The sequence below is a fragment of the Coregonus lavaretus genome, assembly GCF_964263955.1.
Source record: "Coregonus lavaretus genome assembly, chromosome: 14".
Classification (NCBI taxonomy): Eukaryota; Metazoa; Chordata; class Actinopteri; order Salmoniformes; family Salmonidae; genus Coregonus; species Coregonus lavaretus.
The window spans coordinates 28,182,913-28,255,001 of NC_140001.1; the positions used below are offsets into that span (position 1 = coordinate 28,182,913).

The window sequence follows — 72,089 nt, forward strand, 5'->3', positions numbered from 1 at the left end:
TCTCTCCCTCTCTCCACACCCTGGGTATTCCTCTCATTTGGCTGCTCACTGCTTTCTCTCTCTCTCAACCTCCTTCCTTCTGTCTCCCTCACTTTATTTCTATCTGTTCACTTTTCATATATCTGGACTTTCTCTCTATATTTCCGTCTCTTTTCCTCCCTCTTCTCTTTCTCTCCCCCTCCCTCGCCCCCCTCTCTCCCCCTGCTCCCCCTCCGGGGTGCGGGTGCAGGAAGCTGGCTGACTGTCCCGAGCTGTTGGACGTAGAGGACATGGTGCGGATGCGTGAGCCAGATTGGAAGTGTGTGTACACGTACCTGCAGGAGTTCTACAGGGGCCTGGTGACCAAGGGCCTGGTTAAAACCAAAAACTCCTCCTAGAGTCGCACCCCTAGGACCCCAAATGCACTCATGGTGAGAGAGGCAACAGGCCCACGGAGGAACCACATGCTGGTGCTGGAGGTTTATGGGGTGGGATTGGTGTGAGTGGGAGATTCTCAATTGAGCAAAGGTTCATACTCTACTTGATTCCTCTGTCCTCTTCTCCGCCGTGACCCAGAAACTGATAAGTGGTCGCCATATGTAGGAGAATTTGTTAATTGGTTAACCGAGGAGTTTCCTCATCTCCTAGATTGCCTCCTCCAGCGGAGGATACCAGAGTTTTTCCTCAACCCCTTGAATCAGCTGTTGTTTACTCGGAGGAGAAAAACATGCACACATTTAAAAACCATACGCTACTTATACATTTATCCATCAAATGTCTAGCACAACTAGCTAATGTATTTTGACCCCTTTACACATTACATTTTGGGATTCCTCTACTGTACACGTCAGCTGCCTGATGACAAGCTTGTTGCGAAGGAGTCTTATTTCATACATGAGCATTTGTTTCCACGTTTCCTCTCCTCGATGACTCCTATCCTCGATTACCTTTGAGCTTTTTCAAAAGGAGGTGAGGAGAGGACAGAGAAGAGGACGTGAGGAATTGAGCAAATCCAATTGAGATTCTCTCAGTGTGTGAATGTGGGTGTAGGAGTGCATGTTGTGGGGGGGGATGAATGGCAGGATCAACAACAGTGCCACCAGTTCCATCATATTATGATGGTGAAGTCAGACAGGAGAAGAGTGAGCTATCCATTAATACAAACATGATCATTATCCTGCAGGAAGTCATATGAAGTGGTAGGAAGTGCACTCTTAGTGTTGCACTGTCTAGGTACAGGTCGGAGCGCTGTTTTCTCCGCCCTGTGAGCCAGTGCTGGGGTCCAAAGGCCCAAACATGGATTGTGAGGTTGTGACTAGAGTCAGAGCCAGGCTGCAGCCAGGCGGAGGGCCAGCCATCAGCACACCCCGTCTGCAGCTCCACACTTTAAAAGGAGCTGCCGCAACACAACAGTGGAGTGGAAACAGAGATTGGAAACAAAGTGGAGGAAAAATAAATGTCAGACCTGTGGTGTGTGAAGCATGTGTATCATCTCCCCTCATTTAGTGACTTCAGAATTACTGATGTTTTTGTACTTTAAGTGTATAAAGTCTGGTCAGTTTATAACAACCATTGCTGAATGACATAAATAGACTTATCTCCTTAGTATCTAAAACAACAAAGGAAAACTTTTAATACAGAGTTTTACGGTGTTGACATTTGTGTTTGTCTTTGAGGGGCTAGGTTACTATCTGCTGGTATAGTAGCTGTGCTCTCTGTGTCCCTGCCACCTTGCAGCTGTTTCCCAGAGCTCTCCCTCTCCTCCTTCTCTGTGCTCCTGGCTGGGCAGCTCACACTGCCATACTGTTGTCATTGTCAGTCAGCTACAGTACCTTTAGGGCTTAGTAGTCAAGTGTGCCACCATGTGGTTATATGCATGCATTGCACATATATTATTTTGTTGACCAAATGGCAGAATATGTTTGGAATGCCTATAATGCTTTTTTGAAACAAATACTTTGTAGAGTGTCTCCCTCTTGCCTGGTTAGTTTGGGTGGATGAAAAAGCTGTTATGAGAGCAGCGTTTGTGGAGAGAATGTCATATTTTATCCTTACCATCACTCCGTTCATCTCTCTCTTTCGCCATCTCCCCACCTCTCCCTTTCTCCATCTCACCATCTCGCCGTCTCCGTCCCTTAGGGAATGTGCCAACTGCATGCCCCTGCTGGAGGTGGAGGACATGATGATCATGGGGAGGAAGCCTGACTCCAAGTGTGTGTTCACCTACGTGCAGTCACTGGTCAACCACCTGCGCAGGCACGAGATGAAACTTGCCAAGGCCTTGGCCAAACTCCAGGGCACCGACTTCTGATCTGCCCCTGTGCTCACAGTGTGGCCTTCCCCATCGCACCACTACACAGTACCCCTCCTGTCCTCCTGAGCCCTGTCCCTCAACACCACCCCTGTCCCAACAGGCTGACAGCAGCCCAGACTCTGAGTGAGAGGTGTTACTGATTTGCACATCTCTGATGGCCAACGGTGGAAGAGTGTTTGTGTAGGTGTGTGTATCTGTCTAATGATTATCTTTGTTGACGGTGGTGGCATGCCAGACAGATAAATTCCCCCCCGCTGGACACACATTTGTTCAGGCTGTGCGACCCTTCCCGAAGGAGAACTCCAAAGTTTTCATAATAGAGAATCTTTTTAAGCTTTAATTGATATGTTATACTGAAATGTAGTTGTAGTCTATCAGTAGGCAATTATATTCATGCTTTGGAAGTCCCTGAGGATATGGCACCAACAAAACCCTACATTAAATGTACATGAGGAAAATATGAATTTTATTGTACTCCTTCACCCACCTTAATGCCTACATTGTAAGATGTTACTCAAGCTGTTGGTGAAGAAAAATAATCTGATATATGATGCATCTGTTTATATTCCTTCAGTCCACACTGGTACTGTTTAAGGTGTTAACGACTGTGCATGCTTTTTAAAACACATCTACTTGAATTGTTTTAAATAGTCCTTATTATTCCTATTGTGTTGTTAATAATAATCATTATTACTATTTAAGTTTATTCATAAGCACTGGTATGGAGGGATGTTATTCAGTCATTGTGTTATATAGTAGTCGGCATTATGACATTGGTGGATCTGTTTGTACAGCCCTATGCTGAGTAAGAACCATATCTGAATCTACAAACCCAGATGAGGTTAAAGCCAGACTAGGTTGTAATAGTCATTTTCTAATACTGACATGTTATGATAGTAGTTGTGTAACTATAATTAATTGTGAATTTGCACCACTCATATTTACATCATTTTGGTCTGAGTGGAGAAACCAGTGTTGAAAAGTAGGTTCCAAGAACTTCTCAAACAGGTAAAATCACACATTGGTGTTGTTTCTAGATTATCACATATTTTCTCAGCTTTTTTCCCCTGTCCTTGCCTCAGTTTGTTACATTGGGGCATAAAAAGACTCAGCATAGGGTTGTCACATTCATGTTTGAGACGCCAGCAAGAATAAGGCTGTGACCTCGACGATTTCCCTTCCAAATAAAAGTCCAATGAAGATGGTAGAAAAATAATACAAATGGTTGAAACTCTTAACATTCTATTTGGACATTTTGTTTCCTAATAAAATGTTAGAATTTGGTTTAACAATATCAAAAAAGGAAAATTGTTTCCCAACGCCCACACGATCAGACTGACCATTAGAATGGCCACACAGAGTGATTTATTAGACAGAGTGATGATTTAAAAATACAGTTAAAAAGACTGCATGGGGGCTATAAGGGACACAACATTAGCAGCGATGATTGATTGGGGTGTAAATTCTGTGGATTTGGAAACTACAAGTGCTCCTGAGTAGAATGGACACCACTTTTACTGGACACAATGTACAGAACATTTTGTACAGTCCAATAAATGATAGGAGTACACACACAAAAAACATTGTTGACCATTTAGGCCTGAAAAAAGACATATCATAGAAATACTTTAAATAATTATTTATATGATAACTAGTATAAAATATATTGATAATTGTGCACAATTTCCATCATTTTCGCCCTAATTATTAATTTACAAAGTATACAGGATAGGACTCAAAATCCATGACCTGGACGTGCTTAGTTATTTTTGCCAGCTTCACAATGGTGTCACATTCACACTGCCAGCACATCCCACAGCCCACCCAACCCCACCCCAGCAAACACACACAGGGCTCTTTGTTGTGGGCTCTTTATTTATGCTTGGGACCATTAAAAAAATTTTATATATATAACCATATGCTTTGAAGTTTTGTTTCATGAGTCAGTCTATGAATCAAACCTATAGCCAGAACAAAGTTTATGGTAATGTAATTATTTGATAGAATATGAAAGGTTTGTTGGCGAGGCCAACTTCTCTTCTCTACATCCTTTGGCCCAATGAAGGCTGGCTTTCAGCTCAGTTGATTCTATGACTGATGAACAGGAGAGTATTACTGATAAAGGCTAAATGTACTTTATTTCCAATGTATATTTTCTGAACTTAAGTGAAGAAAAAAAAGAAATTTATTCCATTATATATTATGGTTTCTTTATCAAGAATTTTAAGACTTTTCAGTTGGATTTAGAACTGGTTCTGATGAAATTATCTGCTTCATTATCTGTACATCTGTAATTGAGACTTGAGAAAGTTACTATTTTTCAATATTCCGCTCCTGCCAATTTGGCAACTAGAGAGCTTCCACAAACTAGTGAATCCTGTACTGTACATACATGCTTGGACACGTCATAATTCCTTGTTTCTGTAGAATAGGACTGGCCACCCCTCAGAGCCTGGTTCCTCTCTAGGTTTCTTCCTAGGTTCCTGGCTTTCTAGGGAGTTTTTCCTAGCCACGGTGCTTCTACATCTGCATTGCTTGCTGTTTGGAGTTTTAGGCTGGGTTTCTGTATAAGCACTTTGTGACATCTGCTGATGTAAAAAGGGCTTTATAAATACATTTGATTTGATCTGTACTCCACAATTAAATGTAAATTAACAATTAAAACCAATTTAAGACAAAGTATTTGTTGTTGATTTGTCTTTAAATGGTATTTTACAAAAAAATAAAAAAATAATTGTTTATGTGTTAGCAATGGGAATTAGTTTTTCGGGTGGATAGTCTACAAATGGCACATGGATAGTCTACAAAATTTCAAAATTATTGAAAGTGTTACATGTTTTTGTTTTACAACCATTTGTCAGCCCCTTCACTTGAATCCCCTTGTGCCTAAGCCCCACCCACCAGGACACGTTACATCAGCCCCAAGCCAATCAGGAGATTTTACAGCCAGAGGCGTCATTCAGTTCCACAGCGGACAGGAAGTCATTAGACACACGAGAGAGATCAGCAAAGGAGAGACCCCTCACTTGACACTAAGTGGTAAATCATACGCATCACCGGAAATAAATGGTCAAACAGCAGAAATTGTTTTATGTGCAATTTTTGTGTGACCTTTGAAACCTTTGCTGATGCTACAGAGACTGTTCCCCCAAGTGCTGATCCAGGACCTGCTTGTCATTCTGACCAGACCTGGGGGAGAGTAGCCCTGTCTGTCCAGGTCCACACAGATCGCAGACTCCTCTTTATTGCTGTGAGGGTTATAGGTCAGAGTGTTTGGCCTCTGCGTCGGACTCAAAGGAAGCGTTGTCTGTGGGGGCTGAGGAGGGGGAGGACTGGGACTTGGGGGTGCCTTTGAAGGATCTGTCCTTGGCGGGGGAGAATCGGAACTCCTCTGGGACCTCATCCTCAGGCTGAGCCTTCTTGTAGAAGCCCAACTTCTCCAGCAGCTCGTTGATCTCAGAGCGGGCCATGTCGGACAGGGCGATGCGCTGAACAGGACAGGCATACAGGCTCTATACCCTATTCTTTCACAAGATGTAGCATTGCACAAATAGGTTTGTCATACAATTTCTGTGCAATAGTAGGCCCACCCTTTACATGCATGCATCTCTATGACAAATATTTTCTTAACCATTATAGCTCACTAGTCAGAACCTACAAACAGCACAGAAAATTAACACCAGAGATGTGATAAAGATACAGTAAAACTTCAGAGTGTGTTTCAGCAGCTCACTTACGTCCAGCTCTTCGTAGTAGTGGTTGAGGAGGACAAGCTCAGGTTCGGCCCCAGGGATGTGCTACATTACCAGGTTATGGCTGGGGTGGCATGGGTCAAGGGTCGCAAACAGGGAAATGCAATGCTCGTGGAAAGGCGTCTGACACCCCAGTCCAGGACCTGCTGTCTTGTCATACCAGCTATACTGAACAAAAATATTAACGCAACATGTAAAGTGTTGGTCCCATGTTTCATGAGCTGAAATAGAAGATGTACAAAAGCTGAAGAACATACGCACATCCAGGTATTTTCCGCAGGTGCTGGAGTTGTAGGCAAACTCATGGAAAACAGAAAGGAAAACGCTGTACACTGCTGCTCATGCGGTCTAAGGCACTGCATCGCAGTCACTACAGACCCGGGATCGATCCCGAGCTGTATCACAACCTACCGTGATCGGGAGTCCCATAGGGCGGCGCACAATTGGCCCAGCGTCGTCCGGGTTAGGGGAGGGTTTGGCCGGGGGGCTTTACTTGGCTCATCGCGCTCTAGCAACTCATCGCGCCGGGCGCCTGCAGGCTGACCTTGGTGTTTCCTCCGACACATTGGTGCGGTTGGCTTCCGGGTTAAGCGGGTGGGTGTTAAGTTTGGCGGGTCATGTTTTGGAGGACATATGACTCGACCTTCACCTCCCGAGAGTTGCAGCGATGAGACAAGATCGAAATTGGGGAGAAAAAAATTATAAACAGCATGTTCATTACACAGGTGCACCTTGTGTTGGGGACAATAAAAGACCACTCTAAAATGTGCAGTTGTCACAGATGTCTCAAGTTTTGAGGTAGCGTGCAATTGGCATGCTGAATGCAGGAATGTCCATCAGAGCTGTTGCCAGATAATTGAATGTTCATTTCTCTACCATAACCTGCCTCCAACGTCATTATAGAGAATTTGGCAGTACGTCCAACCGGCCTCACAACCGCAGACCACATGTAACCACGCCAGCCCAGGAACTCCACATCTGGCTTCTTCACCTGCGGGATCATCTGAGACCACCCACCAGGACAGCTGATGAAACTGTGGGTTTGCACAACCGAAGAATTTCTGCACAAACTGTCAGAAACCGTCTCAGGGAAGCTCATCTGCATGCTTGTCATCTTCACCAGTGTCTTGACCTGACTGCAGTTCGGCGTCATAACTTTCTTCGGTTGGCAAATGCTCCCCTTCGATGGCCACTGGCACGCTGGAGAAGTGTGTTTTTCACGGATGAAGCCCGGTTTCAACTGTACCGGGCAGATGGCAGTATGGCGTCGTGTGGGCGAGCGGTTTGCTGATGTCAATGTTGTGAACAGAGTGCCCCATAGTGGCAGTGGGGTTATGTATGAAAATGTATGCACTCACTAACTGTAAGTCGCTCTGGATAAGAGCGTCTGCTAAATGACTAAAATGTAAAAAATGTTATGGTATGGGCAGGCATAAGCTATGGACAATGAACACAATTGCATTTTATCGATGGCAATTTGAATGCACAGAGATACTGTGACAAGATCCTGAGGCCCATTGTTGTACCATTCACCCGCCGCCATCACCTCATGTTTCAGCATGATAATGCACGGCCCCATCTCGCACACAATTCGTGGAAGCTGAAAATGTCCCAGTTCTTCCATGGCCTGCATACTGACCAGACATGTCACCCATTGAGCATGGTTGGAATGCTCTAGATCGACGAGTACGACAGCGCGTTCCAGTTCCCACCAATATCCAGCAACTTCACACAGCCATTGAAGAGGAATGGGACAACATTCCACAGGCCACAATCAACAGCCTGATCAACTCTATGCGAAGGAGATGCGTCATGCTGCATGGGGCAAATGATGGTCACACCAGATACTGATTGGTTTTCTGATCCACGCTCCTACCTTTTTTTTTAAGGTATCTGTGACCAACAGATGCATTTCTGTATTCCCAGTCATGTGAAATCCATAGATTAGGGCCTAATGAATTTATTTTATTGGCTGATTTCCTTATATGAACTGTAACTCAGTAAAATCGTTGAAAATGGTTCCGTTTATATTTTTCTTCAGGTAGTAGGAAATTGTTTCATGTGAGGTTTGGACTTTGTGCTCCATACAGGACAGGGATCCTAAAGCACTTCAGTTATGAGATGACTTCAGGACAGGCTTGCATGCTGGAGGTGTGACTGCTTCAGGACAGAAAGCTATCTGCAGGGTAAGTTTACGGCTTGCTTTAGGGTTATCAGAATGTATATAAGCTTCTGTATGCAGAAATAGCTTTCATTTACTTTGTCAGATGGTGAATGCAAATGTGTAGTAAATGTATCTGCTGTGTAACTATTCTCGTTACTCCATACGGCAGCACTTTACATTAAACGTACATACACTATATATACAGAAGTATGTGGACACCCCTTCAAATTAGTGGATTCGGCTATTTCATCCACACCTGTTGCTGACAGGTGTATAAAATTAATCACACAGCCATGCAATCTCCATAGACAAACTCCACTGGCTTCCAGTTGAAGCTCGCATCTACTACAAAACCGTGGTGCTTGCCTACGGAGCTGTGAGGGGAACGGCACCTCCTTACCTTCAGGCTCTGATCAGACCCTACACCCAAACGAGGGCACTACGTTCATCCACCTCTGGCCTGCTAGCTCCCCTACTTCTACGGAAGCACAGTTCCTGCTCAGCCCAGTCAAAGCTATTCGCTGCTCTGGCACCCCAATGGTGGAACAAGCTCCCCCACGACGCCAGGACAGCGGAGTCACTGACCACCTTCCGGAGACACTTGAAACCCTACCTCTTTAAGGAATACCTGGAATAGTATAACAGTAATCCTTCACCATGTGCAATGACAAGTGTTGGCTGGAGTGGTGTAAAGCTCGCTGCCATTGGACTCTGGACCAGTGGAAACGCGTTCTCTGGAGTGATGAATCACGCTTCACCATCTGGCAGTCGGACGGACGAATCTGGGTTTGGCGGATGCCAGGTAAATGCTACCTACCCAAATGCATAATGCCAACTGTAAAGTTTGGTGGAGGAGGAATAATGGTATGGGGCTGTTTTTCATGGTTCGGCTAGGCCCCTTAGTTCCATTGAAGGGAAATCTTAATGCTACAGCATACAATGACATTCTAGACGATTCTGTGCATCCAACTTTGTGGCAACAGTTTGGGAAGGCCCTTTCCTGTTTCAGCATGACAATGCCCCCATGCACAAAGCGAGGTCCATACAGAAATTGTTTATCGAGATCGGTGTGGAAGAACTTGAACGGCCTGCACAGAGCCCTGACCTCAACCCCACCGAACACCTTTGGGATTAATTGAAACGCAGACTGCGAGCCAGGCCTAATCGCCCAACATCAGTGCCCGACCTCATTAATGCTCTTGTGGCTGAATGGAAGCAAGTCCCCACAGCAATGTTCCAACATCTAGTGGAAAGCCTTCCCAGAAGAGTGGAGGCTGTTATAGCAGCAAAAGGGGGACCAACTCCATATCAATGCCCATGATTTTGGAATGAGATGTTCGACGATCAGGTGTCCACATACTTTTGGTCATGTAGTGTAGTTTATAAATCAGTGAGAAGGCCGTTCATTATTTATTCTAAGGTGGTTAAATCAGATAGAAACATGGTCAACAAGTGAATCCAGACCTTATTCAGTGCATGGCTTACATATCACGGGAGAGCACCTACCTACCACACATTGGCTATCACATCTCTGCACGTCTGCCATCACAAGCACCAAAATGAAAAAGATACTAAAGAGGAATGTCCTCGATCACAAAGGCTTTGACCTGAGGAAAGAAGAGTTGATGATTAGTGTAACTCAGCTTTTTTGGGCAAACCGCGATACATTTTACAAATACTTCAACACTTGCAATATATCAATCTACAATATCCTACATATACAGATAAGACTGTTGATTAGGATAGGTCTACTTAAGAGCTTACCTCTCTCAGCCTGTTCAGCTGTCATTCTCTGCATGACTGAGAAACAGACATAAAACAGGCTAGTGGTTATAGATCCACCCCAGGACAGGAGCAGGGCAGTAGGCGACTGACTGACTGTGTAGATTGATGAGGGGAAAAAAGTATTTAATACATTTTAGAATAAGGCTGCAACGTAACAAAATGTGAAAAAAGTAAAGGGGTCTGAATACTTTCCGAATGAACTTTATCTGCGAGCTGTTGGCTAGAGCGCACATGCCAATACCACAGTGGGCACACGCTATATAACACTTTATTTTGTGAAAAAAACATCAGTAGAGAAAATGCGATGGAAACCCATTTAATGTCTATTTTTATTCGGTACATGGATTTAACCGCAAATTTCAGTTTTATATGCACTACGTCATCACACACAGACTTTTATCCCCAACAAGTAAATTATGGAAACATCTCTGGTGGGAAAATGCGCATATTGTTTTTATGCAGATTTTTGAATATTTGCATGAAAATCTGTCGACAATTGGATGGAAACCCAGCTAGTGGTGTGTTCCATAGGAGGCTGCTGAGGGGAGGAAAGCTCATACTAATGGCTGGAATGGAGTGTATGGAATTCCATTTATACCGTTCCAGCCATTACAATGAGTCATCCTCTCCAATGAAGGTGCCACCAGCCGCCTGTGGTTTCCAACAAACAGACTTGTTGCGGATAAAAGTCAGTTCATGATGACGTAGTGCACACAAAATGTACTTTTTCGCTTACGTTTTCATGTACCGAATAAAAATCTAAAGTTCAATGTGTTTCCATCGCATTTTCAACTCTACAGATAGTTTTGTCACAAATGTGCCTACTCTGGTCTTGGCACCTGCGCGCTAGCCAACAGCTAGAAGATACAGTGAAGGTAGGCTAGCCCTACACAGCTGATTCAAATAATCGAAGCTTGATGATGAGTTGGTTATTTGAATCAGCTGTGTAGTGCTAGGGCAAAAACCAAATCATGCACCCAGGAGGGGCCCCAGGACCAAGTTTTGGAAACCCTGACCTAATAAACTGTATGGTTTCCCGAGTCGTAGTGGGAGGACCACACACCATATCATCGCGTGACTCCAAGTTTACTTCTATATGATGGTTATCAACTATATTAATATTTGCGCATAAAGGTGTTTCCAACACCATTTCTCGCATAATTAATTTTCCAGACACAAAAAGATCCCACCATGTCGAACGAACAAATTATCGGTTGGCATTTCGAAAATTGTACCGGCATTTCATGTTTCCATCAGCCCGGTAGTGACTTTTTTCATTGGTCAGGTCAGGTAATTCATCTGCATGAAATGGTTGGATGGAAAAGTGGTTAGTGTTCACAATTCCTGACATTTAATCCTAGTAAAAATTCCCTGTCTTAGGTCAGTTAGGATTACCACTTTATTTTAAGAATGTGAAATGTCAGAATAATAGTAGAGAGAACGATTTATTTCAGCTTTTATTTCTTTCATCACATTCCCAGTGGATCAGCTTTTATTTCTTTCATCACATTCCCAGTGGATCAGAAGTTTACATACACTCAATTAGTATTTGGTAGCATTGCCTTTAAATTGTTTAACTTGGGTCAAACGTTTTGGGTAACCTTCCACAAGCTTCCCACAATAAGTTGGGTGAATTTTGGCCCATTCCTCCTGACAGAGCTGGTGTAACTGAGTCAGGTTTGTAGGCCTCCTTGTTCGCACACATTTTCTATAGAATTGAGGTCAGGGCTTTGTCATGGCCACTCCAATACCTTGACTTTGTTGTCCTTAAGTCATTTTGCCACAACTTCGGAATTATGCTTGGGGTCATTGTCCATTTGGAAGACCCATTTGCAACCAAGCTTTAACTTCCTGACTGATGTCTTGAGATGTTGCTTCAATATATCTACATAATTTTCCTTCCTCATGATGCCATCAATTTTGTGAAGTGCACCAGTCCCTCCTGCAGCAAAGCACCCCCACAGCATGATGCTGCCACCCCCGTGCTTCACGGTTGGGATGGTGTTCTGCGGCTTGCAAGCGACCCCCTTTTTTCTCCAAACATAACAAATGGTCATTATGGCAAAACAGTTCTATTTTTGTTTCTTCAGACCAGAGGACATTTCTCCAAAAAGTACAATCTTTGTCCCCATGTGCAGTTGCAAACCGTAGTCTGGCTTTTTTATGGCGGTTTTGGAGCAGTGGCTTCTTCCTTGCTGAGCGGCCTTTCAGGTTATGTCGATATAGGACTCGTTTTACTGTGGATATAGATACTTTTGTACCTGTTTCCTCCAGCATCTTCACAAGGTCCTTTGCTGTTGTTCTTGGATTGACTTGCACTTTTCGCACCAAAGTACGTTCATCTCTAGGAGACAGAACGCGTCTCCTTCCTGAGCGGTATGACGGCTGCGTGGTCCCATGGTGTTTATACTTGCATACTATTGTTTGTACAAATGAACGTGGTACCTTCAGGCATTTGGAAATTGCTCCCAAGGATGAACCAGACTTGTGGAGGTCTACAAAAAATTGTCTGAGGTCTTGGCTGATTTCTTTTGATTTTCCCATGATGTCAAGCAAAGAGGCACTGAGTTTGAAGGTAGGCCTTGAAATACATCCACAGGTACACCTCCAATTGACTAAAATGATGTAAATTAGCCTATCAGAAGCTTCTAAAGCCATGACATCATTTTCTGGAATTTTCCAAGCTGTTTAAAGGCACAGTCAACTTAGTGTATGTAAACTTCTGACCCACTGGAATTGTGATACAGTGAATTATAAGTGAAATAATCTGTCTGTAAACAATTGTTGGAAAAATTACTTGTGTCATGCACAAAGTAGATGTCCTAACCGACTTGCCAAAACTATAGTTTGTTAACAAGACATTTGTGGAGTGGTTGAAAAACAAGTTTTAATGATTCCAACCTAAGTGGGCGAAAAACAAGTTTTAATGACTCCAACCTAAGTGTATGCAAACTTCCGACTTCAACTGTATGTATCACACAGGTAAATGCCAACTCAAGCGACAACACATTTTTCGCCCAATGATCCAGGCAGGTGTGATGCACCCTGGAGGATAATAGTATGTTCTCTCTCACAAAGAGGAGAAATATATTTGAAAAAGACATTGTTAGCACACTGTAAATTAAACCGTAGATCTCATCTTTCTGCCACATTGAAATAATTAATTTGTCATTATATTGAACACAATGATTACAGGAAGTAGGTAATCCGTTTGGGCTACACCCTTGAGAGTCTGTCTTTACCCATAGGTCATATCACTGTATTGCACTTATTTCCTAAAATGTTTGGTCAAATGCTAATATCATAGAGAAGCACCCATAGGCGCAGAAACGAGGATGGTTTCACTTACAGCATCCATTCATTAATTTTCCTCCTCACAAACACGTACGCATGCGCACATATGACAACAGGCTACACTATAATGAAATGATCTATTCGTTTATCCAGTGACCAAACATGATCCATAATTATATCCACCAATATAAAGCCTAGCTCTTATTGATTCTCGTCTTAGGCTACTTTGTAGTAGCCTACATTTGTTTACAATAACCATATAATAGAATAGAATATATGAACGCAATTGCATACTATTTGTTACCTCCACCTACGCTTCTACGAGACCATCCAGTTTCTTCAGATCTACATCATAAGCCGACACACAGTGAAGTAATCTGGCAAAAATTAACAACCACATATTTTCCTTTGATTCCTGCGTGGCAAGTAGATTCGTGCAGAGCAGACGGTCTTGCTCATTCGGGTCGTCCAACTAGTCTGCAAACCTCTTCGTACTTGCAGCAGGTATTCTTGAAAAACAAGATGTGCTGCTCTAAGGTGATGTTCAACTACTGTCAAGTCCGGACCCTTTGCCACGTCAATTGCATTCCTGGGCCACATTCAGTTTTCAAAACGTTCCCGAACGTTGCAGATAGAAATCCCATGAATGGAGCCGACGTGATTCCTTATTCTACATGTTGGAGTGGCATGTTAGTTCTACATAGCATATTTAAAGTGCATTCGGAAAGTATTCAGACACCTTAACTTTTTCCACATTTTGTTATGTTACAGCCTTATTTTAAAATTGATTAAATAGTTTTTTTCCCCTCATCAATCTACACACAATACCCCATAATGACAAAGCAAAAACAGGTTTTTATAAATATTTGCTATTTTATAACAAATAAAAAAGTGAAATATTAGATTTACATAAGTATTCAGACCCTTTACTCAGTACTTTGTTGAAGCACCTTTGGCAGTGATTACAGCCTCAAGTCTTCTTGGGTATGACGCTACAAGCTTGGCACACCTGTATTTGGGGGAGTTTCTCCCATTCTTCTCTGCAGATCATCTCAAACTCTGTCAGGTTGGATGGGGAGCGTCGCTGCACAGCTATTTTCAGGTCTCTCCAGAGATGTTCGATCGGGTTCAAGTCCGGGCTCTGGCTGGGCCACTCAAAGGCATTCAGAGACTTGTCCCGAAGCCACGCCTGCGTTGTCTTGGTTGTGTGCTTAGGGTCGTTTTCCTGTTAGAAGGTGAACCTTCGCCCCAGTCTGAGGTCCTGAGTGCTCTGGAGCAGGTTTTTATCAAGGATCTCTCTGTACTTTGCTCCATTTTTCCCTCGATCCTGACTAGTCTCCCATTCCCTGCCGCTGAAAAACATCCCCACAGCATGATGCTGCCACCACCATGCTTCACCGTAGGATGGTGCCAGGTTTGAGTGACACTTGGCATTCAGGCCAAAGACTTCAATCTTGGTTTCATCAGAACAGAGAATCTGGTTTTTCATGGTCTGAGAGTCCTTTAGGTGCCTTTTGGCAAACTCCAAGCGGGCTGTCATGTGCCTTTTACTGAAGAGTGGCTTCCGTCTGGCCACTCTACCATAAAGGCCTGATTGGTGGAGTGCTGCAGAGATGGTTGTCCTTCTGGAAGGTTCTCCAATGTCCACAGAGGAACTCTGGAGCTCTGTCAGGGCAGCCAGCTCTAGGAAGAGTATTGGTAATTCGAAACTTCTTCCATTTAAGAATGATGGAGGCCACTGTGTTCTTGGGGACCTTCAATGCTGCAGAAATGTTTTGGTACCCTTCCCCAGATCTGTGCCTGACACAATCTTGTCTCGGAGCTCGAAGGCCAATTCCTTCATCCTCATGGCTTGGTTTTTGCTCTGACCTTATATACACAGGTGTGTGCCTTTCCAAATCATGTCCAATCAATTGAATTTACCACAGGTGGACTCCAATCAAGTTGTAGAAACATCTCAAGAATGATCAAATGAAACAGGATGCACCTGAGCTCAATTACGAGTCTCAGAGCAAAGGGTCTGAATACCTATGTAAATAAAGTATTTCTGTTTTTTATTTTTATTACATTTGCAAACATTTCTAAAAACCTGTTTTTGCTTTGTCATTATGGGGTATTGTGTTTAGATCGATGAGGGGAAAAAATTATTTAATCAATTTTAGAATAAGGCTGTAACATAACAAAATGTGGAAAAAGTCAAGGGGTCTGAATACTTTCCGAATGCACTGTATACCGGAGAACACACAAATCATTAGCAGCAGGGAGCAGGGTGGGATAAATAAAGTATTATGCACACTCTTTAAGATAAACACACTTATGATTAAACACTCTTTATAAGATAGCACACTGATTGTAAACTCTATGTAAGATAGCACATTGATGCAATACTTTTGTGGATAACATACTTGTGGTAATTAGCGTGCATGCACAAACTTAAATACATCACACTGGTTGAATCAACGTTGTTTCCACATAATTTCAATGAAATTACGTTGAACCAATGTGGAATAGATGTTTAATTGATTGTCTGTGCCCACTGGGATAGTGGTGACAGTTTAAGACAAAAACAAAAACAAACATATAACAAATCAAAATAAACTAGTGCACCTGATAAGGCAACCCCAAATCTTTTGCAGTGGTACCAGCTCTTTTGCCAGGGCAAATGCGTCTCTAAAGCTCTGAAAAATACAAACATAATTACACCCTGGCTCATTTAGAAATAGCAATATCAAACTTTTATACTTTATTAAATACACAACATTATCAAATAGACTCAATTCACATTACAATGTTACAAGCAGTGCTGGTAGGCCATACACAACCAACAAAATGGTGTCAATACCACATCTCACAGACAGCGTTTATCACATCACTGAAACACAAATCATTGTTTTACATGGCTGTCGTATTACTTTAGCAAGCGGTAAAACATTCACAGAACCAGAAACCAAAGTTAGCTTACCCAAAGTTCGACAAAGTTTCATAAACACAGCCAAAAGGTGTGAACAGGGAATGTGCTTCCCTGTCCTCTGGGGAAGAATCAACACTCCCCCAAAGAATTACGCTTTAGGTATATATGCAAATTGCTCAACTCATCTCATAGCGGCCACTAGGTGCCACTGGCTACACTGATTTTACCAAACAAAAGTGGCAGGGTCAGACTGTTGAAATGACAGATTGTACCGTTGAAATTACAGATTGTACCTTTAAACAGTACCTAATTGGTGGATAAACAAGTGAGACCAATAAAGCATACAGGTGCTATGCCCCATGGCCATATTGGGGATGGAACTGAGCCAGACCCATCCACAACAATAAATGGGGGAATTTCACTCACAGTTTGAAGGTCATGAATTTTACAGAGGTTTTACACTGTCATTCAGGAAGTCATACGCCTTATGTGGTGGACAGGAACCCTGGGATGTTGCCTTGGTAACTTAATGTTGCTGTCAATCATAGCTTCAGAACAAAGTTATGTGTGGGTTATAGCTCATTAAAAGTGATAATTTCATTAGTGGTGATGCTGATGTTAGGATTCTGTTTTTTTAAAGGTTTATCTTAACCTGGAGTCTATTTAGTGTTGTTTCAGCACAGAGATTCATAGCTATTTGTCATAGGAAATACACAGTGCTTATGCATACAGACAGTGGGTAAACCTATTCATGAATATGAATAATTAATAATCTTCAATTATGAATGCCTGTCTCATTGTTGCATTGCAAATTATCTCTGTATTGTGACCATTATGGCCTAGGCCTACTCCACTATAATTGTATGTTATTGTAATTTTAATAGATGGGGGACATATGTTTAATGATAATACATTCTGCAATATTATAATGCTCTCGTTTTAAATTATACATTTTATTCCCTCATTATCAAGAGCTTGATGGTGGAGCTCGGGCCCGAGGTAATTCTTTATTGTGTAGTTCGTGGGAACTTAAGTGTAGCCTACTGCCTCTGGTAACTGAGAAATACTTAGAAACACAAGTAGTCCACACTCGGGCCACTTTTACATAATAGGCCACACGAGACTTAACAAAACCTGCTATAGTAACAACATGACATTTAAATATGGATACGTCGCGCGCGCGCCTGGAGTCGTTGAATGGCTGCAAGTGTAGGATAGTGGGCGGCCTGTAGCCTAGGTATACAGACCCCAGAGCGGGGTATAGACTAGCCCTAGGACATGGATAGGACTGATTGTAATAAATGGTAAATAAGAGGTATCAAGGCACATTTTTATATTGTTAATTTTAATGAAAGATTGTAAAGATGCGCAAAGACGCCCGTTCCACCTCGTCAAATTGCACGGCATTGAGCAACCTTCACGGTTCCATTTCTGTAAAGAGACAGTTCACAAATATAACCGCTGTGCGGCGGTAATGCTCCACAATCTCTACTGTAGGCTGTCTGAGTAACTACTCATCATCAACAGAGCAACGCGTAGTGGACGTTCGCGTACGGAACCGGCCGAAAGAGTGTTCACATTCACAATTTAAAGGGCATAGGCTACCAAACAGTCCAAGCCCTAACGGTTTAATCGACGCAGTATTTGCATTCGGCGTGTAACGGTTGTTCTATCGTTCAGACTATAAACTGATAAGCGCAACGGGTGAATATGGACGTACGCCTGGTTTGTTTATGAAATGTAGCCTATGTTTCTCTCGTGAGCGTGGATTTGGAACCTTGCAAAAGTTCACTTGGTAGCTCACCTGCTCTCTATCGCCAGTGTGGAACGGGCTGTGATGCGGATGGTTTCATTTGAAGAAAGTCAGGCAGGTCTGATATTATAACAGTATTGTAACGGGGAAGGCTATTTAAACCTCATCCTCTGACAAGGCGTAAATACAGTAATAGCTCAGACCTATTCATCCTCAGGAGAGGTTGCGCCGAATAAGCATCAAGCTATACTCTAACTAACCAAGCATTCATTCGGAGGGGTTATCTCGTCGCCTGTCATTCTTTCATCTGTAATATTGACTGAACAGGTAATTTAGTTCTGTAACTGTGTTATAGTAAAGACACGTCATTGCATGCTTCTGCCAATGTAGGCGACCTGCTGAGCACAACACTGAATACAATCCTAAACATTTACATTTTAGTAATTTAACAGACGCTGTTATCCAGAGTGACTTACAGTAGTGAGTGCGTACTTTTTCATATTTGTTCGTATTATATTATTTCTGATGATTTCATGTATTTAATCTGGTGTCCTCTGACTCACTGTAACATCCAGAGTTGTTACATAACATAAACATGATCACTACAAGCTGTACAGTAAAAAAAGAAATCTCACACACTTGATGGTAACATGGAAATAATGTAAACAAACATTGACAGTGTTCTTCTTCACATTATCAGTTTCAGATGTCTTACTCAGAAAAGTGGTACAAATCATATTATGCTAATATGAATTTTATGTCCCATCAATTTCTCCTATGTATAATCCGTTTGCAATAGGCATACCACTATAGGCTATCATTGTATAACCCATATGCCACTGTATGAAATCATGGTATCTATCCCTACTCTGCTTCTGTTTCATGTTACTTTTTGCCTCTGATTGAGTTACACAGCTTCAGGAAGTGGAAAGAGAGGTTGGGGTTCAGATACAGGAATCTGACCACCGAGCCCATATGGGATAGTGATTGTATAATAAAAACCTCCTAGGGCATTGTTATGTCTAGTGGAAAAATCCTTTGTGCAACTACACTGATGTTCCTTCATGCATCAGTGTTTGTACACATTTACACTAATTAACATGGTCTAACTCTTGATTGAAATAGCCACTACACCCAAATACTGGTAATGATTTATAATCATGTTGTTAAACACACAGATGCCCTCTCTCTGTTGTTATCTACCGGACACATACACAAACATGCTCTGAGAGAAGATCTGAGACTGAAACACCAAATTAAACCAACCTTCAATTTTTCTCTCACAATACCCTTGAAATAGGAGCAGAATTAGGCCACACAAGCGACTGGCCTCATTCAGTCACTGGTTGATTGGATTCCTGAAGAAATCATTTTATACATTTACATCTCTTCAGTCAGTCACTTAATTTAGAACATTAGGACCAATGGTTGTTGCACACAATTCAACTTCCAAGAGATCTGTGATAGGCTAAAGCACATGAGACTGAAGTCAAGATATAACCTCAGAATGGCTTATTTAATTCAGTTTGCTTTCATTTTCTACTTTTCCTCATGGTCATTTCAACCATATAACTTGCTTTTATTTTTTTGTCATACCCATGGTATACAGTCTGATATACCACAACTTTCAGCCAATCAGCATTCAGGGTATAAAATCACCCAGTTTATAATTAAGCTATAAAGCCCAAGGGGGTGTGGTATATGGCCAATATATTCCAATATACCACGACTAAGGGCTGTATCCAGGCACTCCGCGTTGCGTCGTGCCCAAGAACAGCCCTTAGCCGTGGTATATTGGCCATATATACAACGGGTGGGTCTAATCCTGAATGCTGATTGGTTAAAACCGCATTCCAGCCGGTGTCTATTCCACAAGTTACCACCTGCTAAATCTATGACGTTAAAATGCCTATTTACTCTGTTCCATCTGACTGCGCAATCCACTGTCTCATCAGCCCAGCCAAGCAATTTATAAACTTGATCTCCACTATCAAAAGCATCTAGACATTATCTCACATTTCTTTTAGACGAACATTTAGTTTTCAACAGCGGAGATTTGTATAAACCTTGCTGTCTGTCTCTCCGAAATTTGCAACATTGTTTCAACGTGTTGGGAGTTGGGACGAGACAGACAGGCAGCGTTTCTCAGCCAGTCGAAATCATAAATCAGCTGGCATCATTTTTATGGATATATACAAAGAAATGTCAATTGAAAAAAAGTTCAAACGAAACGAAGTGCAGCTAGTTTGCAGTCTTTCCAGCTTCAGTTTGAAGTGATTGTGTTAGCTGTGTTGTTGGCTAGCTCCTCTGAACAACAGTGTCCTGACAAGTGGGCACATTTTTTATGCCAAGCGAAATCGCGCCTCATTAGCTGATTGTTATGGATGTATCCAAATAAATGTCACTAGAAAACAGCTTAAACACATGCAAAGGCAGCTACTTTGTTGTTATTCTGGCTGCACTTTTTGATGTGACTGTAAATTAGCCGTAGTTAGCTAGTTAACAAGCAAAGGAAAATAACGTTGCCAGCCAGTATGGCAATGGAACATTTAGAACGAACGACTGGGTCACGTCCATAGATACAGAACAAAAAGACTGGAAAACTGGGTCGCGTCTGGCAACCGAACCGATAGGACGAACGACCAGCTGGCTTGGGTAGCAACCCTAGATTTGTGTCGGGACTATATCTTGTGGAAGGATGAAATAGTATGAATAAATTCATAACAATAACGTTTTTAATAAAAATATGTCAATCATTATTTGAATATGTTGGTAACCCGGTTGTATAATGCCCTCGAAGCCGGTGTTTGGAGGATATATTGGCAAGGTGCTAATATATCCTCCAAACACCGGCTTCGAGGGCATTATCACTTAAATACCACAACCACTGAGGTGCCTTATTGCTATTATAAACTGGTTACCAACGTAATTAGAACAGTAAAAATAAATGTTTTGTCATAACCGTGGTATACGGTCTGATATACCATGGCTGTCAGCCAATCAGAATTCAGGGCTCGAACCACACAGTTTATAATTCAGTTTATACTTTTTTGTGCTGTATTCTTGTGTGTTGTTTGCTGTAAGCACTCCCTCTCTTCTGCTCTCACTGTCACTCTTGCTCCTGCTCTCTCAATGTAGATGCATGCAAACATCATGACAGATTTTCTATTATCAAATCATTCCGCTCTCTCTCCCTGTAGAACGTGTGTGGAATGAAAAGTAGTTGCTGTCAGTCAGAGCCTGTCTATTCAGGCCCATGTGTAGTCCTCAGGAGGAAAGACATCTAGCTAGATAGCTAACATATAACTGCTCATAATATAGTGTATATTCTCTTAAAGCTACAGCAACACTCTAATATGTACATTCCTATGTATTTATTTGGACAGTGAAGCTAAAACATTTAAAGCTCTATACGCCAGCATTTGGTCCCATATTCCTAGCACGCAATGACTACATTGATTTGTGACTCTACACTTCTACATTACTGTGGATGCTACCATAATTATGGATAATCATGAATGAATCGTGAATAATGATGAGTGAGAAAGTTACAGAGGCATAAATATCATACCCCCCCAAAAATGCTAATCTCTCCTGTTATTGGTAATGATGAGATGTTAGCATGTTTTGGGGGTATGATCTTTGTGCATCTGTAACTTTTTCACTCATTATTATTCACAATTCATTCAGGATTATCCGTAATCATGGTAGCATCCAATCCACATTATGTAGAAGTGTTTAGAAACATATTCTATTCTTATTTACAATATAAGTGACTCCAAAATGACACAATACATTATTTACCATTCATTTCTATTGAGCACAACATAATCTGAAACACAACCAAAACAAACTGCAAATGCATCCAACAAGTTTGTAGAGTCACATGCTTGATGTAATCATTGCCTGCTAGAAATATGGGACCAAATACTAAATTTAGTACACTATAAGGGCCCGATTCAGACTTAGGAAATCGACACCTTTCCTACGCACGCCTTTCCTACGGACTTCTCACTGGTTGGTAATCATACTTACCTTATGCAGGTGCATAACGGCCTTTGCAGGTGTGGTTCCCTTGTGCGCCCTTAATATATTTAATTAAACCGCTGAAAACCCTCCCACTTGCTAGCCAACAGATTTTAACGTGGAGTTTTCATTCAATAGGGTTTTCAGTAAATTTATCTTAAGCCATCCCTTTAAATACGGTGCACCTTTAATTAAAATTCTGGCGACAGACTCACTAGAATCGAGATAACGGGTTCAGAGAACAGGTTCAGAATATAGGGATCAATGAAAGCCATCTAAATATATGCATATTAATCTCAGTTTCAGCACCAACTGGTGGATTTAAAAATCCTCTGATCTTGTAGATTATTTAGGCACATTTTAGGGTTAGGAAGGTATGTATGAATCATTAAAAAAAACATGTTTGGAGAGCCTTTACACACAAAATATATTGATGAATAAAAAATACAGTGGTTTGATTAATCCTGAAAGTTGTCATATTCAGAGTTATGGACTCTAGTCACATGACTTGGACTCAAGTCCGACACATTTGATGACTTGACTTGGAGCCTCAAGACTCGGGACTCGACTTTGACTTGAGACTGATGACTTGAAATTATATGGCCATGTTTTGTAACGTTTTTTCCCTCATATTGTGGCAGAGTCTCAGTGGATTACTCTCCACGCAGCCAGAGACAGTAACCACAGCATCTCACGTGAATAGATTGGCTAGTGAAACGCACACTTGACCTATGATTGGACCAGAAAACTGTCAATCAACACAGGTCGGGTGAGCTAGTGAACAGATTGCTGATTTGCTGTACAGCTATAGGATCGGGTGCAGCGCAAACGTCAAATTGTAGGGAGAGAGGATTGCCATAATAAATAAATATGCAGCTTCAAAAATTGGTGATCAAGAATATTAACTGTTTATCCTAGTTTGCAAGCTCACCAGAAATGGGGCATCAAGCAACAATTACTAGCATATGCCTACCGGTCTTTTAGTATGTCAAAATTGCTTGAAATTGCTAATTTACTTATGAAGCTTGCATTTGGAATTTGTTGTTAAAATGTATTATTACTGTGGCGAAGAAGCACCATAGGCGGGTGCGCTCTCCAAACTCCCTCCAGTGGAGAGCACTTTGTTCTCTTGTTGAAATGTTTGATGTTGCTTTCACACGTTTAAATGCATATGTGGTAAATCGATATTCCATCTAATCCTACATGAATTGCTAGCGTTTCATCATTCCATCCCCATACCGTTTATTGCAACACTTCGACATTTCTGTTTCATGTTTGATAGATACATTTTTATTTACCATTTCTTACTCTCTGAGTGGGTGCGATGTTTATTGTGCAAATGAACGTTCGCAAGACTCATGTAGAAGTTCTGTTTATTTAATTAAATGTATGGTTTCCTTCATAATTCTCTATGTCTCTGTCATTCTGGTTGTGCGTTATAGGACACCGCGTGCCTCAGTGCATATATAAATAGGCTACGTGACCTGTGCGCTACAATTTGGAGTCAGTATGTTGAATAGAGAAAAGTATTGTTCCATTTATGAATGGTGAGGAAATATCTATTTGGTTTCCCAACTGGAGGCTTTGCAGTCTTGCCCTCTACCTATGTCCGTTCAGATAGAACAGGTTACGCCTGATATAGAGGCTATTTCTTTTGGGCTTTTTCCCCATGTATATGTAGTAAATATATTTGTACATTTTGTATGATATGGCACTTTCACCATTAAATCACCAGGACCTGTAAATAAATCTACACTCTGAGCACGTCAACCTGTCTTGCCTTCTGCTGATTTCATGCCCTTACGACTGCTACAAAGTCCCTTTTTTACAATGACATAATCAAAATGTGTTGTAGACCAAATAATGAAAAGGGCTGTATGGTAGCCTCAATAAATAGACAAAGATTTGTAGTTGAACAAGTCATTGCATGTATAGATTTGGTTTTTACTTGACTTGACTCGACTTTCTTGCTCTTAGAATGCACAACTTGGACTTAACTCGAGACTCGACCCATTCTACTTGGGACACGACTTGAGACTTGGACCTTGTGACTTAAGACTTGCTTGTGACTCGAATAATAGTGACTTGGTCCCACCACTGGTCATATTCAAGTTCAAGTGTACAATAGTGGTTTAACAATAGTCCTATTAATCTACCCTAATTCTCACTAATCATGGAACTGTATGACAACGGTCCAGTCGTCGTGAACCGTGCGTCCAGGCTCCAGGTTTAACCTGCTACTTGTGATCTGAGTTCCATAATGATTCAAATAGGCTACATGTCACAAATTATTGCACAACGTTAGCCTAATAGGATCCACTAATGCTAGCGACCCTCAGGAACAACTACACGGACGTGACAGAGGAAAGAAAGATAAACAGAATGGAATGGAATGATGCAAAATGTAGGCTACAAATAGAAGGAAACTAAGACTAAAGTGACAGTAATAAATGTATGTGGGTATTACTGACGGTGGCTCCCGATAGTGGCTAATATTGAACATGATACAAATTGTAAAATAAAAAGGAGAAAAGCCTGGCCATATAATTAAAACATTCTAAAGCGCATACATCAACTCGGCAGGTTTGGCCCTACAGAAGCCTATAGACATTTACATTACATTTTAGTCATTTAGCAGACGCTCTTATCCAGAGCGACTTACAGTTAGTGAATACATATATATATTTTTTATACTGGCCCCCCGTGGGAATCGAACCCACAACCCTGGCGTTGCAAACGCCATGCTCTATCAACTGAGCTACATCCCTGCCGGCCATTCCCTCCCCTACCCTGGACGACGCTGGGCCAATTGTGCGCCGCCCATGAGTCTCCCGGTCGCGGCCGGCGGCGACAGAGCCTGGATTCGAACCAGGATCTATAGCGTTTCATCCACATAAATTATGAGGGCATACAATTAAAATTCTGAATAACAGCACAGCTATTTATAGCCTACTTCACTGTGGAAAAGGGGCTGCAATACATGTCATGTTGATATGATTTTCAGTTTGCTTCCACATGACTGGTTTATCATTTGTCTCCATGGATCATAAGGAAAAATCATCTAAAACAATTGCTATGTGTATTTGTGATCCCCTTCTCCAAACGGATTACTCATTTACCTAGCGCTTTTCAATAGCTCTTATCAATTTATAAATTACAGTGCATGGAGAATGCTGTTATTTATATGTGACTCATTTCAGGAAACTAGGCATATATCGCGCATCACTACTTCACAGGAGCGCCATTTGAACTGAAACTTTTTTTTAAAAATCAAAATGCGTTTTTTGGCAGAAATGCCTTCTGGAACATGTGAACTTTAATGTGCCTTAATAACAAACTTGCCATCTGTAAATACGAATAAAATGGTAAAATGACAAGCCTAGTTGGTTTAGCCATGGAAAAGGAAAAAGACAGCAACCTTCCCACTAGCCATAATAATAATAATAAAATAATAATAATAATAATAATATGCCATTTAGCAGACGCTTTTATCCAAAGCGACTTACAGTCATGCGTGCATACATTTTTTGTGTATGGGTGGTCCCGGGGATCGAACCCACTACCTTGGCGTTACAAGCGCCGTGCTCTACCAGTTGAGCTACAGAGGACCACGATGATTGGCTGAGGTAATGAGTGGGCTGGACATGCCGAGAGATGAGTTCGGATTGGTCTGCCATGTAGCGCGCTTCTGTCTATAATATGAGTTGGTCAGTATTTGTAGGTAATCCTTTTTAATGCAGCTTTTTTGAAAGATATCACATAGTAGAACTGCATAAGTGTTGCTCTCCACATTCTGGAGGACCGAGTTCTGAAATCAGTGGAATTAGAGTATGATAGCTAAGGAGATGGAGAAAATTATGCCGTTTGATTGCAAATATTTGACCGACCGGCTCGATTCGGTCTTATGTAGCAAAATTTGAAATGATGTTTTTTACATTGGATAAAAGTAGAGACTCAGAGCTAGAAAATTATATATCATACACTACAGTTGAGGAACAATGGGAAAGTAATTCTGCTTTGAATGTTGATAAACTTGTAACCTCACATTTGAGAAATTGATCCTTGAATGTTTTGGTACCTACTGGAGAGCTCTTCTTTGTCTACACCCAGTCAGCAAAGCGTTGTGCTGCTGGCAACAATTTAATTACACTTTTATTTGCCAACGTTTACTGACACCGGCCATATTCAACGGGTGTTGAGTGTTCGTAAATTTGTCAGTTATTCTGCGCTCTGGCACACTCAGACGAGAGTGCTCTGAAATCGGAGTAGATAGCCAGACCGAAATTACCAGCTACGTCTATCGACAGTTGTCGCAGTGACATCATAAACATTCTATTGAAATAGTTACTTTCATAGTGGAGTCTTTTGTTTAGACATGTAGCTAGCTAAACAATGAACCATAATCACAACTCATTACATTTTACTCATTTAGCAGACGCTCTTATCCAGAGCGACTTACAGTTAGAGAGTGCATACATTATTTTTTTTATACTGGCCCCACGTGGGAATCGAACCCACAACCCTGGCGTTGCAAACGCCATGCTCTACCAACTGAGCTACATCCTTGCCGGCCATTCCCTCCCCTACCCTGGACGACGCTCGGCCAATTGTGCGCCGCCCCATGGGTCTCCCGGTCGCGGCTGGCTACGACAGAGCCTGGATTTGAACCAGGATCTCTAATGGCACAGCTAGCACTGCGATGCAGTGCCTTAGACCACTGCGCCACTCGGGCGCATTACTACCCAGCATGAATTTGCAGGTAGCTAACCAACCAGGTTCAATATTAGCTATCTAACATTAGGCTATAACTAGCAATGAAAATGGCTCTGAAATATGAATAATATTATTACACAGATCATACACGTAACGTTAGCTACCTAGCCAGCCAGCTAACTTTAGCTAGCTAGCCAGCCAGCTAACATTAGCTAGGTAGCTAACAGTACACTTTAACTTGAAATGAAAATGACTTTCTGACAAAATTAGATACGTGTAATATCTGAAAATGTACAGTGGGGAAAAAAGTATTTAGTCAGCCACCAATTGTGCAAGTTCTCCCACTTAAAAAGATGAGAGAGGCCTGTAATTTTCATCATAGGTACACGTCAACTATGACAGACAAATTGAGAATTTTTTTCTCCAGAAAATCACATTGTAGGATTTTTTATGAATTTATTTGCAAATTATGGTGGAAAATAAGTATTTGGTCACCTACAAACAAGCAAGATTTCTGGCTCTCACAGACCTGTAACTTCTTCTTTAAGAGGCTCATCTGTCCTCCACTCGTTACCTGTATTAATGGCACCTGTTTGAACTTGTTATCAGTATAAAAGACACCTGTCCACAACCTCAAACAGTCACACTCCAAACTCCACTATGGCCAAGACCAAAGAGCTGTCAAAGGACACCAGAAACAAAATTGTAGACCTGCACCAGGCTGGGAAGACTGAATCTGCAATAGGTAAGCAGCTTGGTTTGAAGAAATCAACTGTGGGAGCAATTATTAGGAAATGGAAGACATACAAGACCACTGATAATCTCCCTCGATCTGGGGCTCCCCGCAAGATCTCACCCCGTGGGGTCAAATGATCACAAGAACGGTGAGCAAAAATCCCAGAACCACACGGGGGGACCTAGTGAATGACCTGCAGAGAGCTGGGACCAAAGTAACAAAGCCTACCATCAGTAACACACTACGCCACCAGGGACTCAAATCCTGCAGTGCCAGACGTGTCCCCCTGCTTAAGCCAGTACATGTCCAGGCCCGTCTGAAGTTTGCTAGAGTGCATTTGGATGATCCAGAAGAGGATTGGGAGAATGTCATATGGTCAGATGAAACCAAAATAGAACTTTTTGGTAAAAACTCAACTCGTCGTGTTTGGAGGACAAAGAATGCTGAGTTGCATCCAAAGAACACCATACCTACTGTGAAGCATGGGGGTGGTAACATCATGCTTTGGGGCTGTTTTTCTGCAAAGGGACCAGGACGACTGATCCGTGTAAAGGAAAGAATGAATGGGGCCATGTATCGTGAGATTTTGAGTGAAAACCTCCTTCCATCAGCAAGGGCATTGAAGATGAAACGTGGCTGGGTCTTCCAGCATGACAATGATCCCAAACACACCGCCCGGTCAATGAAGGAGTGGCTTCGTAAGAAGCATTTCAAGGTCCTGGAGTGGCCTAGCCAGTCTCCAGATCTCAACCCCATAGAAAATCTTTGGAGGGAGTTGAAAGTCCGTGTTGCCCAGCGACAGCCCCAAAACATCACTGCTATAGAGGAGATCTGCATGGAGGAATGGGCCAAAATACCAGCAACAGTGTGTGAAAACCTTGTGAAGACTTACAGAAAACATTTGACCTGTGTCATTGCCAACAAAGGGTATATAACAAAGTATTGAGAAACTTTTGTTATTGACCAAATACTTATTTTCCACCATAATTTGCAAATAAATTCATTAAAAATCCTACAATGTGATTTTCTGGAATTTTTTTTCTCATTTTGTCTGTCATAGTTGACGTGTACCTATGATGAAAATTACAGGCCTCTCTCATCTTTTTAAGTGGGAGAACTTGCACAATTGGTGGCTGACTAAATACTTTTTTTCCCCACTGTAGCTAGCTAGACTCTCTTACCCGTATACATGGATGGACGCTTCTCCTTCTCTGTCACGGATGCCATGGTTGCCCTTAGTTTGAAAATGTAATCCGGAGCCTTCTGTGTGTTCTCTTTTCGACTAGCATGCTATTCTAAATTGAAGGTCAGAATATGCATAGAGAGAAAAGTGCATAAAAAGGGGCTTTCCATTTCCGCAGGCTTAACTCTGGTCGGAATTCCCCCTAAGGGGCCGTTTCAGATTTAGGACATTTACGTCTTTCCCAAGCATGCCTTTCCTAAGCACATCTCAGTATTTGGTATTCAGACTTACCTTATTCAGTCGCGGAACGCGTTCTGCAGGTGTGGCTACCTTGAACGCTCAGAATAAATGTAAACCTTCCCACTTGATGACCAACAGATTTTTTTAATGGAGTTTTCATTCAATAGGGTTTTCAGTAAATGTATCTTAAGCCATCACTTTAAATAGGGTGTATTTTTCTGTTGTAAATCTTGTCGATAGACTCACTAGAATATTTTGAGAGAACAGGTTCAGAATATGACAGAAATGAAAGAAAGCCATCTAAATATATGCATATTCATCTCCGTTTCAGCACCAATTGGTAGATTTAAAAATACTCTGATCTTGTAGATTATTTAGGGTTAGGAAAGTATTTCTGAATCATACAAAACAGGTTTGTAGAGCCTTGACACACTAAATACACTGCTCCAAAAAATTAAGGGAACACTAAAATAACACATCCTAGATCTGAATGAATGAAATAATCTTATTAAATACTTTTTTCTTTACATAGTTGAATGTGCTGACAACAAAATCACACAAAAATTATCAATGGAAATCAAATTTATCAACCCATGGAGGTCTGGATTTGGAGTCACCCTCAAAATTAAAGTGGAAAACCACACTACAGGCTGATCCAACTTTGATGTAATGTCCTTAAAACAAGTCAAAATGAGGCTCAGTAGTGTGTGTGGCCTCCACGTGCCTGTATGACCTCCCTACAACGCCTGAGCATGCTCCTGATGAGGTGGCGGATGGTCTCCTGAGGGATCTCCTCCCAGACCTGGACTAAAGCATCCGCCAACTCCTGAACAGTCTGTGGTGCAACGTGGCGTTGGTGGATGGAGCGAGACATGATGTCCCAGATGTGCTCAATTGGATTCAGGTCTGGGGAACGGGCGGGCCAGTCCATAGCATCAATGCCTTCCTCTTGCAGGAACTGCTGACACACTCCAGCCACATGAGGTCTAGCATTGTCTTGCATTAGGAGGAACCCAGGGCCAACCGCACCAGCATATGGTCTCACAAGGGGTCTGAGGATCTCATCTCAGTACCTAATGGCAGTCAGGCTACCTCTGGCGAGCACATGGAGGGCTGTGCGGCCCCCCAAAGAAATGCCACCCCACACCATGACTGACCCACCGCCAAGCCGGTCATGCTGGAGGATGTTGCAGGCAGCAGAACGTTCTCCACGGCGTCTCCAGACTCTGTCACGTCTGTCACGTGCTCAGTGTGAACCTGCTTTCATCTGTGAAGAGCACAGGGCGCCAGTGGCGAATTTGCCAATCTTGGTGTTCTCTGGCAAATGCCAAACGTTCTGCACGGTGTTGGGCTGTAAGCACAACCCCCACCTGTGGACGTCGGGCCCTCATACCACCCTCATGGAGTCTGTTTCTGACCGTTTGTGCAGACACATGCACATTTGTGGCCTGCTGGAGGTCATTTTGCAGGGCTCTGGCAGTGCTCCTCCTGCTCCTCCTTGCACAAAGGCGGAGGTAGCAGTCCTGCTGCTGGGTTGTTGCCCTCCTACGGCCTCCTCCACATCTCCTGATGTACTGGCCTGTCTCCTGGTAGCGCCTCCATGCTCTGGACACTACGCTGACAGACACAGAAAACCTTCTTGCCACAGCTCGCATTGATGTGCCATCCTGGATGAGCTGCACTACCTGAGCCACTTGTGTGGGTTGTAGACTCCGTCTCATGCTACCACTAGAGTGAAAGCACCGCCAGCATTCAAAAGTGACCAAAACATCAGCCAGGAAGCATAGGAACTGAGAAGTGGTCTGTGGTCACCACCTGCAAAACCAGTCCTTTATTGGGGGTGTCTTGCTAATTGCCTATAATTTCCACCTGTTGTCTATTCCATTTGCACAACAGCATGTGAAATGTATTGTCAATCAGTGTTGCTTCCTAAGTGGACAGTTTGATTTCACAGAAGTGTGATTGACTTGGAGTTACATTGTGTTGTTTAAGTGTTCCCTTTATTTTTTTGAGCAGTGTATATTGATTAATCAAAAATACTGTGGTTTTATTAATACTGAAAGTTGCCACATTCAGTTCTTCAACTCACGGTAATGTTGGAAGATCAGTGTACAAACGTGTAGAATTATAATAGGGAGAATAGTGTACAATAGTAGGCTATACCCTCATCAATTGCCTGCATTAACCATGGAACTGTGTGATGACACAGCCAAGTATTGCGCCATTTGTTGGGTTCAAACTGTTATGGCTTGGTCAGCGCTCTGCTCCATAACGATTTAATTAGCCTACATGTCAACTGTTACTAATGATCCTCAGCAACAACCACATGGCCGTGACAGCGTTTACAGAGGAAGCAAATGAAGGTAAACGAAACAATATCATTAAATGGAATGATAATGTAGTCTATACCAACTGAAGGGAACTAACAGTAAATTGGCAGTTGAATACGTATGGTTAGTAGGCCTACTGACGGTCGATACTGATAGTGGCTAATATTTAACATGATAGAAATAGGAAACAGAGAAAGTCAGGGTAGCCTATAATTAAGACATTCGAGAGCGCCCATCCCTGCAAGTTAAAAGGCCGTACAATTTAAATTCTGCATAATGGCACAGCATTTCATAAACGTTACTGTGGGAAAGTTGATGTGTTATGCTTCAGTTTGCTGCCATTAAGCATTTCACATTTGCTGCCATTTCACGATTATAAGGTAAAATAGATCTAAAACAAGTGCCATTTATATTTACAATTCCCTTATCCAAACTGATGACTCATTTACATAGCTCTTATCAAGTTGTAAATTACAGTGCATGGAGAATGGTGTTATTTCTAGTGAAAAAAGTAGATGCCTTTTCCACTTGGAACCGATAGGTTCTCTAGACCTTATTCATCGTTTCCTCGCGCGTAAAGCTGGTGGAATTTTTAGGTAATTACGTCAAGGTCAGAATACGGCGTATCTGTAGACACACCTCCGCCACATCTTCATTTATTCGATCACCCCAAACGAATAGCTGATGAATACCATGCTATTCTCATGCTTAAGTTCAAGGTCAGAATACGCGTAGAGAGAAAAGTGCATAAAAAGTGAATTAGGTTTAATTTACATGTGCTTAACTCGGGTCGGAATTCCCCCATGTGAATTTGTCCAAATACTTATGACACCTTCAAATGGGGGGACTAGATACGTTAAGAGCTTTCATTTCCAAACGGTAAAACAGATATGTATCGAAAAGCCTCAAATAAATGGCAACATTCTGGACTGTTGCCTCATGAAAATGTTGCTCTCAAATCCAAAATGCTGGAATATAGAGTTTTAGCTTCACTGTCCAAATAAATACGTAGGGGAGTGTAGGTATAAAATACCATTCCTTTAGTTGTTAGTCAGTGTGATTGCATTTTTCCTAAATAATGTTCTCCATTTCATATTTCCTTACTTTCTGTATTGCTCACTATCAGTCCTACTACCACTACCTCACCTATACTCCCTTTTCAGTCATCCATCATTTCTTTCCAGACCTCATCCCCCCATTCCTCCATTGGCAGCTGATAGTTATCTCTAGCTGTATGTGACAGCGGCCATCCTGACTATGACACGTTGACGTCACAGATAGTGACTGTGAGGGGGTTGGCTGAGAGGGACAATACAGCTCATGTCAGCCAGCCGAGTGAACAGCACAAGTGTCACCTTAGCATGGAGAGAGACTGAGAGGCAGAGGAAGAGCGTAGGGTCATTTTAGGTATAGAATTAGATAGACAGAGAAAATGACAGGCAAGAGGCAAAATAGAGGAGAATAAATAAGAGAGGAACAGTGTGTGTGAGATGGAGACGAACAATGACGGCAGAGGAGACGATGGAGAGAAAATGGAAGATAAGGAGTCGAAAGAGAAGGGGATTAAGGCATGGAGAATGAGATAGGACCAGAGACGATATGTGAACAAATGGGAAAGGAACAAACAGGAGATAGGCTACTGTATATGCACGGTTGAGAGACATAGGATGTTGTCATCGTAGGTATAGTCTAGCCTGCCTGACTCTCATCCCCAGTCAGCGCTGCTCGTTTTGTACCCACCCTCTCCCATGTGTGACGAATCACCAGCCACCCTCCTCCCCATTCCTCCACAAAAACACCATACATGGACTATAGGCATGTGCCCAGGGACCAGGCTATTGGTCCACATAAAAAACACTATGTTACCATGCATGTACAGCTCAGGGGGACATGTCACATAACTTGAACTGACCTCCATGGAGCTGTAGCTCCAATATCAGCTCTCTGCATCAAGGTCACGACCCTGACTCCAGAAGGTCTTGTGACATATTTCAAGAGCTGATAAGAATTGTCAGAATCACAAAGTATTCACACCCCTTGACTTTTTCACATTTTGTTGTGTTACAAAGTGGGATTAAAATGGATTGAATTGTAATTTTCTGTCAACGATGTACACAATATACTCTGTAATGTCAAAGTGGGAGAATTATACATACACTACTAGTCAAAAGTTTTAGAACACCTACTCATTCAAGGGTTTTTCTTTATTTTTACTATTTTCTACATTGTAGAATAATAGTGAAGACATCAAAACTATGAAATAACACACATGTGTCACGATCGTTACAGGATGAAGCGGACCAAGGCGCAGCGTGATAGGCGTACATACTTTATTTGTGTACAACACGAACCAAAACAAACGATACGTGAAGTCCTAGGTAAATAACACCAAAACAAACCTTCCGGAACAAGATCCCACAATAAACATGTGCCAACAGGCTGCCTAAGTATGGTACCCAATCAGAGACAACAAGCTACAGCTGCCTCTGATTGGGAACCACCCTGGCCAACATAGAAATACACGAACTAGAACACAACATAGAAAATAACACATAGAAAATCCACACCCTGGCTCAACATATAAGAGTCCTCAGAGCCAGGGCGTGACAGTACCCCCCCCCCCCCCCCCCCCCCAAAGGCACGGACTGCGACCGCGCCAACCAAACACAAGAGGGTAGGGGCCGGGTGGGCATTCCGCCTCGGAGGCGGATCCGGCTCCGGGCGTGACCACCACTCTCTCTCTACCCCCCCCCCCCCCCGTAGCGCCCCTGGTCTGGTCTGGCCCCGCTGGCCGGAGCTGGACTGGACATCGGTGGAGCGGATTGCTCTGGCTCCGGTGTGGAGCAGCTGACCGGTGCCAGACCAGGCACCGGTGGAACAGGCACGGACCGTGCCGGACTGATGACGTGCACCACTGGCTTGGTGCGGGGAGCAGGAACGGGCCGGACCGGGCTGACGACGCGCACCACTGGCTTGGTGCGGGGAGCAGGAACGGGCCGGACCGGGCTGACGACGCGCACCACTGGCTTGGTGCGGGGAGCAGGAACAGGCCGGACCGGGCTGGCGACGCGCACCACTGGCTTGGTGCGGGGAGCAGGAACAGGCCGGACCGGGCTGACGACGCGCACCACTGGCTTGGTGCGGGGAGCAGGAACGGGCCGGACCGGGCTGGCGACGCGCACCACAGGCTTGGTGCGGGGAGCAGGAACGGGCCGGACCGGGCTGGCGACGCGCACCACTGGCTTGGTGCGGGGAGCAGGAACGGGCCGGACCGGGCTGACGACGCGCACCACTGGCTTGGTGCGGGGAGCAGGAACGGGCCGGACCGGGCTGGCGACGCGCACCACTGGCTTGGTGCGGGGAGCAGGAACGGGCCGGACCGGGCTGACGACGCGCACCACTGGCTTGGTGCGGGGAGCAGGCACAGGCCGGACCGGGCTGGCGACGTGCACCACTGGTTTGGTGCGAGAGACAGGAACAGGCCGGACCGGGCTGGCGACGCGCACCACAGGCTTGGTGCGAGGGACAGGAACAGGCCGGACCGGGCTGACGACGCGCACCACTGGCTTGGTGCAGGGAGCAGGAACAGGCCGGACCGGCTGGCGACGCGCACCACAGGCTTGGTGCGAGGGACAGGAACAGGCCGGACCGGGCTGACGACGCGCACCACTGGCTTGGTGCGGGGAGCAGGAACGGGCCGGACCGGCCGGCGACACTCACCATAGGCTGGGTACGAGGGAATGGAACAGGCCGGGCTGGACTGTGGAGACGGACTGGAGATCTGGAACGGAGAGCTGACACAACCCGTCCTGGCTGAATGCCTATTTCCACACACTCTGTGTGAGGCATCAGCACAGGACGTACAGGGCTGTGCACTCGTACTGACACTACAGCACGTGGCACTGGCACAGGATATCCGGGACCGAGGAGGGGTACTGGAGGCCACGAGCGTTGAGCCGGCACACTCCGTCCTGGCTGCATGCCCACCTTAGCACAACACGTGCGTGGTGCTAGCACAGGACGTACAGGACTGTGCCGGAACACTCGCGGCACAGTACGTAGCTCCGCATAACTCAGAACCTGCCCAGTCTCACGCTGCCTAGCCTGAGTACGGGGAGTTGGCTCTGCTCTACCTCTAGGCTCCGCCAACCACCCTTCCAGCCCCCCAAACCTGGTGGCCTCCTCTCCTAAATCGCAGATGCGCCCTGTAGCTGCCTCCAGCAGCCCCGTCGTCCATGCCGTGTGCCCCCCCCAAAAAATTTATTGGGGTTGCCTCTCGCGTGTCCGTCGTCGGCACAGTTGGTGCCGTTTCTCCTCTCTTGCCAGGGCCTGTACCTTTGCCCAGGGCCCTCTGCCCGCGAATATGTCCTCCCAAGACCACCATTCGCCCACCTGGGACATCGCCAACTCCTCCTGCTTGGCACGCTGCTTGGTCCTTTTATGGTGGGATCTTCTGTCACGATCGTTACAGGATGAAGCGGACCAAGGCGCAGCGTGATAGGCGTACATACTTTATTTGTGTACAACACGAACCAAAACAAACGATACGTGAAGTCCTAGGTAAATAACACCAAAACAAACCTTCCGGAACAAGATCCCACAATAAACATGTGCCAACAGGCTGCCTAAGTGTGGTACCCAATCAGAGACAACAAGCTACAGCTGCCTCTGATTGGGAACCACCCTGGCCAACATAGAAATACACGAACTAGAACACAACATAGAAAATAACACATAGACAATCCACACCCTGTCTCAACATATAAGTCCCCAGAGCCAGGGCGTGACAATATGGAATCATGTAGTAACCAAAAAAGTGTTAAACAAATCAAAATATACTTTATATTTGAGATTCTTCTAATTGTAAGGTTCTGTATTTATTTTCTTAGTTCACCTTGTGTTCTTGAACGTAGTCCTGTTTCTTTGTGTTCTTGAACATAGCCCTGTCTTTCATTTTTGTTCATTGTTTTCACCTGTGTTTGTTACTCACCTGGTCTCATTAGCTCCTTATTTAGTTCAGTTCATTCTGTTTGTGCCTTGTGAAGTATTGTTCGTTTTGACTCAACTAAGCCTTTTCCTAGCTCGTTTGTGAGTACCAGTTATAGCCTTCAGTCCTAGTTTTGATTCACCTACCTGTTTGCCTACCTGTGTATGTCTATTGCCTGCCTGTGACCACGATTCCTGCCTTCTGTGAAGGCGAAATAAACACCTGCGGCGCTCTGCGCGTGAATCTACACCTTTTTCTCCCTGAATCTTCATTACACAAATAGCCACCCTTTGCCTTGATGACAGCTTTGCACAGTCTTGGCATTCTGTCAACCAGTTTCATGAGGTAGTCACCTGGAATGCATTTCAATTAACAGGTGTGCCTTCTTAAAAGTTAATTTGTGGAATTTCTTTCCTTCTTAATGCGTTTGAGCCAATCAGTTGTGTTGTGTTGTGACAAGGTATACAGAAGATAACCCTATTTGGTAAAAGACCAAGTCCATATTATGTCAAGAACAGCTCAAATAAGCAAAGAGAAACGACAGTCCATCATTACTTTAAGACGTGAAGGTCAGTCAATACGGAACATTTCAAGAACTTTGAAAGTTTCTTCAAGTGCAGTCTCAAAAACCATGAAGGCTATGATGAAACTGGCTCTCATGAGGACCGCCACAGGAATGGAAGACCCAGAGTTACCTCTGCTGCAGAGGATAAGTTCAATAGAGTTACCAGCCTCAGAAATTGCAGCCCAAATAAATGCTTCACAGAGTTCAAGTAACAGACACATATCAACTGTTCAGAGGAGACTGTGTGAATCAGGCCTTCATGGTCGAATTGCTGCAAAGAAACCACTACTAAAGGACACCAATAAGAAGAAGAGACTTGCTTGGGCCAAGAAACATGAGCAATGGACATTAGACCGGTGGAAACTGTCCTTTGGTCTAGAGTCCAAATTTGAGATTTTTGGTTCCAACCGCCTTGTCCTTGTGAGACGCGGTGTGGGTGAACGGAGGATCTCTGCATGTGTATTTCCCACCGTTAAGCATGGAGGAGGAGGTGTTATGGTGTGGGGGTGCTTTGCTGGTGACACTGTCTGTGATTTATTTAGAATTCAAGGCACACTTAACCAGCATGGCTACCACAGCATTCTCACGCGATATGGCATCCCATCTGGTTTGGGCTTAGTGGGACTATCATTTGTTTTTAAACAGGACAATGACCCAACACACCTCAAGGCTGTGTAAGGGCTATTTTACCAAGAAGGAGAGTGATGGAGTGCTGCATCAGATGACCTGGCCTCCACAATCCCCCAACCTCAACCAAATTGAGATGGTTTGGGATGAGTCGGACCGCAGAGTGAAGGAAAAGCAGCCAACAAGTGCTCAGCATATGTGGGAACTCCTTCAAGACTGTTTGAAAATAAAACACTAATATATCTTAATTAGATATGTATTCAATCCCCTGACTCAATATATGTTAGAATCACCTTTCTGGGTAAGTCTCTAAGAGCTTTGCATACCTGGATTGTAAATTATTTACCCATTATTTAATTTTTTTATTCTTCAAGCTCTGTCAAGTTGGTTGTTGATCATTGCTAGACAGCCATATTCAAGTCTTGCCATAGATTTTCAAAAAGTCAAAACTGTAACTAGGCCACTCAGGAACATTCAATGTCATCTTGGTAAGCAACTCCAGTGTATATTTGGCCTTGTGTTTTAGGTAATTGTACTTTCTTTGCAGTATTACTTTAGTGCCTTATTGCAAACATGGATTTGCCCCAAACATAACGCTTTGTATTCAGGACAAAGTTAAATTCTTTGCAGTTTTACTTTAGTGCCTTATTGCAAACAGGATGCATGTTTTGGAATATGTGTATTCTGTACAGGCTTCCTTCTTTTCACTCTGTCATTAATGTTAGTATTGTGGTGTAACTACAATGTTTTTGATCCATCCTCAGTTATCTCCTATCACAGCCATTAAACTGCAACTGTTTTAAAATCACCATTGGCCTCATGGTGAAATCCCTAAGCGGTTTCCTTCCTCTCCAGCAACTGAGTTAGGAAGGGTGCCTGTATCTCTGTAGTGACTGGGTGTATTGATACACCATCCAAAGTGTAATTAATAACGGCACCATGCTCAAAGGGATATTCAATGTCTGCTTGTTTGTTGTTGTTGACCCATCTACCAATAGGTGCCCTTCTTTGCAAACCATTCAAAAATGTCCCTGGTCTTTGTGGTTTAATCTGTGCTTGAAATTCACTGCTCGACTGAGGGACCTTACATATAATTGTATGTGGGGAGTACAGAGATGGGGTAGTCATTTAAAAATCATGTTAAACACTATTATTGCATGCAACTTATTATGTGACTTGTTAGGCTTGCAATAACAAAAGGTTTGAATACATATTGACTCAAGACATTTCAGCTTTTCATTTTTGATTAATTAGTAAACATTTCTAAAAACATAAATCCACTTTGAAATGATGGGGTATTGTGTGTAAATCCGTGACACAAAATCTAAATTAACACAAAATGTGGAAATAATCAAGAGATGTGAATACTTTCTGAAGGCACTGTAGAACCTAAAAGGGCTCTTCGGTTGTCCCAATAGGAGAACCCTTTGAATAACCCTTTTTGGTTCCAGGTAGAACCCCTTTTCTGTTCTATGAAGAACCCTTTCCACAGAGGGTTCTACATGGAACCCAAAAGGGTCTACCTGGAACCAAAAAGGGTTTATACCTGGAACCAAAAAGGGTTATTCAAAGGGTCAGCTGAAGAACCCTTTTGGAACCCTTTCTTCTAAGAGTGTACTGTTACACTGCACTGGCATTTGCTTTGTGATATAGGTACGGTATAGCGTCAGTACTTTCACATAGACCTTATAGAGGGTGAGGGGATGTTGTGTTGGATGGATGCCCAGCAGTATTGGCAATCAAGAGGTGCCCTCCTTATATCTCCTGGGCTAGTCTGAGAGATGGCGTCTCTCCTCACGTCTCTGTCTCCCAACCACAGTGGTTGAGTTATGTGCATGGGCAGGTGTCCCAGACTGGTCATGAGTCAACTCTCTCAGGCCCAGGGACACTCACAGGCCAGAGGCTGCATCATACTCCACGTGCCCCCCCCCCCCCCCCCCCCCCCCTTCCCTCTCTCCCTCTCTCTTAATTACCTGTTTCAGACGCTCTCAGTCGCCCAGGAGAGGGCAGACAGCCAAACACTCAGGGCTGGCATTATGCTGCCAGAGCAGCCTAGGAATGGGGGGAATGTGAACTGCTCAATCACATTAACAGCTGAGTCAATGAGAGCACATGATAACCCGCCCCGCCCCACCCTCACCAGACATTTTGAACTTTTGTCTCCCATTGCTTCTTTAACATCTAGTCTGTCTATACTGTGTGGCACACTCTGATGGAATATGGTGAACATGGCTTTCCCCTGCTATTGTTTTTCAGTGAGTTTCTGGGAGATGGATCCTGACAACAAGAACCAAAGCCAACCACACGCTGAGAACCCATCTGGACGAGCAGAGGTTTTAACCCCCACTCCAGCAGCACCTCCAGGCACAGAAGCGCCAACCTCTGAACCCTGCGCCTCTGCTCCTGCTCCTCAACCGTCAGTCCCAGCGCGGCCTCGACGGCCTCAGAGGACCCCCAGAGTAGAGGGCTCTGTGGACGTCTGTGAGCCCAAACCTCCAGAGGCCAACCAGGACAGATCCACTCCTGATGCTCCAGCTGGGGCCAGACGTTATAAGCCCTTGCGGCCTGGAGCAACCAAGCCCCCTGGGGGACCTGGTGGGCCTGGGGGGGCCACTGAAACCACTCTGAAGGCTGGCCCTAAAGTCCCAGGCCACCCCCCAGGGGCCCGGAGCCCCATCTCAATGAGGGCAGCCTCAGTGCCCCAGCCACCGTCCTCCAGGCCTATACCTCCCCACCTCAACCCTCATGCCCAGAGGGCCTTCTCTGTGTCGGGCACCGCGGACACTCAGGCCCAGGTGGTAGAAGACTTCAGGTGAGCTCCAGGCTCTGTGTGTTATCTGTCCAATCCAGCTTTCACTACCGCATAATCTTTTTTTTAAACATTAACAGAAAACACTTTTGAAGAGCAGGCTTCAGACCTTCAGTGTTGTGGTGGTGACAGTCATTTTTCAATATATAGCCTTACACACAATAGTAAAGGCTGCAGTGGCATGTATCCAACTAAACTTTTACTGGGGTGTAGTTTCCCATTAACAAAGTGAAAGTGGCAGTAAACTGATTAATTCTTCGTGGGTAGCTAGCTAATAATTATTTGTGGCTAGCTAGCTAGCCAGTTAGTCCTATTGATTTACCCATTCACTGAACCTTCCTTCTAGCCAGGAAAATGGCAATAGAGACAACAAAATATATACACAAGGCAAATGTTTCACTTCATAATTATCAGCTAGCTATATGTGAATCGTGATAATGTAGCTAACCAGTTAGTATAACAGGCAAAAATTACCTAAAACCAATGTTATCCAAGGTAGATGTCAATTCTTTGTGGGTAGCTAGCTAACCATTCTTCGTGGCTATCTGGCTAGCTAACAGTAGTAGCTAGCCAGTTAGCTCTATTGACTTACTATGAGCTTGTGACCTACGCACACTACAATGGGTATTGTAGGCAGGTAACCATGCCACAATTAACACAGCATGTATTTATTAATGTATCAAGATAAAATATTGTAGTCAGGCAGTGCATTCGGAAAGTATTCAGACCCCTTCCCCTTTTCCACATTATGTTACATTTTACATTTTAGTCATTTAGCAGACGCTCTTATCCAGAGCGACTTACAGTTAGTGAGTGCATACATTTTTTCTTATTCTAAAATGGATTACATGTATTTATTTCCTCATCAATCTACACCCAATACCCCATCATGACAAAGTGAAAACAGGTTTTTAGAAATGTTTTCTAATTTATCCAGTCCACCTGTGGTAAATTCAATTGATTGGACATGATTTGGAAAGGCACACACCTGTCTATATAAGGACCCACAGTTAACAGTGCATGTCAGAGCAAAAACCAAGTCATGAGGTTGAAGGAATTGGCCGTAGGGCTCCGAGACAGGATTGTGTCGAGGCACAGATCTGGGGAAGGGTACCAAAAAATGTCTGCAGCATTGAAGGTCTCCAAGAACACAGTGGCCTCCATCATTCTTAAATGGAAGAAGTTTGGAACCACCAAGACTCTTCCTAGAGCTGGCTGCCTGACCAAACTGAGCAACCGGGGGAGAAGGGCCTTGGTCAGGGAGATAACCAAGAACCCGATGGTCACTCTGACAGAGCTCCAGAGTTCTTCTGTGGAGATGGGAGAATATTCCAGAAGGACAACCATCTCTTCAGCACTCCACCAATCAGGCCTTTATGGTAGAGTGGCCAGACGGAAGCCACTCCTCAGTAAAAGGCACAGGATAGCCCGTTTGGAGTTTGCCAAAAGGCACCTAAAGGACTCTCAGACCATGAGAAACAACATTCTTTAGTTGGATGAAACCAATATTGAAGTCTTTGGCCTGAATGCCAAGCGTCACGTCTGGAGGAAACCTGGCACCATCCCTACGGTGAAGCATGTTGGTGGCAGCATCATGCTGTGGGGATGTTTTTCAGCGGCAGGGACTGGGAGACTAGTCAGGATCGACGGAAAGATGAACGGAACAAAGTACAGAGAGATCCTTGATGAAATCCGGCTCCAGAGTGCTCAGGACCTCAGACTGGGGCGAAGGTTCACCTTCCAACAGGACAACGACCCTAAGCACACAGCCAAGACAATGCAGGAGTGGCTTCGGGACAAGTCTCTGAATGTCCTTGAGTGGCCCAGCCAGAGCCCGGACTTGAACCCGATCGAACATCTCTGCAGCGACGCTCCCCATCCAACCTGACAAAGCTTGAGAGGATCTGCAGAGAAGAATGGTAGAAACTCCTCAAATACAGGTATGCCAAGCTCGTAGCGTCATACCCAAGAAGACTCGAGGCTGTAATCGCTGCCAAAGGTGCTTCAACAAAGTACTGAGTAAAGGGTCTGAATACTTATGTAAATGTATCTTTCAGTTTATTTTTATTTTTATACAGTACCAGTCAAAATGTTGGACACACCTACTCATTCCAGGTTTTGGTTTATTTTTTACTATTTTCTACATTGTAGAATAATAGTGAAGACATCAAAACTATGAAATAGCACATATGGAATCATGTAGTAACCAAAAATAACTTTGAGAGTTTCTTCAAGTGCAGTCGCAAAAACCATCAAGCGCTATGATGAAACTGGCTCTCATGAGGACCGCCACAGGAAACGAAGACCCAGAGTTACCTCTGCTGCAGAGGATAAGTTCATTAGAATAACTGGACGTCAAATTGCAGCCCAAATAAATGCTTCACAGAGTTCAAGTAACAGACACATCGCAACATCAACTGTTCAGAGGAGACTGCGTGAATCAGGCCTTCATGGTCGAATTGCTGCAAAGAAACCACTACTAAAGGACACCAATAATACGAAGAGACTTGCTTGGGCCAAGAAACAGAAGCAATGGACATTTGACCGGTGGAATTCTGTCCTTTGGTCTGATGAGTCCATATTTGAGATGTATGTTTCCAACCTACTCTTTGTGAGAAACAGAGTAGGTGAACGGATGATCTCCGCATGTGTGGTTCCCACCGTGAAGCATGGAGGAGGAGGTGTGATGGTGTGGGGGTGCTTTGCCGGTGACACTGTCGGTGATGTATTTAGAATTCAAGGCACACTTAACCAGCATGGCTACCACAGCATTCTGCAGCGATACGCCATCCCATCCCATTTGTTTTTCAACAGGACAATGACCCAAAACACACCTCCAGGCTGTGTAAGGGCTATTTGACCAAGAAGGAGAGTGATGGAGTGCTGCATCAGATGACCTGGCCTCCACAATCACCCGACCTCAACCCAATTGAGATGGTTTGGGATGAGTTGGACCACAGAGTGAAGGAAAAGCAGCCAACAAGTGCTCAGCATATGTGGGAACTACAAAACTGTTGGAAAAGCATTCCAGGTGAAGCTGGTTGAGAGAATGCCAAGAGTGTGCAAATAATAATAATAATATGCCACTTAGCAGACGCTTTTATCCAACGTGACTTACAGTCATGCGTGCATACATTTTTGTGTATGGGTGGTCCCGGGGATCGAACCCACTACCCTGGCGTTACAAGCGCCGTGCTCTACCAGCTGAGCTACAGAGGACCAAAGCTGTCATCAAGGCAAATGGTGGCTACTTTGAAAAATATAAAATATATTTTGATTTGTTTAACACTTTTTTGGTTACTACACGATTCCATATGTGTTATTTCATAGTTTTTATGTCTTCACTATTATTCTACAATGTAGAAAATAGTCAAAATAAAGAAAAACCCTTGAATGAGTAGGTGTGTCCAAACTTTTGACTGGTACTGTACATTTGAAACAAATTCTAAAAACCGTTTTTTCCTTTGTCATTATGGGGTATTGTGCGTAGATTGATGAGGGGAAAAAACAATTTAATCCATTTTAGAATAAGGCTGTGACATAACAAAATGGGGAAAAAGTCAAGGGGTCTGAATACTTTCCGAATGCACTGTATGAGTTGTGAATAGGCAGTCAGAGTGTATTTTCGAAGTCGGAGTGTATTTTCTCTTACTTTAGCTCAAATAATTATCTGTTGATTCAAGAAAAATGTCTTACTTTTTTACGTGGTTGCGTCATATTTCTTTGCATACTTTCCGTTGAAGCTTGCACCGATGCATGCTTCACAATATGTACAAACGGAGTACGCATTCGAGAAGTGCCCTCCGTGCCCCGTTTCGCATACTTTGATTTGGACTCATTCTCTGACCCTCCTGTGCTCCAATTTGTGTGCTTGGAGCACAGTAGTATGCATGTTGAGAAACACCCGTCTTTGCCACTGAAACTATGAAATTGAGAGGCTATAACAGTCAGCAGTCCCACTCTGTGTTGCTTGTGTGTTATTTTCTACTCACAGCACATACCCAGTGTCCCAGAGGCTTTGTCAGAGATCTCTGCTAACCTCTCTCATTAATGTTGCTAATTAAGCTAATGGAGAGAGTGGATACTCAGAGAATCAATGGAATTATATCAGAGAAAGACTTTGTATGTACTGTATGTTAAATGCGTAAGGATGTGCCCTCCCAAGTCCTGAAATATTATTTGTAATTAAATGGTCTGCAGTTCATTAAGAATCTGTTGCCTAATTATTTGGTTACGGGTTGAACCAAGCTTCTATTGATTGCGAGATTCTGTGTTCCTGCTCTCTGATAGGGTGCACATAATCACATGGAATGTGGGCGGTGCCATGCCGCCGGATGACATCACTGCTCTGCTGGGATTACACATTGGGGATGGAAACACAGACATGTATATCATTGGGTGAGCTTTTCCCAGGTGGCAGTCAGCCAACCATCTCCTCATCGCCAAGTATTCCAGAAGACCTCTCTTGTCCCTTATACAGTGGGGGAAAAAAGTATTTAGTCAGCCACCAATTGTGCAAGTTCTCCCACTTAAAAAGATGAGAGAGGCCTGTAATTTTCATCATAGGTACATGTCAACTATGACAGACAAATTGAGAAAAAAAATCCAGAAAATCACATTGTAGGATTTTTAATGAATTTATTTGCAAATTATGGTGGAAAATAAGTATTTGGTCACCTACAAACAAGCAAGATTTCTGGCTCTCACAGACCTGTAACTTCTTCTTTAAGAGGCTCCTCTGTCCTCCACTCGTTACCTGTATTAATGGCACCTGTTTGAACTTGTTATCAGTATAAAAGACACCTGTCCACAACCTCAAACAGTCACACTCCAAACTCCACTATGGACAAGACCAACGAGCTGTCAAAGGACACCAGAAACAAAATTGTAGACCTGCACCAGGCTGGGAAGACTGAATCTGCAATAGGTAAGCAGCTTGGTTTGAAGAAATCAACTGTGGGAGCAATTATTAGGAAATGGAAGACATACAAGACCACTGATAATCTCCCTCGATCTGGGGCTCCACGCAAGATCTCACCCCGTGGGGTCAAAATGATCACAAGAATGGTGAGCAAAAATCCCAGAACCACACGGGGGGACCTAGTGAATGACCTGCAGAGAGCTGGGACCAAAGTAACAAAGCCTACCATCAGTAACACACTACGCCGCCAGGGACTCAAATCCTGCAGTGCCAGACGTGTCCCCCTGCTTAAGCCAGTACATGTCCAGGCCCGTCTGAAGTTTGCTAGAGTGCATTTGGATGATCCAGAAGAGGATTGGGAGAATGTCATATGGTCAGATGAAACCAAAATATAACATTTTCGTAAAAACTCAACTCGTCGTGTTTGGAGGACAAAGAATGCTGAGTTTCATCCAAAGAATACCATACCTACTGTGAAGCATGGGGGTGGAAACATCATGCTTTGGGGCTGTTTTTCTGCAAAGGGACCAGGACGACTGATCCGTGTAAAGGAAAGAATGAATGGGGCCATGTATCGTGAGATTTTGAGTGAAAACCTCCTTCCATCAGCAAGGGCATTGAAGATGTAACGTGGCTGGGTCTTTCAGCATGACAATGATCCCAAACACACCGCCCGGGCAACGAAGGAGTGGCTTCGTAAGAAGCATTTCAAGGTCCTGGAGTGGCCTAGCCAGTCTCCAGATCTCAACCCCATAGAAAATCTTTGGAGGGAGTTGAAAGTCCGTGTTGCCCATCGACAGCCCCAAAACATCACTGCTCTAGAGGAGATCTGCATGGAGGAATGGGCCAAAATACCAGCAACAGTGTGTGAAAACCTTGTGAAGACTTACAGAAAACGTTTGACCTGTGTCATTGCCAACAAAGGGTATATAACAAAGTATTGAGAAACTTTTGTTATTGACCAAATACTTATTTTCCACCATAATTTGCAAATAAATTCATTAAAAATCCTACAATGTGATTTTCTGGAAAAAAGTCTAATTTTGTCTGTCATAGTTGACGTGTACCTATGATGACAATTACAGGCCTCTCTCATATTTTTAAGTGGGAGAACTTGCACAATTGGTGACTGACTAAATACTTTTTCCCCACTGTATCCATCCTCCTTTGATAGACAGTCCCCTAGGTTATGAGAGGTTGGATTTACTGTTAACCTCTACGGGATCGGTGTCCCGTATACCGGACGATTGAGCTAACGTGCGCTAATGTGATTAGCATGACTGTTGTAAGTAAAAGCAAACTTTCCAGGACATAGACATGTCTTATATGGGCAGAAAGCTTAAATTCTTGTTAATCTAACTGCACTTTCCAATTTACAGTAGCTATTACAGTGAAAAAATACCATTCTACTGTTTGAGGAGAATGCACAACAACAAAAAACTTATCACGGCAACTGGTTTGATACATTCACCTCTGAAGGTAAATAATGTACTTACATTCAGTAATCTTGCTCTGATTTGTCATCCTAAGGGTCCCAGAGATAAAATGTAGCATCGTTTTTTTTTGGAGAAAATCCATTTTTATATTAAAATGTAGGAACTGGGTTCTACAGTTTGAACCCCTGCTGTCTCTGGCTCCATACCCAACCCGCCCGGCCATCTAGATGTGTGAAAGTTAGTGTATAAGCTAATGATCCATCATGTATGACATTCCTGGGAGTGTGTAAAGTTACATTTTGTATTACCGTATCATTTTTGTATGTTCTCTATAGTTATGTACTTGAAAATGTATCAATTGACCAATTCGGCACATTTGGGCAGACTTCATACAAAATAGTCCAGTATTGCAACGCTTCACTGGATCAATTTGAAACGTTGCACACACAGTGCTGCCATCTAGTGGCCATAATCTAAATTGCGCCTAATCTGCAATATTATATTGTGGCCTTTCTCTTGCATTTCAAAGATGATAAAAAAGTTTGTATTGTCTTTTACCAGATCTAATGTGTTATAGTCTTCTACATTAGTTTCACATTTCCACAAACTTCAAAGTGTTTCCTTTCAAATGGTATCAATAATATGTATATCCTTGCTTCAGGTTCTAAGCTACAGGCAGTTAGACTTGGGTATCTCATTTTAGGCGAAAATTGAAATAAACAACATTGATCCATCTATCTAGCTCCCTTTAGCTGTGTTTCTGTTTCCCCCTACATATTTATTCTCCATCCATTTCCTTGTTACAGCCCTTTCCCCCTCTCTCTCTCTCTCTCTCTCTCTCTTTCTCTCTCTCTCCCTCTCCCTCCTCCCCTATCTTTCTCTCTCTCTCTCTCTCTCTCTCTCTCTCTCTCTCTCTCTCTCTCTCTCTCTCTCTCTCTCTCTCTCTCTCTCTCTCTCTCTCTCTCTCTCTCTCTCTCTCCCTATGGCCTCCTTATAATGACTGTGTATGTAACTGCTGCTCTCTCAGGCTACAGGAAGTCAACTCCATGATCAACAAAAGGCTGAAAGACGTTCTCTTCACAGACCAATGGAGTGATGCCTGCATGGAGAGACTCAGCCCCTTCGGATACATACTGGTCAGTAAAGGGTTGACACAGAGACACACGCACACTTATGCACATGCACACTAACACGTACACCACATGGTTGTGGTACACACACAAAAAGATAATTAAATGCAGAGCAAACAAATGGAGCTCATGTTATATGCATTTGTAAAAACTGTTTTGAAATGTAAGTGGAGTGTGAGCCAGTCTCAGGACTCTCTGTGCTCATATCTCTCCCAATGCATGTGATGTCTATAATATGCTAGGGCATAGTGGAGCGTGGGGGCTGACTACAAACAAGCGTGCAGTGTTGGTTTATCTGTTATCTTCCTCTGTCTGCTAGGCTCTCATACAACACTCTATCTCTCTCTCTCTCTCTCTCTCTCTCTCTCTCTCTCTCTCTCTCTCTCTCTCTCTCTCTCTCTCTCTCTCTCTCTCTCTCTCTCTCTCTCTCTCTCTCTCTCTCTCTCTCTCTCTCTCTTTCTCTCTCTCTCTCTCTCTCTCTCTCTCTCTCTCTCTCTCTCTCACACACACACACACAGCTCTGTGGCTTATCATGAGCCCCTCACCCAATGGCATGTTGCAGCATTCTTGGTTAGGGAACATTTCTCATCCGTTTCCAATGTGCTTATTTATGCTCCATCCATTAAAATTTACTTGTGTGTGTGTGTGTGTGTGTGTGTGTGTGTATTTGAGAGACAGAGAGAGAGACAAAGTAATGGAGAGGAGGGGGCCTGGCCACAGCTGGTGCAGTGTGGTTGGTTGGTGTTTGTTGGCCTGTCAGTGTCTAACACATTGTTTGGGCCAGTTGGAGCTGTAGGGAGAGCGGATGAACCAGCTGCAGAGAGACAGCAGAGAGCTAGACAAGAGAATGTCTCCCAGGGTGCTGGTTTATTTCTGGACTGTGCTCCCTCCATGTTGAGTGAGACTGATGCTGTCCTCTGGCCATCTCATGCCCTGCTTGACTCCAAAATGCTCATGAGAACATTTTATGTGCATTTATTATTTTTTTGTAGTCATTTAGCAGACGCTCTTATCCACATATATATATATATATATATATATATATATATATATATATATATATATATATATATATATATATATATATATATATATTCATACTTTGTGTTCACATGCATGCATGGGTAGGCTTATTTGTTAGAATTGAATGTCTGAGTGGTTGTTAGTGTCTGTAGTCTACCTCAGAACTTGAACCATGACAGTATTACGGTAATATCACATTTTATTTGTCACATGCGCGCCGAATACAACAGGTGTAGACCTTACAGTGAAATGCTTACTTACAAGCCCTTAACAAACAATGCATTTTTAAGAAAATAGAATTCAGAAAATATTTACTAAATAAACTAAAGTAAAAAATACCAAATACAAAAAGTAACACAATAAAATAACAATAATGAGGCTATTTACAGGGGGTACCGGTACCGAGTCAATGTGCGGGGGTACAGGTTAGTCAAGGTAATTTGTACATTTAGGTAGGGGTAAAGTGACTATGCATAGATAATAAACAGTGAGTAGCAGCAGTGTAAAAACAAAGGGAGGTGGGGGGGGGGGTCAATGCAACTAGTCCGGGTGGCTATTTGATTAATTGTTCAGCAGTCTTATGGCTTGGGGGTAGAAGCTGCCCCAGTGATGTACTGGGCTGTACGCACTACCCTCTGTAACGCCTTACGATTGGATGCCGAGCAGTTGCCATACCAGGTGTTGATGCAACCTGTCAGGATGCTCTCGATGGTGCAGCTGTATAACTTTTTGAGGATCTGGGGACCCATGCCAAATCTTTTCACTCTCCTGAGGGGGAGAAGGTGTTGTCGTGCCCTCTTCACGACTTTCTTGGTGTGTTTGGACCATGATAGTTTGTTGGTGATGTGGACACCAAGGAACTTGAAACTCTCGACCCGCTCTACTTCAGCCCTTTCGATGTGAATGGGGGCGTGTTCGGCCCTCCTTTTCCTGTAGTCCACGATCATCTCCTTTGTCTTGCTCATGTTGAATGAGAGGTTGTTTTCCTGGCACCACACTGCCAGGTCTCTGACCGCCTCCCTATAGGCTGTTTCATCGTTGTCGGTGATCAGGCCTACCACCGTTGTGTCGTCAGCAAACTTAATGATGGTGTTGGAGTCGTGCTTGGCCACACAGTCGGTGGGTGAACAGGGAGTACAGAAGGGGACTAAGCACGCACTCCTGAGGGGCCCCCGTGTTGAGGATCAGTCTGTCTAGTCATGGCATGTTGAACAGACATGAGGTTTCCAAGAATGTCCTGTAACCCAACACCCCCTCTTTCCTCTCCCTAAGGTCACAGTCAGTAATATCCCACTTCCCTCCCCTCTTTCCACTCTCCTCTGCTCTCACAGCCCACTGTCAGACCTGGCAGTCCATTAGACCAATCAGAAGGAATCACTTATAGGGAAGCATATCCTCTATTGTAGCCTGGTCCCAGATCTATTTGTGCTCTTGCCAACTCCATTGCTGTCATTTTGTTTGGCATGGCAATTCCATCATGAGTTGGCAAGAGAGCAGAAACAGACTAGCACCCAGGCTACCTCTATTGATATTTTGGTGGACATATCAAACAATCAAAAATGTAGTTTTTCAGAGACAGATCACAGGAAAAAATAGAAGGAAATAAAGACAAAGCTTGTAAAAGATGAAAAGTCCCATGGTCGTCAGAGCTACGCCCCGGTACTAAACTGGATTTGCGCTTGACTTCCTCTGCAAAACTCCAGGGCTGCCCTGTTGATACTGGCTAACAGCTCATCTCAGGCCTAAATTAGGCACACTCACACTCACACTCACACTCACACTCACACTCACACCGACACTTACACTCACACTCACACTCACACAAACATGCCTAGGGGTCAATAATGTATTTTCTATTATCAACTCAAAATGTGGTTTGGCAGCCCTCAGCAGCACTCCCAAATGTGTCTACTGAGGACGGGGAAGGGAGAAGCATTACTATAATCTCTGTTCTGGAGTGAAAAATTACATTTAGTCCCTTTGGCTTGTTTCCATCAGGAAACTTGCATGTCATTTCCCCCTTATATACCTTTATTAAAAATCAAATCAAAGTTTATTGGTCCCATACACAGATTTGCAGATGTTAATGCAGGTGCAATGAAATGCTTGTGTTTCTAGCTCCAACAGTACAGTAATACCTAGCAATATAAAACAATACACACATAATCCAAAAAGAAATAATAAAGAAATAAAGAAATGTCAGAACAAATCCAATTAACAACCCAAATAGCACTGTAACAGTAATCCAAACGCAATCTATATGTATCTACACTGGATTAATGTACACAAGATATATTAGGAATGATATGTACAGCAGTAGATTTAACCTCCCGAGTGGCGCAGTGGTCTAAGTGGTCGCAGTGCTAACTGTGCCACTAGAGATCCTGGTTCGAATCCAGGCTCTGTCGTAGCCGGCCGCGACCGGGAGACATGGGGTGGCGCACAATTGGCCCAGCGTCGTCCAAGGTAGGGGAGGGTTTGGCCGGCAGGGATGGCGTTTGCAATGCCAGGGTTGTGGGTTCGATTCCCATGGGGGGCCAGTATGAAAAAAATAATGTATGCACTCACTAACTGTAAGTCGCTCTGGATAAGAGCGTCTGCTAAATGACTAAAATGTAAAATGTAGATTTCCAGTATTAGAGTGAGCTATGTCAAGAATCCAGCATATAAATAAATAAGCGGTGTGTATAAACAGTGTAACTAAAATGCAATGTACAATAGTAGAAATCTTAGAATGAGCTATGTTGACAATACAGTATATAAAAAAACACTATACAAAACCCCATAGCAAAATTGATAGAATTGCAGGAAATTATAAATAATATATATGTATGTGAATGGTGTGTATAGACAGTATGGACAGTATGTGAATAGAAAAGGTGTGTATAGCAGTAGTTACAGTGCATTCGGAAAGTATTCAGACCCCTTGACTTTTCGACATTCTGTTACGTTACAGCCTTATTCTAAAATTGATAAAATATAAACATTTTCTCATCAATTTTCTCACACAATACCCCATAATGACGATGCAAACACAGGTTTTTAGAAATTTTGCAAATGTTTAAAAAATAAACAACATAAATACCTTATTTACATAAGTATTCAGACCCTTTGCTATGAGACTCGAAATTGAGCTCAGGTGAATCCTGTTTCCATTGATCATCCTTTGGAGTCCACCTGTGGTAAATTCAATTGATTGGACATGATTTAGAAAGGCACACACCTGTTTATATAAGGTCCCACAGTTGACAGTGCATGTTAGAGCAAAAATCAAGCCATGAGGTCGAAGGAATTGTCCGTTGATCTGGGGAAGGGTACCAAAAAATGTCTGAGGTTGAAGAGGGGCTGTTGCACCTTCTTCACCACACTGTCTGTGTGAAGGGACCATTTCAGGTTGTCAGTGATGTGCACACCAAGGAACTTGAAGCTTTTGACCCTCTCCACTGTGGCCCTATCGGTGTGGATGGGGGCGTGCTCTCTCTGCTGTCTCCTGTATTCCACGATCAGCTCCTTCGTTTTGTTGATTTTATTTTTATTTTTATTTCACCTTTATTTAACCAGGTAAACCAGTTGAGAACAAGTTCTCATTTACAACTGCGACCTGGCCAAGATAAAGCAAAGCAGTGCGATAAAAACAACAACACAGAGTTACATATGGGGTAAAACAAAACAAAGTCAAAAATACAACAGAAATACATATAATATACAGTGTGTGCAAATTTAGCAAGTTATGGAGGTAAGGCAATAAAATAGGCTATAGTGCAAAATAATTACAATTGGTATTAACACTGGAATGATAGATGTGCAAGAGATGATGTGCAAATAGAGATACTGGGGTACAAATGAGCAAAATAAATAACAATATAGGGATGAGGTAGTTGGGCGGGCTAATTTCAGATGGGCTGTGTACAGGTGCAGTGATCGGTAAGGTGCTCTGACAACTGATGCTTAAAGTTAGTGAGGGAGATAAGTGTCTCCAGCTTCAGAGATTTTTGCAATTTGTTCCAGTCATTGGCAGCAGAGAACTGGAAGGAATTGCGGCCAAAGGAGGTGTTGGCTTTGGGGATGACCAGTGAGATATACCCGCTGGAGCGCATACTACGGGTGGGTGTTGCTATGGTGACCAATGAGCTAAGATAAGGCGGGGATTTGCCTAGCAGTGATTTATAGATGGCCTGGAGCCAGTGGGTTTGGCGACGAATATGTAGTGAGGACCAGCCAACAAGAGCGTACAGGTCACAGTGGTGGGTATTATATGGGGCTTTGGAGACAAAACGGATGGCACTGTGATAGACTACATCCAATTTGCTGAGTAGAGTGTTGGAGGCTATTTTGTAAATGACATCGCCGAAGTCAAGGATCGGTAGGATAGTCAGTTTTACGAGGGCATGTTTGGCAGCATGAGTGAAGGAGGCTTTGTTGCGAAATAGGAAACCGATTCTAGATTTAACTTTGGATTGGAGATTCTTAATGTGAGTCTGGAAGGAGAGTTTACAGTCTAACCAGACACCTAGATATTTGTAGTTGTCCACATACTCTAGGTCAGACCCGTCGAGAGTAGTGATTCTAGTCGGGTGGGCGGGTGCCAGCAGCGTTCGATTGAAAAGCATGCATTTAGTTTTACTAGTGTTTAAGAGCAGTTGGAGGCTACTGAAGGAGTGTTGTATGGAATTGAAGCTCGTTTGGAGGTTTGTTAACACAGTGTCCAATGAAGGGCCAGATGTATACAAAATGGTTGATGTTGAGGGAGAGGTTATTTTCCTGGCACCACTCCATCAAGGCACTCAGCTCCTCCCTGTAGGCGGTCTCGTCGTTGTTGGTAATCAGGCCTACCACTGTTGTGTCGTCAGCAAACTTGATGATTGAGTTGGAGACAGAGGAGTTGTTGGCTACCTTCACCACTTGGGGTCAGCCCATCAGGAAGTCCAGGGCCCAGCTGCACAGGGAGGTGTTCAGACCCAGGGCCCTGAGCTTTTTAGTGATGAGCTTGGAGGGCACTATGATGTTGAAGGCTGAGCTGTAGTCGATGAAAAGCATTCTTACATCCAGGTGGGATAGGAAGGTGTTCAGTGCAATGGCAATTGCATTGTCTGTGGATCTGTTAATAGATAGTGAATAAATCACTATATTACCTAGAATCTAGACCAATGAAATACAAGTGAAATACAACTGCAGGCTGGCAGGATTGTCAAATCAGGCATCATGTTTTTCCCTCACATGGGTTTACTGTTTAGACAGAGAGGGTAGACCACTGGCTATGGCCTCCTTTATGTTCACTGCTTCATGCAAAACAGCGGGAGAGCTGGGCCACTGGATCCTGCAAGACACAATGCAAATGTGAGGAGAGAGGAGGAACGAGAAAGACATCACTGGTACACAGCAGAGACGGACAGACACACAGTTAGCAGGCTTCAGACAGACAGCACAGAGAGGTTGCTTATATACACTCAGTGGCCAGTTTATTACATTTACATTTACATTTACATTTACGTCATTTAGCAGACGCTCTTATCCAGAGCGACTTACAAATAGGTGCATTCACCTTATAGCCAGTGGGATAACCACTTTACAATTTTTTTTTTTTTTTTGGACATACTTTACTGGGAACTTGGGAAGGTTGAACACCAGACGGGCTGCGGCATTCTGGATGAGTTGTAGGGGTTTAATGTCACAGGCAGGGAGCCCAGCCAACAGCGAGTTGCAGTAATCCAGACGGGAGATGACAAGTGCCTGGATTAGGACCTGTGCCGCTTCCTGTGTAAGGCAGGGTCGTACTCTCCGAACCTACGACCCTGTAAGGCAGGGTCGTACTCTCTCTCTCTTATTAGTTACACCCATCTAGTACCGGGTCGAACCCACCTTTGCCTCTAGAATAGCCTTAATTTTCCCAGCATGGATTCTACAAGGTGTTGCGTTCAAACGTTGCTCAATTGGTATCAAGGGACCTAACGTGTACCAGGAAAACATTCCCCACGCCATTACACCACCGCCACCAGCCTGTACCGTTGACACCAGGCAAGATGGAGTCATGGACTGATGCTGCTTATGCCAAATCCTGACTCTGCCAACAGGTACCGTGATTCGTCGGACTAGGCAATGTTTTTCCACTCCTCAATTGTCCAGTGTTGGTGATCGCGTGCTCACTGGAGCCGCTTCTTCTTGTTTTTAGCTGATAGGAGTGGAACCCTGCTGCAATAGCCCATCCATGACAAGGAACGATGAGTTGTGCGTTCCGAGATGTCGTTTTGCACACCACTGTTGTACTGTGCCGTTATTTGCCTGTTTGTGGCCCGCCTGTTAGCCTGCACAATTCTTGCCATTCTCCTTCAACCTCTCTCATCAACAAGCTGTTTTCGCCCACAGGACGGCCGCTGACTGGATGTTTTTTGTTTGTCGCACCATTCTCTGTAAACCGTAGACACTGTCGAGCGTGAAAAGGCCAGGATGCCAGCCATTTCTGAGATACTGGAACCGGCGCGCCTGGCACCGACGATCATACCACGCTCAACGTCGCTTAGGTCACTCGTTTTGCCCATTTTAACGTTCAATCGAACAGTAACTGCCTGGATGCTTGTCTGCCTGCTTTATATAGCAAGCCACGGCCACGTGACTCACTGTCTGTAGGAGCGAACCATTTTCGTGAACGGGATGGTGTACCTAATAAACTGGCTACTGAGTGTAGAATTAGCTATTGCCTACAGATTACAGTAATAATTATCCACTGAATGGTAGCAGGACACAAATTTAGCAGGACACAAATTACCACCACCATCACTAATTCTCTCTCTCTCCCCCTCCTCTCTCCCTCTCTGTTGGTCCCTCTCTCAGGTGACGTCCCAGCGGATGCAGGGTGTGTTGCTGCTGGTGTTTGCTAAGTACTACCACCTCCCCTTCCTTCGAGGGGTGCAGACAGAGACCACCCGCACTGGCCTGGGGGGCTACTGGGTGAGACAACTGCCTGTCGAGACTATATCCTACTGACCAACTGACGGAGAACCACAACCAACTGACAGAACTGACCCATCCTACTGACCAACTGACAGAGAAGCACACCTAAAAGACAGAACTGACCCAACTGATAGAGAACCTCAGTCAAACAGCCACACTAATGAAGACCCATTACTCTAGGATAGATACAGTAAAATGGCATGCCAGCATTATTGAACTGAAGTTCACATTCAGAACTGACCCAACCTTAAAACCTCCACACATAGTCTAAGGACAGCCAGACAGTGCTAATGATGAAAAACTACCTGCCTCCAGGTTTGCTTCTGTTGGCCTCTCTGTTTCCCTTACTGCTCATTAATTAGCAGGAAGGGTTTAGCAGGAAGGGTTTTGGGGGGCAGGCTGTACCCAAAGCTTGTGTTGATATCTGTGCTGCCTCCATACCTCTGATGTCCAGAAGGTGGTGCTTTAGTATTTCCAAAGATAATGTTTTTATGGTTCACAGCCTTAAACACTCACCAGATAATTTATTTAGATATGTAAACATGAAAAAACATGTTTTATTGTATCTACTCTTTAAGAAGTTAAAATAATCAGTTGTATAATAATCAGAAGTACCCTTTAAGGCTAATGAAAGCCCAAGCAGTTGATCAAAGTGTGCAGGCAGGGGGATCTGTCTGCCTGTCTTACATTTACATTTTAGTCATTTAGCAGACGCTCTTATCCAGAGCGACTTACAGTTAGTGAATGGATACATGTTTTTTTGTTTGTTTTGTTTTTTGTATTTATTTCATACTGGCCCCCGTGGGAAACGAACCCACATCCCTGCCGGCCAAACCCTCCCCTACCTTGGACGACGCCAAACCCTCCCCCATGACTTAGACCACTGCGCCACTCGGGAGACCTACTCGGGAGTCTTACTGAGGGATACATAGAGTTCCATGTAGTAATGCACTGTGAAGTATTTCTATTGTCCTCCCTGTATGAACTCAGATAAGCATCAGCACATTCTGCAGTTCTCCCTCTGCTGTGTCATCTCTTGTATTTTAGTAGGTCAGAGCTGTAGAGGGAGAGCAGCAGGAAGAACCACACGGCTCCATCCTGCCTTCATTCACACAGAGCACTGCACATTAAATATTGATAATGTCATTCACTAGTCATAAATGTATCCGCAAACTTCCTGCCTTCAGATATGTTTACGCACCGGGGGTGGTATCTCATAGGCTAGGCTACTATTCATACTATTTATTCTCTCGGTTTGCAAATGGAATGTTTTATCCCATCATAATAATCCTGCCATTCTTCTGCTCCAGTCCCCAATCTTCAACCTTATTATTTTTCTCTCTTTTTCTCTCACTCTACCCCTTCCTTTATTCTCCCTCTCCTTGTTCTTGTTCTAGGGTAATAAAGGGGGTGTGAGTGCGCGCATGTCTGTGTTTGGTCACACCATCTGTTTCCTGAACTGCCACCTGCCGGCCCACATGGAGAACTCGGAGCAGCGCATGGAGGACTTTGAGAGCATCCTGCAGCAGCAGCAGTTTGAAGGCCAGGCTGCCACAGGGGTGCTCGACCACGAGTTAGTCACTATACATATGAATGCACACACCCACCCACTTAAGTTTCCATCCAGGCACTTGCACAAATAAACAAACACATAAGAAAGCATACTCAAAGCAGTCCACCCTCCCTTTTATCCAGCAGATATAGAGGGTATAGTTACGGTTACACTAAAGAGGTACCTCATTTTTCCATCGATATACCTAAACAATAGATTTTGTGTGATTTAGAGGACATACCTTAAAAGGCATCTTTGCCGTTCCGCTCTGTCCTCAGTCCACTCCATACTATTCTCCTCCTCTACAGTGTGGTGTTCTGGTTTGGAGATCTGAATTTCCGCATTGATGAACTGGAGATTCCAGCAGTGAAAACAGCCATTGATAACAACAAACTCACCATGCTGTGGGAGAAAGACCAGGTGAGATGCCTGTTCAAGATAGCCCCATGTAGCTCAGTTGGTAGAGCATGGCGCTTGCAACGCCAGGGTTGTGGGTTCGTTTCCCACGGGGGGCCAGTATGAAAAAATGCATGCACTCACTAACTGTAAATTGCTCTGAATAAGAGCGTCTGCTAAATGACAAAAATGTAAATGTAAGATAAAGGCCCATTATATGGTTTTTAATTGAGCATGTAATGCATTGAGGATGCCACTAGAGGGCATACAGAGACCAAAATAACAGACACTTCATTTAACATTCTTCACTGTTATCGCCCATTCTACAGCTGAACATGGCCAAAGACAGCGAGATGGTGCTGGAGGGCTTTCTGGAGGGACCTCTCAAGTTCCCCCCCACTTACAAGTTTGACGTGGGGACAAATACATACGATACAAGGTTTGTGGTGACATGGGGGGTCCACCTTGCACCTCTTTAATGAGATGAGTGTTCTGATCATCACAGTTCTTACCCCCCCCCTGCTCTCTCTCTCTCAATCTATCTCTCTATCTTGCTATCTTTCTCAGTGGGAAGAAGCGTAAGCCTGCGTGGACAGACAGGATCCTGTGGCGTCTGAGGGCCACAGCTCCCCTTGGGCCGGCCTCTAATGCTGGGAAGAGAGGCTCTATGTCAGGGCTGAGCAGCGGGACCAAGGTCACCCAGCACTTCTACCGCAGTCACATGGAGTACATGGTCAGCGACCACAAGCCTGTCTCTTCCATCTTCACCCTGCAGGTGAGACACAGCCCCTCTCCCTCTCTTTCCACCCCCATGTCCTACTTGTCACCTGAGTTGTGACATGCACATAACTGTGCCCAAAACGCCCTCTGCAACCTGTAATAAACTGGGATAACCATGGTTGTAACAGATACAGATACAGACTGTACTTTGATGTTGTATTATCTCAGAGAGATGTTGATGTTGTGTTCTATTGATTATCTATCATGATGATATTGACCTCCAGAATGCTGTGTGTAGTTCCCCTATAAGGTGGACAACGCCCTGGTGACGATCATGGTGGAGGATGAGTGGAACAGCATTGCAGACGCCACCTGCACATTCAAAGCTGCACCTAATTTCGCTCGCAGCTCCTGGGACTGGATTGGGCTGTACAAGGTTCTCACTCTTCCTCTTAACCTTCTAGTGCTGATTTTAATGTTTAATGAAGTTTGAAGTAACCCAGATAATGTGTATTGATAAAGTAATAATTAGCTAAGACATTCAGTCTTTTAAAATCAGGAATTGGTGGTGCCTTTGCCTCCCCAGGTGGGATTCAAACACCATAAGGACTATGTAGGCTATGTGTGGGCCAAGCAGGAGGAGGCAGATTACCATAGAGTAGAACACGAGGTAAGGGCCACTTTTAATAACACACATAAATGAATTGGAGAACCTTGTCATGGTATCTTTGTGTGTTTTGACTTTTCTTCCTGTCTTTACCTCTGCAGGTGACCTTTACTGAGGAAGAGTTGCCCAAGGGCTCAGGAGACTTCATTTTGTGTTACTATAGCAACAACACGAGCACCCTCGTGGGTGTGACAGAGCCTTTTCAGGTACTTACAATGATGGTGTCTGGTTTCTATGGTAAATATATCAAATGTTGAGGTATAATGGGAGCATTGAAGAATAATGGGATTATAATTTAACTTTGGTTCTTCTACACCCTTCCCCCCTCCTTCGCCTGTTCTTCATTTTGATCTACACCCTTTTCCTGTGCTACTTCCTTATGCTCTTTCTCTATGTCTTCCTCCTCTCCTCCTCCACCTCCTCTCCCTCTTCTCTCTTCTGCAGATCCAGCTGCCCACCTCCAGCCCCGCCGGTAGCCCCTCTGACGACAGTTCTGACTTCACCTCTGAGGATGACAGCACAGTGGTCGGTATGAAGAACAAGTCCTGCAGTCCCAGCCCCCGGAAAAAGAAGCACAGAACCCGACATAGCCATAGCCGCAGTCCTAGCCACAGCCGTAGCCGCAGTGGCAGCCCTGCTCTGCCCGAAATGAAGGGCCTCAAGCTGCAGCCTGGCTCGGCCCACAACACCGCTGATGGCTCTGTCTCTGGCAACGCCCCAGAGGGTACGGATGGGGAGAAGGAGAAGGCCTCAGCTGAGGCTGGGAATACAGGGTTGTGATGGAGCCCCTGTTATCCTGCTCTCACATAACCAACTCTGTGTGGTTTCTTTATCTATGATGCACTGTACTGTATTGTATGTTTCCTTTACTGAAAATTTACATTTTCGGGTGCCATTTGTTTCAGGACTGGGGTTAGGCTTCTGGTGCAGGAAGACTACTTTGTCTTGTGTGATTTTTCTTAACCTGTTTTCAAATGTATATCTCTCTGTAGGTTCTCTCATTCCTCTCTCACACTCTGTCACTCTTCCCTCTCAGGCGTAGAAAATACAGGGAGCTTTTGGCTGATTTGAATAGGTCCTTACATGGCAAATCATTACCAAATCCCAGGCAGAGGCAAATGGCCACCAAATGCATTTTGGGTCCATATCGGCAGTTGTTTCACAGATATTTTGAAGCAGCATAATATTTGCCCCTCTATATCAGCCCTGGTGGCTTAGTCAGCAGATTAGCATGTGTGTGAGCATGAGGAAATGGTGTCTCCTAATGAGGTGAACGATTAGTTTGACTCCCAAAGGGAACATTGCTCGCAAATAGGAATAATCCCTATTTGCTTTAGCAAGTCCTGTCCTACATTTCAATACTGCATTGTGTCTACTGCTACATACATTCTATAAGGGACCCGGCCGGTTACCATGGAAAAATCCAACAACCCCTTGTGAGTTGTGAGCTCTCCTCTGAGCGGAAGGTCTTTTTTGTAAAACTATCCTGAGGCCTGACTGCATGGGTCACTTAAATGCCATGATGAAAAAATAAGGTAAAAAATGGCAATGTTCACCTTTAGGGTACTGGTGTTTCCAGTTCTCCTCTTTCCTTCCCTCCTCACCTCTCTCTCTCTCTCTCTCTCTCTCTCTCTCTCTCTCTCTCTCTCTCTCTCTCTCTCTCTCTCTCTCTCTCTCTCTCTCTCTCTCTCTCTCTCTCTCTCTCTCTCTCTCTCTCTCTCTCTCTCTCTCTCTCTCTCTCTGTCTCTCTCTCCTTATGTCCCCTCTCTCTCTCTCTCTCTCTCTCTCTCTCTCTCTCTCTCTCTCTCTCTCTCTCTCTCTCTGTCTCTCTCTCCTTATGTCCCCTCTCTCCCCTTTTCTCTTTTGGTGATGGTGATTAGCTGACACTGTTCTGTCACTAGTAGTAATGTGTTGGATTGTTAGCTTGTGACCTCCAATGAGCCATCCTAAACACTTTGTACCTATGGGCTGTTAGCTTAGGACAGTGTGTGCTGTTGTACTGTAACCTCATTGTGTGTGTTCATGTATGAGTGTGTTTTTATGTAAGGGCGTGTGTGTGTGTTTGGGTTTGCAGAAGTGAGTGTGTAATTGTGTATGATTGATAGTGATGTGTGTATGTGCTTGCATGGTTTTCTGGACTGTAAACATTCCGGTACTGTGATTTTGTGCCGTTAAAAGTGCTGTTTTTGACTCCTCTTTGTAAGATACTTGGCTGTTGAGAAGTGTTAGAAACATATGGGATGATGACCGTGTAAACACAACATTATATGGTAGATATAGCTACATAATGAAAATTAAAGACTGAATCAGTTTGCTTGCAGAACAACAAGAAATACTTTATTTATTTTATTCAATTTCTTCATCCTATTTAAAATATACAAAATACACTAGATAGTTTGAAGCTCATCCAAGGTAAAGGATCAGTGCTGCATATGTGCAAGTGAACTTGGCTTTTTTGTTGTTATGTATTGATTATGTGTATCAATCAATATAACTGAATTGATCCAAAGTACGGTTCTAGAAAAGGTGATAAGGAAAGACTAGATCTGAAAATCAATTTCAATTGTCCTTTGTCGTTTTAGTATTTGGCAACGTCTCGCTCCCATACTGTACGTGCAATGACAAATATGTGAATAGTAACTAAGGAATGATATTGAAAGCTTATAATGTGTTTAAAACAGATGAGAGTAGGTTATGTATGTAAATGACAAATATCAAATAGAGAACAGATAACAATCATTGCCAAAAAATATTATTATACTTAAACATGATGTATTTATTTTCTTATTTTATTGTGTCAAAAGAGAATTCTGCTGGCCAGTGTGGGTGAAAAGGGTTTAAAGTTAAAGTTATATTCCATTTAATTTAATAGGCTATATTGTGTATACATATTTGTTTTATATTTATTTTACTTTTATATGTATTCATGCACACAACAGTTTTATGTGGAGGCAAAAATAAACCTATTTTTGTTTGTTTTATCTGTGATTTCAGATCAAAAGTAGATTTTGTGCATTGTATTGGCTCTGCAAGCTTGTATGTGACTGGAATCCAAGGTGACTGTCTTAAAACATCTGGACAACATTACAGCAACATTGTCAGAGGCATGAATTGGCTAGTTGTTGAATGTTGATGTTGGAGGGTGGTGTGTGGACTCGTCCGCTGGGGTCAGGGGGTCACCTCTGCCTTCCAGCTCAACACCTCTGTCACACACACACGCTGTTCAGAAAAAGAATTAAACTCCTCTTCAAGCTGTACAGCTGGTTTGCTCTCTGAGTCTTTCTTGTTTTCAGTCGGCCAGATCAAATAACATTGACCATTCTGATAAGGAACTAATTATATTGCACTACGTTAATGTTGTTGCAGTGTATTGTAAGTGCTCTCTTATAAAACATACAGTGCTATGAAAAAGTATTTGCCACCTTTCTAATTTTCTCTACTTTTGCATATTTGTGATACTGAATGTTATCAGATCTTCAACCAAAACCTAATATTAGATAAAGGGAACATAAGTGAACAAATAACACAACAATTACATATTTATTTCATTTCTTTCATAAACAAAGTTTCTTTCATAAACAAAGTTATGCAACACCCAATTCCCCTGTGTGAAAAAGTAATTGCCCCCTTACACTCAATAACTGGTTGTGCCACCTTTAGCTGCAATGACTCCAACCAAATGCTTCCTGTAGTTGTTGGATCAGTCTCTCACGTCGCTGTGGAGGAATTTTGGCCCACTCTTCCATGCAGAACTGCTTTAACTCAGTGACGTGTGGGTTTTCAAGCATGAACTGCTCGTTTCAAGTCCTGCCACATCATCTCAATTGGGATTAGGTCTGGACTTTGACTAGGCCATTCCAAAACTTCCAATTTGTTGCTTTTTAGCCATTTTCATGTAGACTTGATTGTGTGTTTTGGATCATTGTCTTGGTGCATGACCCAGCTGCGCTTCAGCTTCAGCTCACAGACGGATGGTCTGACATTCTCCTGTAGAATTCTCTGATACAGAGCAGAATTCATGGTTCCTTCTATTAAGGCAAGTCGTCCAGGTCCTGAGGCAGCAAAGCATCCCCAAACCATCACACCACCACCACCATGCTTGACCTTTGGTATGATGTTCTTACTGTGGAATGCAGTGTTTGGTTTTTGCCAGGCATAATGGGACCCATCTCGTCCAAAAAGTTGACTCAAGTTTGCCAAAAAGCACCTGGATGATCATCAAGACTCTTGGAAGAACGTTCTATGGACAGAGGATTCAAAAGTATAACTTTTTGGACGACATGGTTCCAGTAATGCCTGGCCTAAAGCAACACACGAGTGGTTTAAGGAGAAACATTTCAATGTCTTGGAATGGTCTAGTCAAAGCCCAGACCTCAATCCAATTGAGAATATGTGGTATGACTTAAAGATTGTTGTACACCAGCGGAACCCATCCAACTTGAAGGAGCTGGAGCAGTTTTGCCTTGAAGAATGGGCAAAAATCCCAGTTATGCACGCTCAAGTTTTCTGTTTTCTTATTTCTTGTTTGTTTCACCCCAAAAAATATTTTGCATCTTCAAAGTGGTAGGCATGTGTAAATCAAATGATACAAACCCCCCAAAAATCAGGATGTAAGGCAACAAAATAGGAAAAATGCCAATGGGGGTGAATACTTTCGCAAGCCACTGTACAAATGCCATTTGAAAATAATCCTGCAGCAACAGGAAATGTGAATTGATATGTGGATTATTGAATGGACTTTTTTTGTAGCGGTTGATACATTTTTCGTTAGGGCAAATCAAGTCTGAAATTTGAACGTGGAAATTACAAACTTTAGCCTTTTTAAACCTTGAATACACTACCAGTTTGCATTTTCTGCTGTGCAGAAACATTACTACAACAACAGGATGATCAAATGAAGATATGGCATCTGTAAGGGGCAAGCCAGGGCCACCAGTCAATAAGCACTCTGATAGCACTCTGATAGCACTCTGATAGCACTGGTGATGAAACAGACTACATGGCACTTTATATGGCCTTTAAGTTAATGGTTTATGCAACACTCATAGTTGAACGACCTAAGGGCAGATATGCTCACTGCAACAACTTCCATTATTATCAATTCACTTATGCAAGCTCATGAAACTCCCTTTAAACGTTTGTGTAAAACCTGGTATGGTTGGAATCTTGGCCCTCTCACCCCTAAGGGAGGGCAGCTCCCGCTCAGCCCAGTCAAAGCTCTTCTCTGTCCTAGTACCCCAATGGTCGAACCAGCTTCCTCCTGAATCTAGGACAGCAGAGTTCCTGCCCATCTTCCGAAAACATCTGAAACCCTACCTCTTCAAAGACTATCTTAAATAATCCCACAGCACCCCAACACAACCAGATACAGTTGAAGTCAGAAGTTTACATACACTTAGGTTGGAGTCATTAAAACTAGTTTTTCAATCACTCCACACATTTCTTGTTAACAAACTATAATTTTGGCAAGTCGGTTAGGACATCTACTTTGCGCATGACACAAGTAATTTTTCCAACAATTGTTTACAGACAGATTATTTCACTTATAATTCACTGTATCACAATTCCAGTGGGTCAGAAGTTTACATACACTAAGTTGACTGTGCCTTTAAACAGCTTGGAAAATTCCAGAAAATTATGTCATGGCTTTAGAAGCTTCTGATAGGCTAATTGACATCATTTGAGTCAATTGGAGGTGTACCTGTGGATGTATTTCAAGGCCTACCTTCAAACTCAGTGCCTCTTTGCTTGACATCATGGGAAAATCAAAATAAATCAGCCAAGACCTCAGAAAAAAAATTGTAGACCTCCACAAGTCTGGTTCATCCTTGGGAGCAATTTCCAAATGCCTGAAGGTACCACGTTCATCTGTACAAACAATAGTACGCAAGTATAAACACCATGGGACCACGTAGCCGTCATACCGCTCAGGAAGGAGACGCATTCTGTCTCCTAGAGGTGAACGTACTTTGGTGCGAAAAGTGCAAATCAATCCCAGAACAACAGCAAAGGACCTTGTGAAGATGCTGGAGGAGACAGGTACAAAAGTATCTATATCCACAGTAAAACGAGTCCTATATTGACATAAGCTGAAAGGCCGCTCAGCAAGGAAGAAGCCACTGCTCCAAAACCGCCATAAAAAAGCCAGACTACGGTTTGCAACTGCACAAAGATCGTACTTTTTGGAGAAATGTCCTCTGGTCTGATGAAACAAAAATATAACTATTTGGCCATAATGACCATTGTTATGTTTGGAGGAAAAAGGGGGGGGGGGCTTGCAAGCCGAAGAACACCATCCCAACCGTGAAGCACGGGGGTGGCGGCATCATGCTGTGGGGGTGCTTTGCTGCAGGAGGGACTGGTGCACTTCACAAAATAGATGGCATCATGAGGAAGGAAAATTACATGGATATATTGAAGCAACGTCTCAAGACATCAGTCAGGAAGTTAAAGCTTGGTCGCAAATGATTCTTCCAAATGGACAATGACCCCAAGCATAATTCCAAAGTTGGGGCAAAATGGCTTAAGGACAACAAAGTCAAGGTATTGGAGTGGCCATCACAAAGCCCTGACCTCAATCCTATAGAAAATGTGTGGGCAGAACTGAAAAAGCATGTGCGAGCAAGGAGGCCTACAAACCTGACTCAGTTACACCAGCTCTGTCAGGAGGAATGGGCCAAAATTCACCCAACTTATTGTGAGAAGTTTGTGGAAGGCTACCCAAAACGTTTGACCCAAGTTAAACAATTTAAAGGCAACGCTACCAAATACTAATTGAGTGTATGTAAACTTCTGACCCACTGGGAATGTGATGAAATAAATAAAAGCTGAAATAAATCATTCTCTCTACTATTATTCTGACATTTCACATTCTTAAAATAAAGTGGTGATCCTAACTGACCTAAGACAGGGACTTTTTACTAGGATTAAATGTCAGGAATTGTGAAAGACTGAGTTTAAATGTATTTGGCTAAGGTGTACGTAATCTTCCGACTTCAACTGTATGTCGTAGTGGTGGAGTAGGGGCCTGAGGGCACACAGTGTGTTGTGAAATCTGTGAATGTATTGTAATGTTTTTAAAAATTGTATAACTGCCTTAATTTTGCTGGACCCCAGGAAGAGTAATGGGGATCCATAATAAATACAAAACAATCGTACTTGACTATTTCCCCCCTACTAGCACTGACTTTGCTGATTATTGAGGAAAAATGTACTTACAATGACTGAGATGTGGTTATCCCACCTAGCTAGCTTAAGATAAATGCAAGTCGCTCTGGGTAAAATATCAAAATGAATGACATGAGAAAATAATTATTGCAATTTTTCTATCTCAGAAAGAAACATTTTGGGATTACACAACTATTAGTTAACACACTGAATCAAATACACCCCAAAAATGCACTTTAAAGTTAGGGCAACAGCCCAAATACCTTACATTATGCATTAACCCATTGTTAAGATACTGTCCATCTTGCAAATTTGGGCCCAGGGCATGTGAGTGGGACTGCCAACTCCCTGATGCAATATTGGCCAAGTGTTGGGTGACTTGATTGGGTGACACCAAAGCACATAAACTCTATCAAGACAAGCCAAACCAGGACCATTGCACAACATTGCACGACATGGTTTGGTTTGTATTGGAATATACATTTATCTGATGCAATCTCCTTATAGAAATCACATGCAAAAAAGAGGAAGGGTTTTTCCCTCCGAAAAGATCTAAGGGCTCTATTTAATCTGTAAAGCTGTACAGATTCCGCCATAGAAATGTTAAGGTAAAGCGGGAGCATTGCCTTTAAATTTCAATCACCCAGTAAAGCTATGCTTCCGCAATGTGGATTGAATAGAGCCCTAAATGGGACACTGGTTGAGTAACCGTTGTTGGATTTATTGATAAGAATGACTTCTTCAGTTTTTGTTATTTTTCTCAGACCTGTGTGTAGGGGGATTGACAGTTGGGTCATTCCACCTCAAAAGGAACAAGAAGGAGGATTTCGACACTCACCATCTCAGATTGTTCTGAAATCGTTTCTGTAGTTAGTAACAGATACAATTAGCATTCCTGAAACATTATTTTGTTGAAATATAATTTGATCTCAGAGAAATTAAACGAATATATTGTACCCAAATTGGCCATTATAATTTCTAGGATTCAGGTAATATTCAATAAATACAGTATCCAAAGTTCTTCCTACCAATGAATTAGACATGAGGAAAACAAAAGCCACCCACGGACACCCCACACCCCACGTCAATCCCTCCCCAACAACCAGTATACAGTATTAGTTCTCTATGTTTGACAATTAGTATGAAACTGTGGCTTGGAGTATTGCTTCTCCGTACTATGAAATGTATTCTCTGTGAATCTGGTGATGGTTTTCAGAGAAATGTGTCATTGAAGTCGCTTGCATTATTTACCATCAAGTAGTGTGAAAGTACCATGTTTTGACCACTAGATGCTGCTGTTCCTACTAGACCGCCAAACTATTTTATCAATTTTGCTGTTATCTTGTGTTTATTGAATAGATCACAACATTTATTTTTGCAACTTTGCGTAGAAAACAATAGATTTGGCTCATTATAAATTAAATTGTGTGGTCATCATCCTCACAATTCAAGCCAGTCCTCCATGAAAGAAATTCAGTTTGTCCTTCTCTTAGCAACCGAATGCTTCAATCCAACTCTCCTTGAATAGTCCAACAAGTGGCAGCTCTCTGCGAGGGCTATCCCTATGGTGCAATTCTCATATGAAGATCTTTTCTAAAAGCACAAAACTTCGCTGGAGAAATGGGACAGGGACTAAAATGTTGTGAAAACCCTAATAAAATAATACATTGCATGGCAGTCTTATGTTTTTCAAAAAAAAAATTTAGGAAACCGTTTTATATGTATTATAATTATTGACATTTACCATTAAACCCAATACCATTACCATTGCAAAACACTATATAATGTGTGTTTGGGACTTTTACCACTGAAGCCCATTAGAGACCATGACATTGAAACCATTAGAACTGCTGTAGCCTAATGGTTTGCTTGTTCACCAGGAATGGTCTCATTCACTCACTCATCCCGTTGCGCCGGCTGGTGCATTGGGCAGCAACAAAGGCACTCCATTTCTGTCTGAATGGTCTAAGAGTAACTAATCCAGACCTTTTTTGAAGGGAATAAACCACACACAAAGGGGCCATTTCCTGGACACAGATTAAGCGTAAAAGAAGGACATAGTATGGAGAAGCAAAACTCAGAGCCGCAGCTTCAAATTTGTCAAACATAGAGAACTGATACTGTATACTAGTTGTTGTGGTTGGATTGGCATGGGGTATGGGGTGTCCGTGGGTAGCTTTAGGATTTTTTGGGGGGGGTTCCTCATGCCTTACTCATTGGTAGGAATAAGTTTGGTCCAAATCGGATGTTGGGTATTATATTTATTGAATATGATCTGAATCCTATAAATTAAAATGGCCACATTAGGTTAAATCAATTAGATTAATTTCTCCGAGATCAAATTAAATTTCAACAAAATAATGTTTCAAGGATGCCTATCTTACATGTTTCTAACAACATAAATGATTTTGGAACAATTTAAGAGGGTGAGTGTCATGACTTGTTGAAATGACATGGAACGACTCAGCTCTCTGTTCTCCCTGATGCAACATGGGGCTGGTGTTGAGACAGTGGGGAACGTGGCAGTGCCATTGTGTGTCAGCCACATACCCAGGCACAATCACTCTCAAAAAATGCTTTGTCATTCTAACTGGGGCAGCTGATGTGGAGCAGGATGTTTGGATTAACACATGGCTTGATAATAATAGGATCGACCGTTGACTCATACTGTATGGCCCTCTTCTGCTCTTTCATATGACAATGAGTGAAATTAGAAAAGTATCAAACTAAAGATGATGTTGCAGATTCCTTTCAGATGCAATATGCTTTTTTTGGCGAATCAATTTTGCTGGCACAGATTCTGTTGGGTTTTCACTCGCACTGTACTTTTTGCTCCTAAATTGAGATGAGTAACTCATTTCTGGCATGGTAGATGTTTATCCCTGTCATGCATGGCATTGAATGAGGGAGGGGTACCACTTTTAACTGTCTGCTGTTGACTGCTAATCACTAATATATACAAATATATATAATATATAATATATATAATCACTAATAAAATGCAAATTAATTACTTAAAAATCATACAATGTGATTTTCTGGATTTTTGTTTTAGATTCCGTCTCTCACAGTTGAAGTGTACCTATGATAAAAATTACAGACCTCTACATGCTTTGTAAGTAGGAAAACCTGCAAAATCGGCAGTGTATCAAATACTTGTTCTCCCCACTGTATCTCAGTGTTGTGCCAAGTGGTCTCATTTTTATTTTCTGTCATCCTCTCTTTGACTTTCTTTTAGCATCCTCAGCCCTGTAAAAGGTGCTGTAACTAGGGTTGTAAAATTCTGAGAACTTTCAATAAATTCCCTGGTTAGATTTCCTTCATATTCCCTCCTGATTCCGAAAAACATCCTCCAACTGTGATTTCGGGAAAACCAGGGAATTTATTGAAAGTTACCAGAATTTTGCAACCCTAGCCATGACCTTTCATTATCAGTAATCATTAGGAAATATAATCCCACCCTTAATCCCATATTTTGAGAAAGAATGGAATGGAAAATGCTGCAGGCTGGATGAAGGCCTCTCTTGATGCAAGACTAGAGGCAAGCCTAGGACTATATTGGACCCTTCTATTATATAAATAACTTTGTGTGTGTCTGTGTTACTGTTGGTGTCATTATGTAGGTCATACAGTGATGCCAAACATACGCCAATCATACACACACCCATACTTAACGTAGACCACGGTTTCCCAAACTCAGTCCTGCCCCCCTAGCACTACACAGCTGATTCAAATAACCAACTCATCATCAAGCTTTGATTATTTGAATCAGCTGTGTAGTGCTAGGACCAAAACCAAAACGTGCACCCGGGAGGGTATTGGCCTTTACTTTAGTATGTATTACTAAAGTGTTGTACTGGATGTTTGTCATTAGATGCTGCTGATCTACAGTGCCCCTTGTTGTGGCCAGACCATCTGTGGTACAAATGCTCGCCTGGTAATGGAGCACTCTATAAAACACTTCCATGCCCCCAGGTATTTTAAGGAGTAGAAAGTACAGCTGGAAAGCTATACTGTACATGCAGACATATTGCACGTGGCTCAGCAATCAATTCTAGAGGTAATGAATCCATCAGTGAATGAAGCTGTACTGAGTGGGATGATTGTAATGTCAAAAATTATCTATTTTTCATCTCTCTCAGAGGTCTTATGTCATTGATATTCCATGAACATAAATTGGGAGGTCCATTTAGAGAGCACCAAGTAACCCCACTTTCTGACTAGTACAAGGCTCATACAGTATCAACCACACAATAAAGTGCACTGAAATAGGTGTCTGTGTGATAAGATAGTGTTGAAGGAGTCAGGCGCAGGAGAGTAAATCACAGAAACAGGCTTTAATCCGAAAAATACAGGTTTACACAGAAATGCGTCAAACACACTCCAGGGCACAAAACAGGTGCACTTGAAAATACAAGGTACACGGGGAAAATACTCCCATCGATACTAAATACAAGCGCTCCACCGAGCTACTAACTTCCACAACAAACAATCGCCCACAGTGACAAGGGGGCAGAGGGAACACTTATAAATTGATTAATTAGGGGAATAGAACCAGGTGTGTGTGATTGACAAGACAATTCATATGATGATTGGGGCGGCAGTGGTTAGTACTCCGGTGACAACGAACACCGAAGCCTGCCCGAACAAGGAGGGGAGGCAGCCTCGGTGGAAGTCGTGACAGTCTGTGCTAATTTTAAGGTGTAGATGATCATTTTGGGGTGCCGGTACTCTTATTTTAGAGCCAATATTCTATGAAGTTCCGGAACATATGGGTACTCAAGCAGTAGCAAATTTGAGGTGTGCACCAGTTCAAGCACTGCTTATAGCAGACTTAAAACAACCATCCAAAATGTGATTTACAGTTATACCAACCGTTGCAATGATTAGGGACATACATGCCCGGAAGCAATAACCTGATAAACCTGAAAATAAGTTTATGACAAAGTATGTTCTCTTACATAACTGAATTCCAGGTTTCACAAAAAGCCTCCATTTCATATGTAACTTAATCAATAGCCCTGCCAGGGGCGGTGTGTTCAATAGGGCGATATGGGCGACGCACTGCCAAACGGGAAAAGGAAGGGATTTTTTTTCTAATCAATTATATCACGGCAACAGTAGTTATCAGTGTTGTAATCTAGACGTCTGATCTGCCACAGTGCCACTAAATGTCCAATCAGGCTAAAGTCGTGCTTCAAATGGCCCCCCCCCCTTTTGGGGAGATTTCAGTCAGGTTGAAAATCGCCCAGAAGTCTGTCATAGACTCCCATGTAAAATCTATTTTTTTCAAATATCAGAGCTTTCAATACAATCTCTATGGGTTTCTGAGGGCTTGCACTTACGCGCTTTCGTCATACGTAACATATAACCATGAACGTAACTAAGAAAAGAGCGGGTAGCAGCGTCAATCAATTCACTACTTCTATCAAAATGGCTAGGCTTCAGTGCAACTCGATTGTGTCTTTGAAAGAAGTTCCTTTTTGTCGGCGAACAAATGAAGATAAATTGGCAACGAAACAATTAGGACCTCCCAGACCAAATTTAATAATTCAACAGGTTTCTACTAAAGGGGGGAAGTCCTACACCCGAGGATTTTCCAAAAATTGGTACGAACGAAAAACCTGGCTAGCAGGCTGCGATGTAGCTAATGCAGTCTTCTGCTACCCCCTGCTTACTCTTTCACCCTGAAGGCGGCACGGCAGACAGCACCGCTTGGACAGCGACTGGTGTGTAACGGACATGCACCATCTTTCAGGAAAGATTAAGAAACATGAGCTGTCAAAGACCCACATGGATAGCTGTTTGAGATTGTCTGCTTTGGGGAGAGTGAACATTCCCACTCAACTGGATGAGGGATACAGGCTAGCTGTCCGCCGCCACAACGATGAGGTTAGTGTTGATAATCACAAGTTTACTGGAGAACTGAAACTGACAAGGCTGACAAGATAGGACCCTTTT

The 72,089-nt window shown here is 43.2% G+C and overlaps 2 protein-coding genes and 1 pseudogene across 6 annotated transcripts in view; 2 read left to right on the forward strand and 1 right to left on the reverse strand.

Moving 5' to 3' along the window:
* LOC311141655 (smoothelin-like) overlaps positions 1-2,839 on the forward strand; it is a 103,117-nt gene extending 100,278 nt beyond the window's left edge. For 2 of the 4 annotated variants that reach the window (XM_084177058.1, XM_084177056.1), the window contains 2 exons: positions 230-410; positions 2,119-2,839. In XM_084177058.1, coding sequence (XP_084033184.1) covers positions 230-377 — 148 coding nt within the window. In that variant the 3' untranslated portion in view covers positions 378-410; positions 2,119-2,839. The remainder of the gene's footprint in view (positions 1-229; positions 411-2,118) is intronic. The other 2 variants (XM_084177055.1, XM_084177057.1) reach the window with 1 other exon arrangement.
* Positions 2,840-5,550: 2,711 nt separating this feature from the next.
* On the reverse strand, positions 5,551-13,688 carry LOC311141096 (selenoprotein M-like; annotated as a pseudogene). Its single transcript has 5 exons — positions 13,593-13,688; positions 9,974-10,009; positions 9,782-9,816; positions 6,031-6,109; positions 5,551-5,781 (listed from the first exon to the last, which is right to left on the reverse strand). The product of its transcript is annotated as a selenoprotein M-like (transcript).
* Positions 13,689-39,615: 25,927 nt separating this feature from the next.
* LOC311141396 (inositol polyphosphate 5-phosphatase K-like) lies at positions 39,616-59,741 on the forward strand (the record flags this gene model as incomplete). Its single annotated transcript, XM_084176708.1, has 12 exons — positions 39,616-40,171; positions 44,459-44,566; positions 47,553-47,661; positions 55,507-55,623; positions 57,024-57,199; positions 57,487-57,598; positions 57,904-58,013; positions 58,142-58,349; positions 58,593-58,730; positions 58,881-58,964; positions 59,063-59,167; positions 59,406-59,741. The coding sequence occupies exons 1-12, from the start codon at positions 39,630-39,632 to the stop codon at positions 59,739-59,741; spliced, it is 2,145 nt and encodes a 714-aa protein (XP_084032834.1). The 5' UTR covers positions 39,616-39,629.
* Between the last annotated feature and the right edge of the window lie 12,348 nt (positions 59,742-72,089).